General features: G+C 42.3%; 3 protein-coding genes across 4 annotated transcripts in view; 1 reads left to right on the forward strand and 2 right to left on the reverse strand.

Moving 5' to 3' along the window:
• The first annotated feature begins 29478 nt into the window (after positions 1–29478).
• On the forward strand, positions 29479–42900 carry GZF1 (GDNF inducible zinc finger protein 1). Of its 2 annotated transcripts, none has more exons than XM_063441493.1 (6): positions 29479–29540; positions 32738–34136; positions 36726–36820; positions 38199–38366; positions 41394–41551; positions 42044–42900. In XM_063441493.1, exons 2-6 carry the CDS (start codon positions 32791–32793, stop codon positions 42374–42376), a joined length of 2100 nt encoding a protein of 699 aa, XP_063297563.1. In that variant the 5' UTR covers positions 29479–29540; positions 32738–32790; the 3' UTR covers positions 42377–42900. The 2 variants fall into 2 exon arrangements, with proteins under 2 accessions (XP_063297563.1, XP_063297564.1); XM_063441494.1 differs by having other exon boundaries at positions 29511–29529.
• A 2664-nt stretch (positions 42901–45564) lies between these two features.
• On the reverse strand, positions 45565–60623 carry LOC134587535 (beta-soluble NSF attachment protein). Its single transcript, XM_063443996.1, has 11 exons — positions 60430–60623; positions 54982–55061; positions 53357–53473; positions 52748–52794; positions 52295–52372; positions 50832–50887; positions 50390–50474; positions 49301–49405; positions 49092–49160; positions 48244–48294; positions 45565–47548 (listed from the first exon to the last, which is right to left on the reverse strand). The coding sequence occupies exons 1-11, from the start codon at positions 60525–60527 to the stop codon at positions 47438–47440; spliced, it is 897 nt and encodes a 298-aa protein (XP_063300066.1). The 5' UTR covers positions 60528–60623; the 3' UTR covers positions 45565–47437.
• A 10576-nt stretch (positions 60624–71199) lies between these two features.
• GPCPD1 (glycerophosphocholine phosphodiesterase 1) overlaps positions 71200–72089 on the reverse strand; it is a 48176-nt gene continuing 47286 nt past the window's right edge. Inside the window, exon 20 of the mRNA XM_063443997.1 lies at positions 71200–72089. This exon is cut by the window's right edge and continues 1287 nt beyond it. The gene's annotated coding sequence lies outside the window, so the exon portion shown is untranslated.

The raw sequence follows: 72089 nt of genomic DNA on the forward strand, positions 1-72089 counted from the left end.
TTAACCCCTTAACGCCGTTACGGCGTTCTATGCCGTCGCGGCTTTAAAGGGCTTTAAAGCCGTTGCGGCGGCATAGAACGCCCAGGCAGCCCCCCTCCGGCAAATGAGGCCCCCGGGGGCCATGTGATCGCTCTCAAAGAGCGATCACATGGCCCCCTATAGCTGGCTGTGGATCTGCAATATTGGATCTCAAATATTAGACAGTCCCCCTGCTGGTAGGAAAGTATAAAAAAAAATTAAATACACATGGTAAAATAAAATAAAAGTATTTATATATATATATATAATATATATATACATATTATATATATGTAACGTCATACGTAATGTATTTTAATATTAATATTAGTATATATATTAATATTAAAATACACTTAGAATGACGTTACATATATATAATATGTATATATATTATATATATAATAGATCTACATATATATATTATATATATATATACATATAATTACAATAATAAATAAATAAAATAAATAAATAAATAAAATATTGAAACAAAATTTAAAATAAATTATATATTCATATGTAATTTCATTCTAACTGTATTTTGTTATTAATATATATATATTGGAAACAGAATACACTTAGAATGACATTCTATATATATCTATCTATATATAAAATACAAATAACCGCAAATATATATATATAGATAAATACATATAATTACATAAAAGATTACATTAGTGTGGCGAAACCAACTTCGCCACTGTGAACTGGAGAAGCCTGGTTGCTAGCCTCCTGCCCTGCGACTATGGCCCCTGGACATATTGCACTGTAAAAACTATATTTGGACATGTAAGAGTTTATATTACTGCTACTGTGCCTTTAAGGGCCATCCGTGGACCTATTGGGACTTTTGGGATACTGTACCTTTAAGACTGTGGAGCATATTCCAGTATACTGCCTTTAATATTACATATGTATTTATGTGTTGAGTTTAACCTGGGATATGTATGCAGCATTCATCTGATTGTTCGGTAGAATCACTCCCTTCAGTATATTGAGTGAAACTACCGAACAACCAGACCACCCAGGAATAAGTGTGCCTCCAATTACCGGTTGCAACAATGTGTAATATATTCTTTGTCCTCTGGGTGGCCGCCATTCGGGAAACGAACACGTGGCGGCGGCCATCTTAAACTACCGAACAGCGGTGTTTTGCCGTCGAGTGTCTGGAACTAAAATTGGACACTCGACTAGGCAAACACCGCTGAGACCTCCATACTTCCAGAAATTCGTATAGAAACTACCGAATGGCCCGCCGTTCGGTAGAAAGAACCCCACAAACAAGGGAATTCATTCAAACCCTCTCCAGGCTCTATAACACAGGCAATTCGCCTGTTTCTATTCCCTTGTTTGTGACAGACCGCAGGGCCAAAATGCATGGAACTGTTTTCGGATACTTTACCCCTGCGGTCGGTCAATACTTTAAAGTCCCATAACTCCCGAACCGTTTATCCGAATGGGCTGATTTTAACGTATGTTGTTCCTCCAGACTAGGGCTATCTGGAGATATTGGGTAAAACTATGTCCCTGTTAATTGTGTTAACAGATATGTTGGAGGGAGGAGATGTGTGGGTTGTACCTTAAACTGGATTGGTGTACTGTAATCCCCTCCCTTGCATGGGAGAATCTCATATAAGCCTGTGTGTGAATAAATCAGTGTTGTTGCTGTTTAACCCTGAAGCTGGAGTGTGTCTCTTTCTTGGGGGAAAGGGGACTGTATGCCGACTGCCAGGAGTGTAAGCTGTTTGTATTGCTTTTCCTGTTCGGCTGCTTCCAGGGTTCGTGTGTCTGCTGTTCGAGAGTTGGTGAATCCGTGCAGTTTGGGAGTTCGGGAACTTGGTGCTTATAGTAGCTGCTGGTCGCTCTAAAGGGGATTATCGCCTAAACGGATTTTTCCCCTTTTATGCTGAAACGGTCCGTTACAATTAGTATACACATAGAATTGAAATACCTATAAATGCATATATATTAAAATTCTACGTGTATATTTAAGTATTTTTTTAACATAAATATGTCATTTGATTAATTAAAATTTGATTGACATGCCTGACAACACAGGGAGAAAGTGCAGAGACTTTAATTCGCAAGCACTATATTTGACCCTGTAACTCTCCAAGACACCATAAAACCTGTATATAGGGGGTACTGTTTTACTCGGGAGACTTCGCTGAACTCAAATATTAGTGTTTAAAATTGGTAAATTGTATTACAACGATGATATTTTAAGTAAAAGTTATGTTTTTTGCATTTTTTACAAACAAACGGCACTTTTATGGACTATATTATTGTTGTAATATGTTTTACTGTTTTAAAACACTAATATTTGTGTTTTGTGAAATCTCCCGAGAATAACAGTACCCCCCATGTACAGGTTTTATGGTGTTTTGGAAAGTTAGAGAGTCACATATAAGGCTTGCATTTCATTTTTTTGACATTGAAATTTGCCAGTTTAGTTATGTTGCCTTTGAGACCGTATGGTAGCCCAGGAATAAGAATTACCCCCATGATGGCATACCATTTGCAAAAGTAGACAACCCAAGGTATTGCAAATGGGGTATGTCCAGTCATTTTAAGTAGCCACTTAGTCACAAACACTGGCCAAATATCAGTTTTTTTCTTTTTTCACACAAAAACAAATATGAACGCTAACTTTGGCCAGTGTTTGTGACTAAGTGGCTACTAAAAAAGACTAAACATACCCCACGTTCAATACCTTGGGTTGTCTACTTTTTCAAATGGTATGCCATTATGGGGGTAATTCTCATTCCTGGGCTACCACACCGTCTCAAAGGTAACATTACTAATCTGGCAAATTTCAATTTGAAAATGGAACGTTCTATATTTGACCCTGTAACTTTCCAAAACACCATAAAACCTGTTAATGGGGGGTACTGTTGTACTCGTGAGACATCGCTGATTACAAATATGTGCATTTTGTTGCAGTAAAACCTAACAGTATTATGACATTTACAGCTAAAATGTGAGGCGGAACTACAAATTAAAAAAATAAATTAAAATTTCTCACAGTTTTTTTTGATCAGAACGTGTACTATTGACTCCGTCCTGAAGGGGTTAATAAAGGCAAACATCATGACCATGGTGGCAAGTTGAACGCACCACGCCAGCACTTTTGCTGACCTTACGGACTCTTATTCTTTCCGAGGAGCAGATCCTCAACCCACCACTCCGAAAATTTAATTAATCCTCTTTGTGTGGCTAAGAGATGAAGTGTGAGCAGACATGGACTATTCACATGTTTTTGTTACCACTATTTTTATTTTATATATATATTTTTTAAACTTAATGTATGTATTACATACTATACAGGATTCTGGCAGGCTCCATAACCAGCACCAGCGAATTTCCTTTAGCCTAGATTGCAGACTGAAAAATAGACTGTGGAGAGTTTGTTTTGTCTTTGTTTTAATATTGAACAGTTTCTTGATGAGTGAGAATGAGGCCCGTGAAAGCTCGAAGAATTCCTATTCCCGCAATATTTTAAATGTTGATGAGAATTGCACTAGCACGCAACAGGCTGGTCCGTGCTGGAGAAGTTCAGATATTCTCATATATGTCAATCTAATTGGAGGTAAACAGTGCACAAATCATTGTACGTTTGCCAGCAAGATCTTCTACAGAAAATAAAGTTTTGGTTCTTTTTTTAAACTGCTCACGGACTTCACAAGGGAACTTTCAGTTTTGCCTGGACAGGAACCTCTCTCTTCAGGCAGTTCATCTTCCTAGTTCAGACAATCTCATTGCAGATTGGTTATCCCGCCACTGGAGAGACTTTAACGATTAGCAACTGGATCTTCACATATTCCACCGTCTGCACCTACTAGGAGGGCTACTCACACTAGATCTTTTTGATTCTCGCCTTTTCTTCAGACTGACACATTCTTCACCTGGTTGCCAGATCCCCTCTTGCAGTCAGTTCCTTTCTGCAATCATGCCCGATGACCAGAGCTTATGTCTTTTCACCATTCTCCATGATTCCTCACGCTCTTTACCACCTCGGAGCTCTTGGAGTCAAGATAACAATTGTAACTCCTTTATGGCAAGTCCAACCATGCTTTCCCAATCTTATACAGATGTCAGTGGATTAACCCCCTACTATTGCCTCAAAGCTACGATCTCCTCAGGGTTCCAAAAGGTAACTTTTATTTTCAGGGTCTGTGGTGTGCGATCACAGGGTAAAGCAGTTGAGTTTGTTATGGTGTAACGGCTACCCAGATAGAGAGAGGGTTTCTGCCGTTGAAGACGTCCTTTTTCCCTGCAAGCTGCTGTGGAGAAGTAGGCTGCTGTAATCCCATCCACGATATCCAGAGTGAGGAGCAGGTTCAGCTGTAAACAGGAGCAGAATAATATTCCCAAATAATCCCCTTCCAAGAACGAGACGAGGCTACGTTTTGAAGGGTCAAGATGAACTGAGGACTGGAACACCCAGCCTGCTTTTTATTAGAAATAGATACACACAGAACACTCCCAGGGGGAGGATGAAAACAACCAATAATACAGATGGTAACACCCCCACGTCTCCTCCCCTCAGATAACTACATAACCCAATTAAAATGTCCACATTTTTCCACCAGTTCTGGATGTACCCCAAAAACAGGGGGTACAGCTTTAAATCCGGTAGCGCTGGATAGCTCTCCTTCAGGGGGACAATATATCCAAAAATCACCCCATTCGGATGTACAGTTCGGGAGATACAACGTTCCAAAGTTTTGACCGACCGCACAGACCAACTAGCCGAAATTAGTTCCATGAGTTTTGGCCTTGCGGTCGGTCTCCGTTCGCACGGTAAAAAGGTATGATAATCTGACCATCCATGCGAATCGCGGGGTTCGCTGGAATCCCCATAGATGATTGCATATAACTACCGAACGAGGGGACGTTCGGTAGTTTCCGTACGAACTTATGGAGGTCTGGAGGATTCAGCGGTGTTCGCCTGTTTGCGTATCCGTTTTCAGTTCCATGCGGTTACAGGCAAACACCGCTGTTCGCACACAAGATGGCCGCGAACACGTGGAAAGTCCCGAAATGGCGGCCACCTCTGCATTACACGTGAAATTCGCACGGAACCAGACGAACAGAGGAATGAAACGGATGGATGTGTAAATTGTAATTCCCTTGTTTGTTTCACCTCCACCAGAGGTTGGTAGGGATCTGTTACACTGCTCCCCTTTTGTGGAACACTCCGGCAGACCCGGATTGATCCTTTTCGGGTCAACTTGGGGCTGTCCGGTCCTTTGTTAGGGCAATAGTTCTGTTTGTCTGGACAGACCGTCCGCGTTCCCATTAAACTTGCCAGGGCGGTATTGGATGGAGAAATTGTATGGCTGTAGTGCGAGACTCCATCTCAGTAAGCGTCCATTATCTCCAGCTACTCTGTTCAGCCATACAAGGGGGTTATGATCAGTAATTAAGGTGAATTCTTGACCATACAGATATGGGGTTAATTTCTTTAGGGCCCAGACCAGGGCTAAGCACTCTTTTTCCACTGCCGCGTAACTCACTTCTCTAGGTAACAGTTTTCTGCTGAGATACGCGACAGGGTGTTCGCCCCCGTCTTCGCCGACCTGGCTGAGCACTGCCCCCAGTCCGTACATGGACGCATCGGTGTGGACGACAAATCTTTTGTTAGGGACGGGGGCAGATAAAACAGGTGCATTGATCAAGGCTTGTTTCAAGGTTTGGAATGCTGTTTCACAGGCGGGAGACCACAGGACTACTCTAGGTAAATTCTTCTTTGTTAAATCTGTCAAGGGTTTGGCGATGGCGCTGTAGTCAGGGACAAATCTCCTGTAGTACCCTGCCGTCCCTAAAAATGCTAACACTTGTGTCTTAGTGTGGGGTGTGGGCCAATTGGCTACGGCCTCTACTTTAGCGGGTTCTGGTCGTTGTTTCCCACACCCCACCCGGTGTCCCAAATACTGGACTTCAGCCATGCCAAAGTTACACTTCTCCGGCTTTAGAGTTAGGCCGGCGGCCCTAATCTGATCCAACACAGTCTCTATGTGTTGTAGGTGTTCCCCCCAAGTCTCGCTATAGATCGCAATGTCATCCAGGTATGCGCAAGCGAAGTCCTGGAAGCCATCAAGGAGGCGGTCCACTAAGCGCTGAAAAGTAGCTGGGGCGTTTTTCATCCCGAAAGGCATGACCTTAAACTGGTACAGGCCAAACGGGGTGACAAACGCCGACTTAGGGATAGCGTCCTTGGCCAGGGGAATCTGCCAGTACCCCTTGCACAAGTCAATGGTGGTCAGATAGCGTCCCCTGGCAATGCGATCCAATAGCTCGTCTACTCGGGGCATGGGGTATGCGTCTGTCACAGTTCGGTCGTTGAGGCGTCGGTAATCGACACAGAACCGGGTCGTCCCGTCCTTTTTGGGGACTAGGACGACGGGAGATGCCCAGGGACTGTCGGATGGCTCTATAACCCCTAGTTTTAACATCTCCTGAATCTCCTTCCTCATCTCTTCTTTTACAGCCTCGGGGATTCTATAGGGAGTTTGTCGGAGCGGGGCTTGCCCTGGGGTTTCTACGTAATGGGTCGCTACAGGTGTGTAACCTGGCTCCTGGGAAAAGGTTAATCTCTTTTCAACTAGTAGTTGCTGGAGTTGTTCTCGTTCTGTGGGAGTTAATCGCTCCCCTAGCTGTACTGTATTAAGCAGCGTTTTGGACTCGGGGTTGGCTAATAGATCAGGGATGGGGAGACTGTCAGGGTCCTCAGTGGCGGGGATGCATATGGCGGCTATGTCTTCGGGCCGTTCTTGGTATTCCTTTAATAGGTTTATATGAAAGGACTTCTGTATCTTTTCGTCCTTGCTACTGGCAATGATATAGGTGGTGTCACAGACCTGGGCTACTACTTTGTAGGGGCCTTGCCAGGAGGTCTGCAATTTATTTCCTCGAACGGGTTTAAGTACTAGAACTTTCTGTCCTACCTGGAATGTTCTCAGCCTAGCGTTCCGATCGTACCAATGTTTCTGCCGACCCTGGGCCGCATGGAGATGATCCCGGGCCATCCGGGCTAACTGTTCCATACGGTCCCGCATTTCTAGCACATATGGTACGATGGGGACACCTTCGTGTTCCGTCTCTCCCTCCCAGTGCTCTCGGATGAGGTCGAGAGGGCCTCGCACCCTCCGTCCATAGAGCAGTTCAAAGGGAGAGAACCCAGTGGACTCCTGCGGTACCTCCCGGTAAGCAAACAGGAGGTGTGGCAAAAATCGCTCCCAGTCTCTGTATTCCGCCGTAAAGGTCCGTAGCAATTGCTTTAGGGTACCATTAAAGCGTTCACAGAGACCGTTAGTCTGGGGGTGGTACGGTGAACTAAGTAGGGGCTTAATACCACAGACCTTCCACAACTGCTGGGTTAAGTCTGCGGTAAACTGGGTCCCTCTGTCCGACAAGATTTCCTGGGGAAATCCTACTCTGGTGAATATCCCGACTAGCGCACTGGCGACAGTGTCAGCCTGGATATTCGTCAGAGCGACGGCTTCTGGGTAGCGGGTGGCATAGTCCACCACGGTAAGAATGTATTTCTTACCAGAGGGACTGGGGTTAGGTAGGGGTCCTACTAGATCGACTGCCACCCTGCTAAATGGTTCCTCGATCACAGGCATAGGGGACAATCGAGCTTTCGGATGATCCCCTCTCTTCCCCACCCTCTGGCATACATCACACGTGCTACAGTAACGGCGCACGTCCTTCGAGATTCCTGGCCAAAAGAAGGTCTGAGTGATTCTGTAGGTTGTGCGGTTACCCCCTAGATGTCCTGCTAACGGAATGTCGTGGCCAATTCGGAGAAGCTCCAATCGGTACTTTCTAGGTACCACTAATTGGCGCTTCTGCGAAGGAGCACAGCCTCTCTTCCTGCCTTCGGTTAATCTGTATAATCGGTCCCCCTCCCATATAAAACGTTCCCGCTCATCCCCTCTATTGTCAGCTAGTTCTCGGTACTTTCGGAGGGTGGGGTCCTGTCTAGTTTCCCTCCCAAACTCCTCTGGGGTGTCCCAAGCTAGCGGTCTATCTGTAGTGTCATTGCTAGGTGTCTGTCTGTGGCTTACCTGGGTCTCCCGACCTGTCGGCGGATCGTCCTCGATACGGGTCTGTGAGCGGGTGGTCACGGGGCAAGCCGCAGCAGTAGTGGGTAAAAAGGCCGAGGCTAGAGGGCCAATATCATTGCCCAACACGACCTCAGCGGGTAGGTTGTCCATAATGCCCACCGTGGTCTTTCCTGACCCGACTCCCCAATCCAAGTGTACCCGGGCGGTGGGTAAGCGAAAAACAGCCCCCCCTGCGACCCGAACAGCAACAGTACGGTTAGACACAAGCTCTGGTTTCACCAGATGTTTTTGTATTAAAGTGATGGTAGCGCCAGTGTCCCTTAGGCCTTGTGCTATCTGTCCATTTACACGCACCTCCTGACGGTGGTGCTGGCGATTATCTGGGGAAGCCGCTTGTATGGGGTTGGCCTCATATAATATTCCCAGGCATTCCTCAGGGCTCCCTTCAATTTCCAGGCAATGAGCAGCAGCGGGGCGTGAAGATGGGCTTTCGGTGTTAGATGTGCGCCTCCAATTATTATTGGCTGATCCCAACGGGCAAACACGGGCAATATGTCCCAGGTTGCCACAGCGATGACACGTCACTCTGTAGGATTCCCGGGGCTGGTTGTTAGACCCTTGAGGACGTGGAGGTCCTGGGGGTACCGGGGCCCGGAATTCTGTGCGTGCAGCGTAGGTTGGGGTGCGGGCCTCTGTTCTAGGTGCTGGTCGCGTAGTACCTTGGCTCACTTTTCTCGTTTCCACATATTCGTCTGCTAGTCGTGCTGCCTCATTTAAGTTGGCTGGGCGGCGATCTCTCACCCAATCCTGTGTATCTGCCGCCAAATCTTGGAAGAAATGTTCCATCAAGAACAATTGTAGCACTTCTTCTCCGGTGTTAGCATTGCACCCTTGCATCCAATGTGATGCCACCCTTTGTAGCTTGTTTGCCCATTCCATGTGGGAGTCCGCTGCCTTCTTTTTGGACTCCCGGAAGCGACGGCGATACGCCTCTGGGGTGACTGCGTATCGGGTGAGTAGTGCGGCTTTCACCCGCTGATATTGTGTGATATCTTCGGCCGTGAGTGCCCGAAAAGCCTCATTTGCTTTTCCTGAAAGTTTTCCAGCCAGAATAGTAACCCATTGGTCTGGGGGTATCTGGTGCAGTGAGCACTGCCGCTCAAAATCTGCCAAATACCCATCAATCTCTTCCTCATTTTCTGCAAACGCTTTAAATGCAGTAAATGGTATTTTCCTCCCTGCAGCAACGGGAGGAGGAGTAGGAACTATATGTGTACTAGCTTGTTGCGCCAATACATGTTCCGTGTCTTGCCTCCTCTTAGTCTCGATCTCCTCTTTTGCGTTCTTGAACAGTCTGTCTAATAGCTCCGTGGTCTTTTCCGGATATAATGCTAATCTTCGCTGTACAATAGCAGTGAGTACATCGTTCTCGCTGACCGGTGCAATAGGTTCAGTTACCTCCATGGATCTATCCATTTCGTCCAGCTCCAGTAGGTCAGCTATCAGCTCTCTCCTTGGTCTGTTACTAGCCCTCCTACCACGATTTTCCAATAGATCTTTCAGTGTGGGTCTTTTCAGCTTGGCATACTGAGACTCCATTCAGCACTTGCTCCTTGGGCAAAAGAACCATCCCACCGCTGCCAACCAATGTAACGGCTACCCAGATAGAGAGAGGGTTTCTGCCGTTGAAGACGTCCTTTTTCCCTGCAAGCTGCTGTGGAGAAGTAGGCTGCTGTAATCCCATCCACGATATCCAGAGTGAGGAGCAGGTTCAGCTGTAAACAGGAGCAGAATAATATTCCCAAATAATCCCCTTCCAAGAACGAGACGAGGCTACGTTTTGAAGGGTCAAGATGAACTGAGGACTGGAACACCCAGCCTGCTTTTTATTAGAAATAGATACACACAGAACACTCCCAGGGGGAGGATGAAAACAACCAATAATACAGATGGTAACACCCCCACGTCTCCTCCCCTCAGATAACTACATAACCCAATTAAAATGTCCACATTTTTCCACCAGTTCTGGATGTACCCCAAAAACAGGGGGTACAGCTTTAAATCCGGTAGCGCTGGATAGCTCTCCTTCAGGGGGACAATATATCCAAAAATCACCCCATTCGGATGTACAGTTCGGGAGATACAACGTTCCAAAGTTTTGACCGACCGCACAGACCAACTAGCCGAAATTAGTTCCATGAGTTTTGGCCTTGCGGTCGGTCTCCGTTCGCACGGTAAAAAGGTATGATAATCTGACCATCCATGCGAATCGCGGGGTTCGCTGGAATCCCCATAGATGATTGCATATAACTACCGAACGAGGGGACGTTCGGTAGTTTCCGTACGAACTTATGGAGGTCTGGAGGATTCAGCGGTGTTCGCCTGTTTGCGTATCCGTTTTCAGTTCCATGCGGTTACAGGCAAACACCGCTGTTCGCACACAAGATGGCCGCGAACACGTGGAAAGTCCCGAAATGGCGGCCACCTCTGCATTACACGTGAAATTCGCACGGAACCAGACGAACAGAGGAATGAAACGGATGGATGTGTAAATTGTAATTCCCTTGTTTGTTTCACCTCCACCAGAGGTTGGTAGGGATCTGTTACATATGGGACATAAAAACAAATAGTATAAACAAATCTCACGAACTTCAAAGTGAGCAGCAAAGGCACCTAAGTATGCCAATGGATAAATGTGCATATTTAGGATCACCCACATCCTGACATGTTATATTGACTTGTACTTATGTTACATAGATGGTATCATTATACATCAGCAGACACCATGGCCTAGAATATCTCTATGGCAACTACCCCAGTGCAACTTACCATGATGGCAAACCTTGAAAGGTTTGACCTGTTGGACATTTGGATATATACAGTAGGATGAGCATTGGCTATCATCTTATACAGCAAACCTGTTAACCATAATAATCTTCTTCACACTAACAGTTGCCATACCGATCACGTGAAAGAATCACTCCCTTATTCACAATTACAAAAATGTCAATCCCTGGATTTGCCAAAACAAACTGCAAACATGTCTGGTGTTTTCAACAACAAAGGGAACTTCTCTTGCCATTACTAAAATTTACAGTCATCAACCATCTTCTCCACATGCACAAAGGCAGTGACCACAATAAACTTATTTTACAATGGGAAGTCTTCTGGATCAGAAAAGCAATAAAGCAAAAACAAGCAGTTTGAATGACAATAACATACTGTATACTATTTGAATGAACTAATTGCGGTCATCAATTTAATTTATTAATTGTTGTATACAATTGTATATGTATATCAATTTAGCCTGCTACAATTTGAATCTTCTACATTTTTCCAACATTGAAATTATCACTTGCGATTTCTGCCTCCATCTAGTGGTCTACCTGGCTCACAGGTTATTGTTAATCACACTGTATCCTTATTTAAACTTGGCAAGAGTTTTTAAAAGTCCTCACTCTAGTCTAGAGCTTTCCTAGGAGTTTGCCGCTGAGGTCATACCAGCTGGGTTCTGTTATCACAATAGCTGTCATTCTGGGAGGAAATGCTTTGACAGTAATTGTGTTGTTTTGTTTCATAATATGTTTTTGTTATGGCCCTTGAAAATGCAGAGCAGTCATTCACACCAAGACACAGAGCCAGCAATTTAATCATGCACATAATCCTTCCCATACTACATCTTTCACTATATCTATTAACTTGTAATCACAGAAAAATCTCCCAGCTCACATTAGATAAGTTAACCCATTTTCCTGGTGGAACGCTGTTTAGTGTTAGATAGATTAGCGTTCAACACTGCATGCTGCCTTTTACAACTGACGTCAGCTGGTGGAAGGTATTAGTTTTCAAGTAAGGTACTGTCAGAATGCCCAAGGAAAGCTTCATTTAGACGTACGTTCCTTGCTCAGTGATGTCATTATTCAATGTCTAATTGATTAGAATTCTGGTAATTAATGATTGTCTATTTAACCAATGCCCATGGCTAGCCTTATTGCTCATTTATTGAGTTGCTGTGGCCTGACTTACAATGTGTAACCTTGTTGCTTTGCAGCTTCATATTGCATGTGTTACAATATGTAGGAACCTCAAATTCCCAAACCCCAGTACAACAAATGAAGTTACTTTGCCCTATTACCGGTCCTTAGAGTGGCCGGATTTAACGTACTAGAATAGTCAGTGTAACGGAATGCAGTATATTAGTACACGATATCCGTTGGTATCCTCAGGACATCCACAGTCAGAATAGAAAGCACGGCAATATTCCCCATCCTCCCAATAACCGGACGAAACACAGTTTGGGAGTCAACTAACTCAGTTTATTCGCAAGCTGGCATATTTAAGCAGTTCCCCATGCAAGGGGTTTCCTTACAGATAATCCAGGGGATTTCTCCCAACATGCATTGTTACTTTCCCAACAGGCATTGCTGCACGAGAAGGATACTCCCACTAAAATGGACGATTAAGTGGATTATCCCCTCGTGCAGCAAAACTGACAATTCACTTTAAAATACATATTTTCCACAATATTCGGTATTTTGAGATGGCCGAACGTTCGGTAGATAGCTGGGGTCGAAGCGCACACTTCGTGGGAATACCGCTCCGATCCCAGCTGAATCGACCGAACGCCGCACAGAATACATTCAAACATTGAGGTCGGTTTAAAAGTACCGAACAAGTATGGGGAACATAATGTACCGAACGCGGAACTCCCGAACGCTCTGTAAGTCCAGCGGTGTTCGGATCATTGAGTAGCCGTTTTCAGTTCCAGGCTCTCGACGACCGAACACCGCTGCAGAGACAAAGGATCCAAGATGGCCGACCGCCGCATGGTCGGTAGCCGAACGGCGGCCACCTAGGAGAGCCCTTAATTACCGATTGCAACAATGTTGCAATCGGTTAATTGGTGCCACACGACTTGTGAATGTGTGGTCTACCTGGGGAGCCCGCATTCGTATGGCGAACGGCCGGAATAGCCGTGTTTCGTCGAACGAATGCTTGGTATGCTGGCAGCGTACGGCTGCCAGCATGCGAGCGGCCATAATACAGCACATATACAGTAAAAGACACACATTATGCGTTCAGCCTATGGACAACCAAAAATAACTATAGTCCAGAAGTGGCTAGGTTTGCCACAATGCTCCCCCAGAACCAAGCCGGCATACACAGTCTGATCCCAACGGATCGGCTTGGGGATGTCCGGGAGAGTACTCACAGATCACTTCTCGAGTTCAGTCTGTCTGGATAACCCGTCAGCGTTACCGTTTTGTTTTCCTGGCCGGTAATGGATGGTAAAATCAAAGGGCTGCAGCGCCAAACTCCAGCGCAGCAGCCTGGCATTGTCTCCAGACACACGGTTTAGCCACACCAACGGGTTGTGATCTGTGAGTAGTGAAAAAGTTTGTCCATACAAATACGGCTGTAACTTTTTAAGGGCCCACACCACGGCCAGGCATTCTTTCTCAATGGCGGCGTAGCTCACTTCACGGGGCAACAACTTGCGGCTTAAGTAGGCTACGGGGTGTTCTCCGCCATCGGCTCCCACTTGACTCAGCACTGCCCCCAATCCAAACATTGAAGCGTCTGTGTGGACAAGAAATCTTTTAGTTGGATCAGGAGCAGTTAACACAGGAGCATTAGTTAGGGCGGTCTTGAGCTGTTGGAATGCCTGCTCACACTCAGACAACCAGTCGGGGAAGGTTCTTTTTGGTCAGGTCCGTCAGGGGTTTGGCCAGGGTACTGTAGTCGGGTACAAATTTCCTATAATACCCTGCAGTCCCTAGAAAAGCTAGCACCTGGGTTTTGGTCCGTGGGGTAGGCCACTTAGCTACGGCCTCAATCTTGGCTGGCTCGGGTCTCTGCTGCCCACACCCTACTCGGTGTCCCAGATACTGCACCTCGGCCATACCTACGTGGCACTTACTAGGTTTTAAAGTTAACCCGGCTTCCCCGATACGGTCTAAGATCGCTCCTATATGGTGTAGGTGATCTTCCCAGGTCTGGCTGAAGATGGCTATATCATCCAAATAGGCACAGGCATACTCCTGGAAGCCGTCCAGTAGCCGATCTACCATCCGCTGAAAAGTAGCCGGAGCGTTTTTCATTCCGAAGGGCATGACCTTAAACTGGTACAGGCCAAACGGAGTGACAAACGCCGACTTGGGGATGGCATCACCGGCTAGAGGAATTTGCCAGTATCCCTTACACAAGTCAATGGTAGTGAGATACTGACCCCGTGCCATCTTATCTAGCAGCTCGTCTATCCGAGGCATCGGGTAGGCATCAGACACTGTCTTGTCATTCAGCCTCCGGTAGTCAACGCAGAATCGGGTAGTGCCGTCCTTTTTAGGCACCAGGACTACCGGCGATGCCCAGGGGCTATCTGAGGGTTCGATAACCCCTAGCTGCAACATTTCATCCAACTCGGCCTTCATATGGGTCCGGACTGATTCCGGCACCCTATATGGAGCCTGTCGCATAGGTAGCTGTCCCGGGGTTTCGACTCGGTGGGTGGCTAGCGGAGTGTACCCAGGTAAATTGGAGAAGGTAGCCCCTTTAGCTACGATCAGCGCCTGTACCTGGGCACGCTCGAGAGGGCTTAGCCGCTCCCCCAGCTGAACTCCCCGGGAGGGCTCTATCGGTTCTTCCGGTTCTAGTAGATCAGGTAGGGGCAAGTTCTCCTGATCTTCTAAGGCAGAGGCACAGATTGCCGTCACATCCTCTATCCTCTCATGGTAGGGTTTGAGCATGTTTACATGGAGCATGCGTCTCTTCCCTACCCCTGAGCAGGGGCCGATCACATAGGTAGTGTCGCATCGCTGCTCTACTACCTGGTATGGGCCTTGCCAGATGGCCTGCAGCTTGTCCGTGCGGACAGGTTTTAAAATCAAAACCTTCTGTCCCACTTGAAAGCTGCGGTCCCTGGCTCCTCTATCGTACCAGCGTCGCTGACGTTGCTGCGCCGCCTGGAGGTTGGTGTGCACAGCCTGAGTTAGCGCCTCCAGACGGTCTCTGAACTCCAGTACATATGATACGATAGGGGTTTCGCTAGTCGTACTTTCCCCCTCCCAGTGTTCCCTAATCAAGTTTAAGGGTCCCCGTACCCTTCTCCCGAACAATAGTTCGAATGGGGAGAATCCGGTCGATTCTTGGGGAACCTCTCTATACGCAAAGAGCAGGTGAGGCAGGAACCTCTCCCAGTCTTTGTGGGTTTCCCCGAACGTCCGAAGCATCTGCTTCAGCGTCCCATTGAATCTCTCACATAGTCCATTGGACTGGGGGTGGTAGGCGGAATTGACTATTGGCTTAATGCCACATACCTTCCACATATGCTGGGTGACCTCGGCAGTAAATTGGGTGCCCCGGTCGGATATGATTTCTTGGGGGAACCCTACCCTGGAAAACACTTTCATTAATGCTTCAGCTACGGTTTCAGCATGAATGTTAGAGAGGGCCACGGCTTCGGGGTACCTGGTGGCGTAGTCCACCACAGTTAAAATATACTTTTTGCCAGAGGGGCTGGGTTTTGGCAGGGGCCCTACTATGTCTACCGCTACCCTGCTGAAGGGTTCGGCAATAATGGGTAGGGGGCATAACTTGGCCTTGTGGCGATCCCCTCGTTTCCCTACTCGCTGGCAAACGTCGCAGGAGGTGCAATACTGTCGCACATCCTGAGAGATTCCGGGCCAGAAAAACGCATGCGTCAGGCGGTATCGGGTGCGGGTCATCCCTAGGTGTCCTGACAAGGGGATATCATGAGCAATTCTAAGCAGCTCCTGCCTATACTTCTGTGGTACCACTAACTGTTTGTTAGTCAAGGTGACAGACCCCCCCACGTCCTTGGCCGTGACACGGTACAATAACCCTTTCTCCCACGTGTAATGCTCCCCCTCTAGCCCTGTCTGGTCAGCTTGTGCCCGGTCCCTATAGACTTGTAAAGTGGGATCGGTCTGTACTTCAGTGACAAAGGTAGTCGGGGTATCCCAGGACATGGGAGTCGGGTGGGGGTCATGGTCTCTTACCTGAGCCTCAGAGTGTATCGGTGTAGCCGTGGTGCGAGCCTGCTGCCGTGTGGTTACTGGATGGACTTCCTGGTAGGGAGCCTGTGGAACAAAGGCAGAGGTCATCTGGCCCAAATCATTCCCTAGCACAACATCTGCGGGTAAGTTCTGCATTAGTCCCACTTCTACTGTCCCCTCTCCCGCACCACAGTTCAAGTGTACTTTCGCCGTGGGTAGTCGGTATACAGCTCCCCCGGCTACCCGGACGGCCACAGATCCGCCAGTATGCGTGCCCTCCGATACCAAATGGGGTGCTATCAGGGTTAAGGTAGCTCCCGAATCCCGCAGTCCCTGAACCTCGTTCCCCTCAAGCGTTACCAGCTGCCGGTGATGCTGCCGGTTATCGGTGGCTCGGACCGACATTACCTCGTGTAAGATACCCAGGGGTTCCTCTGCATGAACACTCCACAAATCCTGAGTGGCTGGTTCCCTCTGGTAATGGTGAGCAGCCGCCCTGGGTACGGGGCTTGGACGCCCCTGATTCCAGGTGGGCCTGCCACGATTCTGGGTGCATTCTCGGGCCATATGCCCCCATTGTTTACAGGAGTGGCACTGGATGTTGGCCCGCCCGTTGTACCTGGAAGGTGGCGGTACATGTCCTTGCGAGGGACGGAACGGGGCGGCTGTGGGCGCTAGAGGTGGTGTAGCGCTAGGTAGTCCTGTGGGTCGGGAGTAGCTTTTGGCTACAGGTCCCTGGTGCCTCCGTGCATCAAAGTGTTGATCGGCCAATCTAGCGGCTTCAGTTAGGGTGAGGGGTTTCCTGTCCCGCACCCATTCTTGAGTCTCCGGGGATAATCCATTAAAAAATTGCTCCAGCAACATCATCTGACGCAATTCCTCCATGGTGTTGGCGTTGCTGGCCTGTATCCACCCTTGGGAGGCTTGATCCAGTTTATGTGCCCACTCTGCGTGCGAATCCCGCTCTGGTTTGCGTAAGTGTCTGAACTTGCGCCGGTATGCCTCTGGGGTAATGGCATACCTCTCCAAGATTGCGCGCTTTACTTTTTCGTAATCTTTGCTGTCCTCACTGGGCACAGCACGGTAAGCTTCGGCTGCCCGACCTGCTAGTTTGCTTGCTAGCAGTTGCACCCAAACTGACCGTTCTAGCTCATGTAGATCACACAGTCTTTCAAAGTCCTGCAAGTACCCATCGATCTCGTCCTTTTCCTCGCAAAAGGCTCTGAAGGCCTGATACGGGATCTTGGGCTTTACCGGGTTGTAAAGAGACCCTGGGTTGGACTCGGTTCGAGTCAAGGTGTGCTGTGGGCTGTGTGCCATAACATATTCCTGCACATTTTCCATTACCATATTCAACATGGCCTCCGATATAGGCTGCGGCAAAAATGCTAGCCTGGTCCTCATCTCTCTTTCATAGAGCGTTTCTTCCATAACTACTGGGGGTGTAGCGCTGCGGGCTTGGTCTCCCTCCATCAGCTCGGCAATTAGTACCGCTTTGGTTTTGCTGCTGGCTACTTTCCCTCTGGCTTCCAGTAGTTCTTTTAAAGTCTGTCGTTTCAGTATGGTATAATCAATCTCCATACGAATTGCCCTTGCTTTCCTTGTTCGGTAGTTCCAGTTACACGAATTCTGTTTTCGGCTGTAAGGTTCGGATCCCGTCGCTTGCCACCAATTGTAACGGAATGCAGTATATTAGTACACGATATCCGTTGGTATCCTCAGGACATCCACAGTCAGAATAGAAAGCACGGCAATATTCCCCATCCTCCCAATAACCGGACGAAACACAGTTTGGGAGTCAACTAACTCAGTTTATTCGCAAGCTGGCATATTTAAGCAGTTCCCCATGCAAGGGGTTTCCTTACAGATAATCCAGGGGATTTCTCCCAACATGCATTGTTACTTTCCCAACAGGCATTGCTGCACGAGAAGGATACTCCCACTAAAATGGACGATTAAGTGGATTATCCCCTCGTGCAGCAAAACTGATAATTCACTTTAAAATACATATTTTCCACAATATTCGGTATTTTGAGATGGCCGAACGTTCGGTAGATAGCTGGGGTCGAAGCGCACACTTCGTGGGAATACCGCTCCGATCCCAGCTGAATCGACCGAACGCCGCACAGAATACATTCAAACATTGAGGTCGGTTTAAAAGTACCGAACAAGTATGGGGAACATAATGTACCGAACGCGGGACTCCTGAACGCTCTGTAAGTCCAGCGGTGTTCGGATCATTGAGTAGCCGTTTTCAGTTCCAGGCTCTCGACGACCGAACACCGCTGCAGAGACAAAGGATCCAAGATGGCCGACCGCCACATGGTCGGTAGCCGAACGGCGGCCACCTAGGAGAGCCCTTAATTACCGATTGCAACAATGTTGCAATCGGTTAATTGGTGCCACACGACTTGTGAATGTGTGGTCTACCTGGGGAGCCCGCATTCGTATGGCGAACGGCCGGAATAGCCGTGTTTCGTCGAACGAATGCTTGGTATGCTGGCAGCGTACGGCTGCCAGCATGCGAGCGGCCCAAATACAGCACATATACAGTAAAAGACACACATTATGCGTTCAGCCTATGGACAACCAAAAATAACTATAGTCCAGAAGTGGCTAGGTTTGCCACAGTCAGAGTTAACCAAGGTCATTGGGCAGGAGAGTTAGATAAGGAGCGTGGAGCGTTATACATGCTGCCGCTGGGAGGAGAGGAGGAGGACGCGAGCGGCGTATCAAGCAGAGAGGACGCCACTCGCCGACAGGTAGGGGAAGAGGCCCTGACACTACTAAAACCTGCCATTGTCCAAGTCTCTCTGCTGCCTCTCTTGGGTGGCCTAAGGAGCTCCTCTTCAGAATCTCTAGGCTGCCTGATCTGCCCCCAAGTTGCTCTTATCTTATCCTTCTAAAAATTGAAAAGTCTTTATTGATCTTTATTCAGCACACTAGTTGAAAATGAAAAGGATGCACCACAAACTAGTGGTGGGTATCCGAAGAAGCAGAAATATTGTAAATATGACAATTATCTCGATTTTGGCTTTACATTAACAAATGTCAACGGTGAAGAGAAATCACAGTGTGTAGTGTTTGAAAGTTTTGGCTCAAGGGTGCAAGATTCCAAGTAAGCTAAAACACCATTTAGAAACCAATCATTCAAGCATGGTTGGTAAATCTTGCAACTTCTTTACCAGAAAGTTAAAAGAATTAAAAGAACAAGTAACGTTTTTCGGCAATACCAAACAATGCTCTGCTAGCCCAATACAAGATTGCATATAGCGTTGCGAAGTGTAAAAAGTCCCATACTATCCAGAACAACAAATTCTACTGGTTTCTATAGTTTTGGAGAACATTATGATGACCTTGCAGGTAACCAATCAGGTAAAGCTCAAGATTTTCCTCTCAGAGCACTCTGATTGGTTGGCTTGGTTGGCACTCTGAGTCAAATTGCAGGGCGTGGAAAGACCTTAATAGACCTTTCCCTGCCCTGCGAAGCTCAGTCTGCACGGTGCCCTCACTGGGTGAACATGGAATATTTTTTTAGCGTCAGGATAATTTTTTTTCAGCGTATATTTTTGAGGGTGCTCTGGTTTTATTTTATTTTATAAGTTCGATGGATATTATGGATTATGGATTTTTATTTGCCCTTTTTGGGTTTTAGAAAAAAAGAAGACATCAAATGGTAAGTATTTTTTTTATTTATTTACATGTATTTAGTTTTATTGTCTCCCCCTCACTATTTTTATGGTGAGGTGGCTAGGTAGGGCTTTATTGCATTTTTTTATTTTTTTGGGGTGGGAGGTGACTGGGGGCTTGGGGACCCATAGTCACCCCTGAGGGAGGGGGCACGTTTATATTTAATCCCCATGGGTGGGGGCCAGGAGGGGAAACAATAGGTGCCTCCCCTAATGTCTTTTAGGGGCCCCACCCGCCTCTTATGGGTGGGGGCCAAGGGAAGGAGGAGGAGGTCAATAGGTCCTCCCATTGTCTTTTAGGGCCCCCACCCGCTACTCATTGGTGGGGGCTGGACAATAGGTCCCCCTCCCATTTTCATTTAGGGCCCCCACCCGTAGCTCATGGGTGGGGGCTGGGGTGGTAGGACAATAGGTCCGCCCCATTTAGGGCACCAACCCGCCGCTCATGGGTGCGTGCCGGGGGTAGGACAATAGGTCCCCACCATTGGCATTTAGGGCCCCCACCTGCCGCTCATGGGTTAGGGCCAGGAGGGGGACAATAGATCCCCTTATTTTCATTTAGGGCCCCCACCTGCTGCTTATGAGTAGGGCGGAGGGGGGACAATAGGTTCCCCATTGTCTTTCAGGGCCCCTACCTGCCGCTCATGGGTGGGGAGGAAAATAGGTTCCCCCCTATTCAGGGCCCCCACCCGCCGCTCATGGGTGGGGGCCAAGGGGGAGGACAATAGGTTTCTCCCCATTTAGAGCCCCCACCCGCCGCTCATGGGTGGGGGCCAGGGGGGAGGACAATAGTTTCCCCGCATTTAGAACCCCCAACCGCCGCTCATGGGTGGGGTCCAGGGGGGAACAATAGGTTCCCCCTATTGTATTTTAGGGCCCCCACCCGCCGCTCATGGGTGGGGTCCAGGAAAGACATCAAGTCCCCCTCATTGGCATTTAGGGCCCCCACCCGCCACTCATGGGTGGGGCCGGGGGTGAACAATAGGTTCTCCCCCATTGTCACTGATAGCTCCCTCCTTTAATAGACTGAACGAACGAACAATTGAACAGATATTCGGTGTTTGTTTGTTCGTCTGAAATTTCTATTCATTCCTTCATCTTTCTGACGAATGAATAAATATATGAAATTCCCATCCGAATTTCAGACAATAGCGAATGCCTGGGCATGCGCGGGAATTTCATAGCGCTATCTAGTGTGGGCAGATGACGTGTCCCACAGCGACTTCATCTGCCCACACAAAGATGGCGGCATCCAGGACTTAGGGACGGGCAAGAAATTAAGATAAAAAAATAGGTAATATGGGGGCCTAGGGGCATTTGGGTGTGACTAGGAGGGCAAGTAGATGTAGTGGAGTCGGGAGGAAGGTTAAAAAAAAAACCAATAACTGGATTCGGCCATGATAGGCCAATACCTCTTATTTCAAATGGGGAAAGAACAATATGATTTTAATTTTTTTAAGGTTCCTGGTTCACAGTTATTAAATTAATGATGATATAGTGTCCATCCGAAATTTCTTGTGAGTAATGCATCTGATTTCTACAACCATGAGTAGACCCATTGGAATTGGTGCTGACTGGCCAAAACAGTGTTTGGCCCCGCCTCCATGTCGATTTTAGCCAATCTGTGGGAAAGCATTGGATTGGTTAAAAATTGGCAATCTTGATGTCATCAAGGGAGCGGGGCCAGTGCCGGCAGACCCGTGGACAGCTTTAATAAGGTGAGTTTTAACCCATTCTGAGGGGGCAAGCCACCTAAATGATGGGTTTTCACTAAAGGGTCAGGAATACGTTTGTGTTCCTGACCCTATAGTGATCCGTTAAGAGTTTTCTGAAGGTTTCTGAAACGGGGCGTGTTCTTTGAATAGGTTTGTACTCTTTGAAAACAGAAACTGCATTGTAGGTATTTTATCTAGTAACCATTTCCAACAGATTCTAATACCCAAGGTGTTGTGAGCCCACTGGAATTAAAAGTTGCGCAATCTACCTCCTACTTTTCTTATGGCGTCAGAATTTTCTCAATCCATCACAAGAGGATAAAGACCTCTGTCTCTCTTTCCATTCAGCAGACTTCAAATCACAGTAGTTGTTTTCTGCAGTGTAAAAAGCCCTGTATATGATCTTATTCAGTAAAATTCAGAGTTTATTAAATAGCCCTGTATATCTTCTTGTTCAGTACAATTTAGAATTTATAAAATATCAAATTCAGTCAAAACTCGATGTTTAGCCTGTACATCTTTTTGTTTAGTAGAATTCAGTTTATTAAATAGCCCTGTAAAACTTGCTGAATAAAATTTGGAGTTTAAATCCTTCCTGCCCTCGGATGTACCAGGCAATGGCGGCTCTAGACTTGGCAAGGCCCTAGGCGAAACTAATACATGAGGCCCCCACTAACACCCTTATCGAAAAAAACAGCAGTTGACTTGTGTGTGTATAAGAAACTGTAGATATATTAAAGGGGGAGCTTGCAGTACTGGATATAGAGAACTAGTCTTTGTATACTGCCTGTGGCATTTGGCACTGAGTTTATGGTGAACGGTGTGTATAATGATTGCATTCAGGGGGTGACAGGGTGAGTAAAGGGGTAACCTGTGGCAAGATGAAGGTAAAAGAGCAGGAGGGTGCCAGAGTGTTAAGAGTGTGTATGAAGGGGTGCCAGAGTGCAGAGAGTGGTGCCTGTGTGTTTGGAGGGAGAGACTGTGTATGGAGTGGGGTGACAATGTGAATGGAGGGGTGACAGTGTGTGTGGAGAGAGGTGACAGAGTGTGTGGGGAAAATGACATAGTGTGAGGGGGTGACATAGGGTAGGGAGGTGACAGAGTGTGAGGGGGTTGACAGAGTAAGAGGGGGTGAAATTAGTGTAAGGGTTGTGACAGAGTAAGAGGGAGGAGACAGAGTGAGATGGGGTGAGAGTGAGGGTGACATAGTGAAGGTGGGTGATAGTAAGAGGGTGGGAGACAGAGTGTGAGGGGGGTGACAGAGAGAGGGGGTATGACAGAGTAAGAGGGGGTGACAGTGTGAGGTGGGGGTGACAGTCTTAGGGGGTGACATACTGAGAGGGGGTGACAGAGTGAGATGGGGTGACCTAGTGTGTGAGGGGGGAGACCTAATGTGTGAGGGAGGGTGACATAGTGAGAGTGGGGTGACAGAGTGAGAGGGAGGGTGACATTTTGTAGGTGGGTGACAGAGTGAGAGGGGGGTGACATAGTGTGAGCGAATGACAGTTACCAATGTTGCTAAATGGATATTGTGGTGTTCTTTGGCAGTAGCCCTTGCAGTTCTCAGTACGTGTTCTTAAATTGCTATGTGTGTAAAAAAAATCACCCAATTATTTTTATTTATTTTTTAACATTTGATTGGTGGCAAAATGGTTGCATGAAGATTTAAAATATCCCAAGTTTAATACCTTAGGTTGTCTTCTTTTAAAAAAATATATACACTGTGAAGGGTTATTCAGGGATTCCTGACAGATATCAGTGCTACAATGTAACTTATGTTAATTTTTATTTTTTTTAAATAGTTTGGAAATAGCAAAGTGCTACTTGTACGTATTGCCCTATAACTTGCAAAAAAAAAAAAAAAAAGCTAACATGTTAACATTGGTATTTCTAACAAGTATTTTTAAACTCAGGACAAAATTTAGAAACTATTTAGCATGGGTGTTTTTTGGGGCGGTTGAAGATGTGTAACAGATTTTGGGGGGCAAAGTTAGAAAAGGTGTGTTTTTGTACATTTTTTTCATCATATTTTATATTTTTTTTATAGTAAATTATATGATGAAAATAATGGTATCTTTAGAAAGACAATTTAATGGCGGGAAACACGGTATATAATATGTGTGGGTACAGTAAATGAGTAAGAGGAAAGTTACAGCTAAACACAAACACTGCAGAAATGTAAAAACAGCCCTGGTCCCAAACGGAAAAAAAAAATTGAAAGCGGTCTGGTCACTAAGGGGATAATAGCCTTGTACATCATCTTGTTCAGTAAAATATGGAATTTATAAAATTAGCCTAAAATAGCCAATTCGTGGTTGAGTTTAAAAAAAAATGTGTGTGTTTCAAAATATAAATTTTATTAAAGACCCGGAGGCTCCTATTATGCTGCACTCTTTCTTTATTTCCCTCAGCAGCAAAGAAACATTATTGAAAAAAAACAACATTAAAACAGGTCTGCCTTCCAACAGGCAATGTCCGCCTAGCAACATGATCATCCGAACAGTGACATCCTTTCCCTATAGCTGGCGGAGCGTTGATGACCATTTCCTCTTTCTTTGCTGCTTTCCCTCAGATAAGTACAACTCTCTCAGCTTCTGGCTGTGGGAATTCTGTATTTGTTAATGATTGCAAACTATTTGTTTATATTGAATGCTTCTCATATCGATTGATGGTATACATAAAATGTGTTATTTTACATATTATTCAATGTTCCTTTAATTGCTGTGCCTTATTGAAGTGTGCTGTGATAGGCACATACTACTTTAACTTGGCAGTCCCGTTTATGTATTACGCTATTCACATAGTTTTTTGGTACATTTGTTGCTCCCTAGGATTCAAAATCCTGGGGAATTTTTTTCGGTGACACCGCGGATCCCGGTATTGCCTTACTCAGCCGCGCACACGCACCCCGTCAGGGACGCCTCCGGCGGCCATCTTGCGGCTCGGCTGCTGTGTCCGCGCTCGGAATCTTCGTTACCGAGCGCGGTAGACAGCCGCAACCGCAGAGCACTAACTGTACACACAATCTTCTGCCACCTCGCGGCTAAACGTTTGACACTTTAAACGCTCAATTCAGCCGGAATTTTTCACCGGCGGCCATTTAAAACGGCGCTTTCGCGCCCTTTTCATCTGTGACACGCCCACTCCGTCCCCTGAATCGGAGTTGGTGTCCAGAGTTGTGGCGGACGGTCCCCCCTTTCTCCTGCTCCCAAAAAATTTCGTTATTAATCTCAGTGAGTACTATTCAACTACCTGTTGCTAGATATTTCTGTTCTATAGTCCTTTGCTGGGTTACTTAACCTTGCCAATACCACTTCTAATAAACTACTTATATCATTTTGCCTATTCCTTATTAGCAATATGCAGTCTTCTAACGACTTGCCTGGTCCCTCAGGGACACAAACTAATCCTCACACTGTTTTGGGTATTCCCCCTGTAACTCCTGGGGATGAGGTGGATTTCCCAGCATCTGAGGAAATCCAGGCCATCATGGATACTACTGTTTCCAATTCTGTATCCAAAGCCTTAGCATCTGCCATGGACATTATGTCCTCTTCTATCTCCAAATCTTTTACCCAAGCATTACTACAGGCCCAACTCATGGTCCCTCCGCCTGCTATGTCAGTCGCGATACCACCTGTTTCTCAACCCCCACGCCTCGGCCGCAAAGCCCTGGCAAAAGTTAAGCACTCCTCCAAACTAATGATGGACAGTATAACACCTGTCATGGATGGCGCGAATATTGAACCACCGCGCAAGAGAGCCTCTAGCCGGGCAAAAACGGCTAGACACTGGAAGTGGGCTAAAACCCAGCCTGATAATACTGAGTCAGAGCTCAGTTCAGATGAGGAGAGTGCACCCACCCTAGACTCAGATCAGTCTAATGACTTATCCGACTTAGAGTCGGAGTACGATATGGATAAGGAGCATGATCCTTCCACTAAAATGGCTACCACTGGCATGCCCAGTTCTGATATACACAAAGAGGGTAGAATACTTGACCCACAGGGTGAACCGTTATTCGAACCCGACGATTTACGGCACCCCCGCTCTGCGGAATGGTCACCGGCTGAGCATGTGGCGCAATACATCGCATCTCGAGCCCGTAAGCCTTTAGACAAGGCAACACGTAACAAACTAAGGGCCGAATGCCCACGTCCCACCGTGCCAGACGAAGTCTGTAAGACACCCCAGGTGGACCCTAAAATCATACAATTTCTAAGTAAAACCAATTGGAAACCTAAGAAAGGTCTAGACTTCTCCCTCTATAATTGTCAAGATAAAGTCTTGGATATTTTGGGTCCGGCAACCAAAATTTTCGAAGCCGTAGAGGAATCCTTGGCGCACGACGAAGCCTTAGATCGCCTCACTATTAGAGGTTGGATTCAAAGAGTGATATGCCTTATAGGCAATGCCAATACGGCCCTGGCTACTGAGCGCAGGAAATCTATCCTAATTAAAATAGAACCCAAACTGGTAAATATGGCCATTACTGAGCCAGGAGCCCAAGCAAAAGGGTATCTTTTTGGAGAATCTTTTGTAAAAGACCTGGGCTCTTATGTCCAGACATTCACAGCCTTGGACAAGGCACAAACTAATCTAAAAAGGGTGTTCCACCCAAAGGTTTTTGGTGGGGCCGGCAGAGCAAGGGGCCGTCTGTCCGGCAGACTCAGTAGAGGTTCGCGCCCGAACCGAGGCTCCTATATGGGGAGAACCCCCTTCCACGACCAGAGGCCCGCTCCAACCTTCTTCCCCCAACGAGGTAGACCTTGGTTGTCGAGAGGTGCACGAGGCGCTCCTTCCGGAAGACGTCCTTACGGTAAGCTACCCTTCTCAATTTTCTTCACATGTATTGATAGGGGGCAGACTCACACATTTTTCCCATGTATGGGCCCTAATTACATCAGATGTTTGGATTCTCAGGGCAGTCCAAGGATATCTCATAGATTTTGTATCCCTGCCCACTCAGCTCTCCCCACCCAGGGAGATTGCTTTTTCCCAAATAGACACGACCCTCGTTTCCGAGGAAATTCAAGACTTGGCACTCAAGGGTGCTATCCAAGAAATCCCAATGTATACCCCGGGATTTGTGAGCAATTTATTCATTGTCCCCAAAAAAGGGGGCGGATCCCGCCCAGTTATCAACCTCAAACATTTAAACACCTACGTAGCCTACCATCACTTCAAGATGGAAGGCATCCATTGCCTACGGGATTTGCTCCAACCAGCGGACTGGATGGTCAAACTCGACCTAAGAGACGCTTATCTTACAGTACCCATTGCGCAAGCACACCAAAACTTCCTGCAATTCATATGGCAGGGAAGAAAATGGCGGTTCCACTGCCTTCCCTTTGGTCTCTCTTCCGCACCTTGGTGTTTCACCAAGCTCATGAAGCCCGTTAACGCGCTCCTACGCAGTCGGGGGATTCGTCTAATCATATACTTAGACGACATCCTGCTGCTATCCCAGTCAATACCATTACTCCATACTCACCTCGGTTGGACCGAGGAAGGAACCAGGAACTATGCATTCCCTCCATTTGCCCTTATCCCTCGTTGCCTCCTCCACCTACGGCGCCACTTGGGCGACATGGTTCTAATAACCCCCCTATGGCCGGCACAACCTTGGTTTCCTCCTCTGCTGGAGATGGCCATAGACCCTCCACGTCTCCTCCCGGACACCCAATCTCTCCTCCGGGACCCCGAAGGGAATCCCCACCCCCTGATACTTCAGGGCCTCCTCCGCCTCATGGCATGGCTGATTTCCGGGGACCCTGGTCAATCGAGGGAGTTTCGCAATCGACTCTACGACTTCTCGAGGGCGCATGGGCACCCGGCACGAGACAGTCTTACAAGTCTGCTTGGCGCACATGGGATGGTTGGTGCGTGGCACGGGGTGTGGATCCCCTATCAACTCCTGTGACAACTGTCCTGCAATTCTTGACCTCCCTCTATGATAACGGGAAAGCATACAGAACGGTAAACCTCTACCGATCAGCTATCTCAGCCGGCCATACCGGCATTGACGGGGTTCCAATAGGACGACATCCCTTAGTATGTCGCCTCCTAAGAGGCATCCGCTTCGCAAGGCCACCCTTACCTCGCTATTCCTCCCTATGGGACGTCTCCCTGGTACTAACTTTCCTGACTAGGTGGCCAGACAACGAGTCTCTATCCTTAAAACAAATCTCAGCTAAACTAGTTATGCTGTTATGTCTAGTCTCTTGCAAAAGAGTATCAGACGTTCGAGCTCTTGATGTCAATGCCCGATCCTTCACCCCAGAAGGAGTCGTCTTTGACATCTCACGGAGGACGAAATCGTCCTCCAGATCGGTCCTGTATCCAGCGTTTCCCGCGACACCGATCCTCTGCCCAGTTACATGTCTTAGGGCGTACGAAGCTCGTACTGCACCCCTCCGGATTGAGTCGAACCCCCAACTCTTCATCTCCTTCCGTAAACCGCATGCTCCGGTATCCTCTCCTACCTTGGCCCGCTGGGTCAAATGGATCATGTCTTTGGCAGGTATTGATACCTCCATATTCTCACCTCACTCAGTTCGCGGTGCCATGGCCTCCAAAGCCTCAATGGCGGGTTGTCGCCTGGAAGATATACTGAAGGCGGCTGATTGGTCCGCAGAATCTACTTTCCGTAATTTCTATTTCAAACCTATCCAACATTTTGCAGAAGCCGTGATATCACAGCTTTAAAATAGCATAATAGGAGCCTCCGGGTCTTTAATAAAATTCAAGGATTTTACAATTATCATGACGGAAAGTCATGATTTTATTAAAGACACGGAGGCGAGTATTATCCCACCCACCCACCCTCGGACGGCTCAGTGGTGGGTCGAGGTAAGTTTTCAAAGACTAAGACCTCTCCAAGGTAAGTTCGATTTGGCGGTAGTGATGGTATCACATTTTTACATTGCTCTAGAGCAATATATAATGATGGGACTTTATTACCTCTGTTGTCCTCAGATTAGTAGTTGCCTCTTACTACTGTTATGAAAGGTTATCACTGTTTACTCAGACATTTAGATCTATATATATGCGGACAACCCATAACTTTCAAGAAATTACCATATTTCTCTTGTTTCTTTAGCGTGACCTGGCTAAAAGACCTATTGGAATCACATGCTTTGTTAAGAATCGTTTGGTTTACTCTGGTTTCCTGTTCCGAGTTTGAGTTTCTTCGGGAGTCGCAAGAAATAAAGAGGAAATGGTCATCAACGCTCCGCCAGCTATAGGGAAAGGATGTCACTGATTGGATGATCATGTTGCTAGGCGGACATTGCCTGTTGGAAGGCAGACCTGTTTTAATGTTGTTTTTTTTCAATAAGGTTTCTTTGCTGCTGAGGGAAATAAAGAAAGAGTGCAGCATAATACTCGCCTCCGTGTCTTTAATAAAATCATGACTTTCCGTCATGATAATTGTAAAATCCTTGAATTTTTGCCATAATTATGCCATCAGGATCTCACTTTGAACACCTATTTGAAATGTAGTGATTTTTAAGATTTTTTTATTTATTTTTTTTTAAACCTGGTTTACCGCCTTCTCTAAAGGTCAGTGAGCAACCAAAACAAGCTTGAGAAACGTGACAAAAAAAAAAGGCGCCGATAAACCAATCCCTTCACAATCCTAGTGAGCTGTATTGTGATCATCCCTGAGGATCCGCCATCTTTACTTCCAACTCCAAACAACATCCGCTCCTTACAGCACTGGGCGGAAATGACGCGCAGGTTTTGGCCAGAGTCACGTCACATCAGCCTAACGGTCTTCTCGCTGTCACGTGACCACTCCCGGACGTGGTAGGCGGGGTCAGATGCTCACGCTGACGGCTGGCAGTACTGGCAAAAGCCAATCTGTAGGCGGCCTGGAATCACAGGAAGTCGTAGGCGTTTGAGAGAGAGGCCGTGGCCGTACGTACCATAGAGAAAGAGGAAGTGGGGCGGGAGAAGCCGGGCCGTACCATAGAGAGGAAGCCCAGAGCTCTGGATTCGCCAGGACACGGTTTTTTTTTGGTACTTGATTTGGTTATTAGGTATCCTGTGTCTCCCCCTCTGGCACTCAGTGACTGGCCTGGGGGCTGCAGTGCCAGAGGGGGAGACAGGACTGCTATTAATGTCTATACTGTGTACTAATAGGACATGGCAGCCTGTCACTGGCTGAGATCAGCTTCTCTAAGCTGTGTTTATACAAAGCAAAGCCATTCATTATTATTATATTACTACAGGACTGGCCCAATACAGAGCAATGTTATTGGAAAACTACATTTCCCAGAAACCCCTAGTATGACAGCTGGGACCCCTGGTTTAGGTTAAAGGGCATTTTATTCTGCAATTCTACCTGTTATTGGAAAACTACATTTCCCAGAAACCCCTGGCAGCATTGAGGTGTTGGTATGACAGCTGGGACCTCTGGTTTAGGTTAAAGGGCATTTTATTCTGCAATTCTACCTGTTATTGGAAAACTACATTTCCCAGAAACCCCTGGCAGCATTGAGGTGTTGGTATGACAGCTGGGACCCCTGGTTTAGGTTAAAGGGCATTTTATTCTGCAATTCTACCTGTTATTGGAAAACTACATTTCCCAGAAACCCCTGGCAGCATTGAGGTGTTGGTATGACAGCTGGGACCCCTGGTTTAGGTTAAAGGGCATTTTATTCTGCAATTCTACCTGTTATTGGAAAACTACATTTCCCAGAAACCCCTGGCAGCATTGAGGTGTTGGTTTGACAGCTAGAACCCCTGGTTTAGGTTAAAGGGCATTTTATTCTGCAATTCTACCTGTTATTGGAAAACTACATTTCCCAGAAACCCCTGGCAGCATTGAGGTGTTGGTTTGACAGCTGGGACCCCTGGTTTAGGTTAAATGGCATTTTATTCTGCAATTCTACCTGTTATTGGAAAACTACATTTCCCAGAAACCCCTGGCAGCATTGAGGTGTTGGTTTGACAGCTGGGACCCCTGGTTTAGGTTAAAGGGCATTTTATTCTGCAATTCTACCTGTTATTGGAAAACTACATTTCCCAGAAACCCCTGGCAGCATTGAGGTGTTGGTATGACAGCTGGGACCCCTGGTTTAGGTCAAAGGGCATTTTATTCTGCAATTCTACCTGTTATTGTAAAACTACATTTCCCAGAAACCCCTGGCAGCATTGAGGTGTTGGTATGACAGCTGGGACCCCTGGTTTAGGTTAAAGGGCATTTTATTCTGCAATTCTACCTGTTATTGTAAAACTACATTTCCCAGAAACCCCTGGCAGCATTGAGGTGTTGGTATGACAGCTGGGACCCCTGGTTTAGGTTAAAGGGCATGTTATTCTGCAATTCTACCTGTTATTGTAAACCTACATTTTCCAGAAACCTCTGGCAGCATTGAGGTGTTGGTATGACAGCTGGGACCCCTGGTTTAGGTTAAAGGGCATTTTATTCTGCAATTCTACCTGTTATTGTAAAACTACATTTCACAGAAACCCCTGGCAGCATTGAGGTGTTGGTATGACAGCTGGGACCCCTGGTTTAGGTTAAAGGGCATTTTATTCTGCAATTCTACCTGTTATTGTAAACCTACATTTTCCAGAAACCTCTGGCAGCATTGAGGTGTTGGTATGACAGCTGGGACCCCTGGTTTAGGTTAAAGGGCATTTTATTCTGCAATTCTACCTGTTATTGGAAAACTACATTTCCCAGAAACCCCTGGCAGCATTGAGGTGTTGGTATGACAGCTGGGACCCCTGGTTTAGGTTAAAGGGCATTTTATTCTGCAATTCTACCTGTTATTGGAAAACTACATTTCCCAGAAACCCCTGGCAGCATTGAGGTGTTGGTTTGACAGCTAGAACCCCTGGTTTAAGTTAAAGGGCATTTTATTCTGCAATTCTACCTGTTATTGGAAAACTACATTTCCCAGAAACCCCTGGCAGCATTGAGGTGTTGGTTTGACAGCTGGGACCCCTGGTTTAGGTTAAATGGCATTTTATTCTGCAATTCTACCTGTTATTGGAAAACTACATTTCCCAGAAACCCCTGGCAGCATTGAGGTGTTGGTTTGACAGCTGGGACCCCTGGTTTAGGTTAAAGGGCATTTTATTCTGCAATTCTACCTGTTATTGGAAAACTACATTTCCCAGAAACCCCTGGCAGCATTGAGGTGTTGGTATGACAGCTGGGACCCCTGGTTTAGGTTAAAGGGCATTTTATTCTGCAATTCTACCTGTTATTGTAAAACTACATTTCCCAGAAACCCCTGGCAGCATTGAGGTGTTGGTATGACAGCTGGGACCCCTGGTTTAGGTTAAAGGGCATTTTATTCTGCAATTCTACCTGTTATTGGAAAACTACATTTCCCAGAAACCCCTGGCAGCATTGAGGTGTTGGTTTGACAGCTAGAACCCCTGGTTTAGGTTAAAGGGCATTTTATTCTGCAATTCTACCTGTTGTTATTGCTCTATATTTATAAAGAAAACAGTTTAAAACCAAAAATGAAATTACAGTAACTGAGATTGCAAAGTTGCAGCATTTTTCTGAATTAACAGTTTTGGACAAAATTAACCGTATATAATATATTTCATTTTAATAGTAGTTTTTTTTTGTTTGTTTGTTTTTAACCCCTTAAGGACCAAACTTCTGGAATAAAAGGGAATCATGACATGTCACACATGTCATGTGTCCTTAAGGGGTTAAAGGGATTTGCAAATTCTTGACTGAAATAGCGAAACCTAGTGGAGAATTAACTTATAATTAACTGAATTTTAATATTTGTAATATTGCTGGTATCGGACTAATGTATATATGACAGGGATGTATTCTATGTTTCATTTAAACAGTGTTAAAGGTGTAATTGTTGTTTAGCTGTTAATTCACCAAAGTGTGAACTATAGTACATTGAAAACCCAAATTTCAGATTTAATGGCTGTGGCTTTAGATTAGGTGGAGATTTTCTCTAAATCAATTAATTCATCCAATAATATTTTATCTGCTCTTGGATTTACTATACATCGGCATTTTGTACATGAACTCCTCAGTATTTGTCCCACAAATTTTCCCCAAATCACCTGTTTTTGACCTACATATTACATTTCCTCTAGTTGATTAAATACAGAGGTGAGAAAGCCTGAACTTTTTTTGGTATTCATTTTTTTCAAAATACTATAAAACATGTCTTATCCCAAAAATGTGTCAATGCATGTTTTGATATGTGTTTGTGTATTTGCAGGTTCTCTGTTTACCTTTCGCCTCTCTGAGCAAATTCTACTTCAGACAAGTGTAATGGAAAACACTGGTTTATTGCTGGAGTCGAAGGCACTGCCAGTTAACTTTTTGAATGAAATGTACCAACTGCGACTTCTCGGACACTTTTGTGATGCTACTGTGAGAGTGGAGCACCAGGGGGCAAGAGCAGATTTCATCGCCCACAAATCTGTCTTGGCAGCATCAAGCAAATATTTCAAAGAAGTATTTACTAATGACAATGCATTAGATGGTTCTAATGCGTATATATTGCTTAATGAAATACCTACAGTGGACTTTGCCTCATTTCTCGAGTTTATATACACGGCAAAAGTTGAAGTGGAGGAAGACCGAGTACAGCGGATGATCGAAATGGCTGAAAAGCTTAAATGTGAAGAGCTGGAAGTCGTATGCTATCAGGTTAAAAAGCAGATGCTTGAATCAGTATGGTTAGATTTGCAAAACTTTTCTGAAGCACATGAGTCTGAGGATATAAATTCTTTGCAAATAAATTCACTGTCTGATAACCAGTCTTCCACAGAAGAAGAGGGCCATATTACTACTGCTACCACCATATTTTCTGAAGCCCATGATGGAAATATCTTGCAGGAGATATGTCCCAGTGTTTCCACTCCAAAATCTGACAAGATTGACGTTATTGAAAATACAAAAGACATGCCAAAGGTTCCAAATGTAAAATCTCGGAGATCTAGTGGGCGTTTAGCTGGAAAAAAGGCTGTTGTTGAAATTCCAAAGAAAAAGTATACAAGAAAATTACGAGAGCAGCAGGATAATGCAGACATTGATACAGAGGTGAATGGCATACCTATGGAACAAAATGCACACAGTGCAGAAATAACAGATGAGCAGACCGAAGATAGCATAAAGGCTGAGGACGATGATAGCCGTTGTGATTTGGATGAGAGCTGTAAAATATCCAATGATGCAAACAACCAAAGTGGAGAAGATATGATGTGTCTTATCCGTGACAAAAAGTTTTTTGATGAAGAAAGCTTTTTAATGCACTCGAAACAGGTCCAGAATGGGTCTGCAGAAATTGTATACAAATGTGACCTCTGCGGGCAAACATTTGCAAATCGGTGTAATTTGAAAAGTCACGAGCGCCATGTTCATAATAATGAGCGCTTGTTTCCTTGTGAACTCTGCAATAAAAAGTTTAAAAGGAAAAAAGATGTCAAAAGACATATTCTGCAGGTCCATGAGGGTGGAGGTGAGAGGCATTTTTGCCAACAGTGCGGAAAAGGTTTAAGCTCTAAAACAGCTTTAAGACTTCATGAACGAACACACACAGGTGACAAACCTTACGGCTGTACACAGTGTGATGCCAGATTTTCTCAAACATCAGCACTGAAAACACACATGAGGTAAGAATAGACGTGCTAATACAATTATAGCATAAAGGAACACTCCAGGCACCATAACAACTTCATCTTTATTAGTTATTATGGTGCAAGCAGGCCCCACTTTTACCTTCAGGTATTAAACAGTTTCTCTCCAGGGCCAATCACAGCTCCCCCAGAAGGATTTGAAGAACTAAGAGAATTGTAAATTGTAGTATGAAATAACATACTGCATTGACATGGTGCATTGAAAAAGGGTTGTACCCGAAACGTCTGTTTATTATTCTGTCCTCCAATAAATTTTGGTAGCACTTTGTTTGTGCACATAGAAAAAGTTTTCAAAATTATCTATTTTTGGAAAATCCCTATACTTTAATGGTTGACTTCTGTTGGTAAATATTTTCAAAAAAACTTTTTTTTCTTCAAATTCTTTTTTTTTTTTTAATTCTTTATTTTGGTTGTGCATGTGGTTACAGGTTATTAACGGACGCCACAACAGCGTATTTCAAGATTAACAATAGTTACGTAGTGGCATAGAAATTCGCACATTTTTTTTTTTTTAGTTGTATATCATGTATGACTAAACAGTTATGTCGTCGAAATATGTTTAGCTCGAATAAAATAAAATAAAACAGCAATGTTTCCACAAACACCACAACAGCACATATTAACATATATCAACATAGATGAGGAGTATGACAATGGTTTGCATGTTCGCACATTTTTCTATAGATAAGTATGGTTATGCTGTTATCGCCTGTGGTACATTTATCGTTTTAGCCTTAGTATTAACAGACGCCACAACAGCGTATTTCAAGATTAGCAGTAGTTACGTAGTGGCATAGTAATTTGCACATATTTTGTTGTATATCATGCATGACTAAACGGTTATGTCGTCGAAATATGTTGAACTTGAATAAAATAAAATAAAACTGCAACGTTTTCACAAGCCCCACAACAGCGTATATTAACATATATGAACATAGATAAGGAGTATGAAAGTGGCTTGCATGGTCGCACATTTTCTATAGATAAGTATGGTTATGCTGTTATCGCCTGTGGTACATTTATCGTTTAGCCTTAGTAATTTAGGTAAACAAAGCATTAACTCGATTTAAGCGTTATGATATTGTAGTTGCATGCAAGAGGTTCATTACATGGCAATTGCCAGTGACGGCAGGCTAGGCAGCGATTTTAAATGACATCTTCTTTTGTGCATTGTATCCTGAGTATAACGAGTTTGGGTACATTAACGCTAGGACATATTTATGTTTAGTGCCATATAAATGCAATAGATAGTGCTGGATAAAACAAGAAAACGTCCGCTTGTATTAACACGAGAAAACAGTAATATCTAAACTTGCTTAGTGTATGACCAGTGTCCCTGCATAACTGCATAGCGTCCTTTGGTGGTTGTGGGAAGGCAGGCCGCCTGCCCGCATGCCGATAGATCATCCTATTCCTCTGAGGGGAAACTGTGGTGACGGTGTCGGGTAGTACTGGAGCATTTCACCCTGGGTATAAGATGCTGGGGTCTTTGAAGGGCAAGTGAATCGGGTGTGCAGGCGGGTTTCGCGTCGGTGCTTGGCGTCCAGGTAGCCTTGTGCTGTTTCCCGCCGCGCTGATCTGCGGCTCCGGCACCGTCGCGGAGTTGTTCTGGAGCCTCGGGGTGGATTTACTCCCACGTGGCGTCGGATTGCCGGGCGGATCCATTCCGCTACTGCTCGCATAACTCGCTTGAAGAGCAGTCTCTGGGCGTGTAGCTGTATCCATATGCTGGCTCGGAGTCGTTCATAAAACTCCAGTGCATGCTCGGGAGGTTCGGTAAGTGTGTGTATTGTTGTGGGCTGCTTCCTAGCCGCCATCTTGGTCGGGCCATGCTCTCCCCGCTTTACTCTGGGCTTTGTCGCTTGGTCAGACTTTAGTGTGGGGGTAACCGCCCCCAGCGAGGACCGGGATATCCCCCGCCGGTCCAGAGGGGGGGTTGGCAGGGCAGTGTTTGATTGCCGCTCGTGAGGAGGTTCTGTGCCGGGAGATCGGCCGCTTCCCCCAGGCCTCAGGCTCCAGTCTGGTGTAGGCCGCGTAGCCGGTTCAGGCGCTCTTGTTATGTTTCGTTGCAGGACGGGTATCATTTTGTTCCCCGTGTGGTCCTGTTTCTCTTTTTGGGCTTCTCTTGTAGTTAGCTTCGTTTGGGTGGTCATGAGGGTCGTTTTTATCCCTGCTGGTGCAGGAGCTCGCAAGAAACGCGTCCGGCCATGTTGCCTGTCAGGCCCCGCCCCCTTTTCTTCAAATTCTGATCATTTTAAAATGCTGATCCAAACTAAGTAAATCAAGGTCTTAGCATGTATGCTCATCCAGTACTACCATAGTGTGCAGACTGACATATTTCCTTTTAAATTGTGAGTTCTTTTAGATAATGTTTAACAGTTCTTATAAATTTCTTCATACTAAAATCAGCCTTTGCTCCCAAATTAGACCCTTCTCTGATTAAACAAGTAAACTGAAGTGATTATATGAGCTGTAGACACATACATATCGAATTGAAATGTGATTTTTTCCTGGTGTCTTTATTTTGGGAATTATAGTAACTAAGGGGCAATCATTTTCCTTCAGAATTCACACTGGTGAGAAACCATTTGTCTGTGAAGTGTGTGGAGCAAGATTTACACAGAACCACATGCTCATCTACCATAAAAGGTGTCATACAGGTAAGGTCGGTGCCTATTCCTTTTACAGGTTAAGTTTCCAGTGTCATTGGTTTTGTTTGCTTCTTCTGATTCATTGAGCAGTATAAGCTCAATTCTATATGCCACTTGTGTGCCTTATTATTATATTATTTTTTTTGCTTACTCTAAAATATATAATCATTAAAATGGAGTTAAACTCCTGCCTAAACTATCCCATGACAGGAACACTTTGGTTAGAACAATGGACGTCTAGTGGATAATCATTCATGAGATGGTGAATAATATAACACACAGTGTGGACTGTCAGGAATTCAAAGTGAATTTCAGGCCAAAACAAATGAAATAAAAACATACTGACCTGGAAAAAAATGTCCCATTCAGCTATATTTGACAAAATGTTTAAAATGTATTTTATTCCAGGCATTGTTGCGGCTTGTACTATAAATGGGTGAGGCAGTCCATCTTCTACTGCTCTCTGAAAAAAATGTTTTCCTAGATTTAGTCAGAGTGACCTCCACTTATAATGGCACTAATAATTAAATCTGGATTCACTTAGTAACTGGACGAATTCAGTTTACTTCAGTCTGGTGCATGCAGCTTCTGAGATGGTGGAAATTACCACTATATTTATATTATAGTCACCAGAACCACTACAACTTAATGCATATAGCATGTCCCTGAAGGCTCAGCAGTGAAAATACTGCTTTTTCTGATAAAACTCAGTGTTTACACTCCTGCCAAAGGCCACCTCTATTTGCTGTCTATTTGACTGCAACTACAGGGACTTCCTGGTTTGGTCCTGCACAGATTGGGGATGCTGAATGCTTCATATAGAAATGCTTTTACTCCGTTCATCACTGTGAGAAGATGATGAGCTGCACTCTAGCCCCCCATTGCTTCCCTATGGGGTAGCATTGGATTGGTTGAGATCATAAAGATTGATACTTTCAGCTGAAGAGATTGGCACAGCAAGAGAAGAAAAATGAGTAAACTGCTTTATTTCATAGAGGGGGAGGGATTCATCTAGCTAATTGGGAATGCATGTTTGTATTCATTATGCTATAGAGCAGGGGTGTCCAAAAGGTAGATCCCCAGATGTTTTAGAACTAACGTTTCCATGATGCTTTCTCATTCTAAATGCAAAGCATTATGGCAGTTGTAGTTCTACCTTTTGGGCACCCCTGCTATAGAGTTTCTTAAAAAAAAAAAAAAAAATTTAAAGTACATGCAATGGTTTTTGCAAGATGTCATTTTTTTTTTTTTTTTTTATTAAAAAGTCTGTTTATGCTGAAGCACCTTCGATTTGTAGTTCATTTGCTTTACACAAAGTTTGGAATGTTATACGTGAAGTATTTGCCAAATTAGAGAGTAAACTTTTGTCTACTGATTTTCATTGCAGGAGAAAGGCCTTTCATGTGTGAAACCTGCGGAAAGAGCTTTGCCTCTAAGGAATATTTAAAACATCATAATCGTATGCACACTGGCTCCAAACCATTTAAATGTGACATTTGTTTGAGGACGTTTGCACAAAGGAACTCCCTTTACCAGCACATTAAAGTTCACACTGGTAATGCACACAGAGCAGGCCGTGGATTCATTTTACATTATTTGTCCTAAATTAACAGTGGAGGTTTTGATTTTTTTCAACAGTAACTGTAAATACCGAGTCCACAGGTCATTTCTTTCAATAATGGTATACGTTGGAACCTTCTACATAGTCATTAGGCTCTTCCCATGTGGATTTGTTTTTGTGTCTACATGAATCAGACTTTGAAATACTTTATCCTGGCCCAATTTTAGGATTTCACAGTTAGTGCTGTAGATATAGAACATCTTTTGCCTTTTATTATTTTTGTCTGGTTAAATGTCAGGAATTTAGTATATTTTCTCTTGATTTGTCCAGCAGTGTGATGTTTGAGTTATTGAGTAATGTTAAAAAAAACATTTGCATCAGAATTGGGAGAAATATTGAACATTCCAAAGACAAACCCTCTTTAAAAGTTATCCCTGTCATATAAAACTACATGTCACATAACGTTGCTTTTTGATCTGATTTTCTGTAATTGAACTAGAAAAAGACACACTAATGGTAGTATCAAAAAAGGGGGTCAACCCCTAAATAGTTAACATTGAAATAGAAAAAGCAAAGGAAAAAAATCAAATCTACTAATAAGTGTGTCTCTTAATAGGAGAGTAGCTAGAGTTAGTATAAATTAAAACTTAACTTTTAATGTATCATTAGGTAAAAAATAGATAAACCATATATAACAAGGGATTAGGATAAAATCAAGTAAGGTACGTTCAGTCCTCCCTGTATATACAATGCTAGGTAATGTAGCAAGAAGGTAACAGTATGTATTTACAAAATTAAGTGGAAAGTAGATATAATATTGATACACTGTTTGACTAGTGTCAAAGTCAAAAGGGGGGAGGTGCTGCTAGACTTAACTCCTATTTCAGTGAGAGAGTCTAATGTGCCTTTGGGGGCACCCCTTATAAAAGCCTGCTCTTACACTAAGCCACCTGCTACTGCTACAAGTAAGAAATATAAAGAAATAACAGGATAATGTCAAGGACTGAGCATCCAATCAAAGGATGCTTTTTCACGGAGTGTTAGCTTGCCATTTGTAAGATATGCGGCAATGAATGCTGATACAAGGTATACCGAGTAAGCTTAAAGGACCACTATAGAGCCAGGAAAACAAACTCGTTTTACTAGCTCTATAGGGCCTTTGGGTCCCCACCACCCTCTGGGTCCCGCCCCCCGCCGGGGTGAAGGGGGAGGAAGGGGTTGAATTCTTACCTTTCTCTAGCACCGGGCTCCCTCAATGCTGGGGGACTCATCTCCCTCTTCCGATGTCATCCGCCCAATGCGCGGCAAGAGCCACGTGCGCATTCAATCAGTCCATAGGAAAATATTTCTCAATGCTTTCCTATGGACGCTGGCGTCTTCTCACTGTGAAAATCACAGTGAGAAGCGCCTCTAGCGGCTGTCAATGAGACAGCCACTAGAGGCTGGATTAACCCCTAATGTAAACATAGCAGTTTCTCTGAAACTGCTATGTTTACAGCTGCAGGTTTAATCCTAGAGGGACCTGGCACCCAGACCACTTCATTAAGCTGAAGTGGTGTGGATGCCTATAGTGGTCCTTTAAGGTATACTGAGGAAGCTTACTCGGTATACCTTAAGTGTCAGCATTCATTGCCGTGAATCCTACAAATGGCAAACTAACACTCTGAGAAAAAGTATCCTTTGAGTGGACGCTCAGTCCTTGACATTATCCCGTTATTTCTTTATATTTCCTATTTGTAGCAGTAGCGGGTGGCTTAGTGTAAGAGCAGGCATTTAGGCACATTAGACTCTCTCACTGAAATAGGAGTGAAGTCTAGCAGCACCTTCCCCCCCCCCCCTTTTTTTTTTTTTCTTCTACATTTAGAAAGCCTTTTGACTTTGACACTAGTCAAAAAGGGTATTAATATTATATCTACTTTCCACTTAATTTTGTAAAAAAACACTTACCTTTTTGCTACATTACCTAGCATTGTATATACAGGGAGGACTGAACGTACCTTACTTGATTTTATCCTAATCCCTTGTTATATATGGTTTATCTATTTTTTACCTAATGATACATTAAAAAAGTTTTAATTTATACTAACTCTAGCTACTCTCCTATTAAGACACTTATTGGTAGATTTTTTTTTTTTTTCCTGTGCTTTTTCTATTTCAATGTTAACTATTTAAGGGTTGCCCCCCTTTTTTGATACTACCATTAGTGTGTCTCTTCACTATATAATCAGCTCTACTTTCTCTGATTTAATTGATTTCTGTAATTATTCCACCCCTCTAAGAGATGCTGATATGAAAGTATAGAGTGTGCTTGGTAAACTTATTATACTGAATAAGATGTAATGTACGGAGGTACGACAATCAATAAAACATTGTAACACTCAAAAAGGGATTATTTGCTGATGGGGGAATTGTAAAGAATAAAAGTGAATTTAAAATTTAGGCCCAAATAACTGACTTTTGTCAATTTAGTTGTGTTTTCAGTGCCATTATTTTTGTCTTAAATTTAAAAAATAATTTTCTTTAGTAAATTTCAACACTGCCAATATTTTTTGCTCCTAGAAAATACGACTTGAGTGCAGGTCAACGAAAGGAACATTCCAATTCCTATTGTAGGAAGTCAAACCATTTTAACCCCTTAAGGACCAAACTTCTGGAATAAAAGGGAATCATGACGTGTCACACACGTCATGTGTCCTTAAGGGGTTAAAACTGTTTGACTGTTGGGCACAGCTGAAAGCTTTCATGCCGAGGTAAGCCTGGCAGTGTAGTGCTTAGTTCATTGGCTGAGAGCACTTGGTTCACAGTCACGGCAAATGAGCTAGCCCTTCACTGCAGGGCTTTGTCCGGACAGCCAACATAAGCTCTAAAGCAAGCTGGCTGAGGTTGAGGCAGATCCCAGAAAATAATTCAGAATTTTCTAATACAGTTGACTGCTTACAAAGGGGGTGGTGGGGACGCCAGGGCACTTCTGGCACTATAATTACTACAGCTACTTTTAATTAAATTATATTCTATTTTCAGGAGAACGTCCTTATTGTTGTGATCAATGTGGAAAACAATTTACTCAACTAAATGCATTGCAGCGTCACCATCGCATTCACACTGGAGAGAAACCATTCATGTGCATTGCATGTCAGCGGACGTTTACTGATAAATCAACACTCCGGAGGCATACAACGGTGAGAAACAACTTTAGTTCAACTTTCATAAATTTAATTGGAAGTATCAAAATTGACTTGGATGCAGGAAAGCAATGGTCATATCCATAAAAGCACACTATAGGCACCCAGACCACTATAGCTCATTGCAGTGACCCAGGTGACTTAACCCTGCAATTGTAATTATTGCTGTTTTTTTATACCTTTTAGTTTCCCTATAAAGTGTCTGTCACCTTCTGGGTCCTTGGCATATTTTGTTACATTTATTGACACTATTGTATAATTATAATGTAAAGAGCTGTGATAAGGAACCACTGAGTGAGGGAGTTGTTTTCCCTTGTTTGTAAAGATGGTACTGCATCCCTCAGTAGATGCTCCAATAGCTCTTTCAGATGAGTAAAAAAAAAAAAAAAGATATCTCCCCAACAAATAGGTGACTATTCAACTAATAAAATAGACACAATCTGTATATTTATTCACAACTGATAGAAACTGTGTTGATCTATTTTATAGATACACGATAAGAATACTCCATGGAAGTCTTTCCTTGTGGTTTTGGATCCTAAAGCTGAACAAGGGCAAAAAGCAGACCTCACGGAGGATGATTTTGATGATTCCCCAAAACCTGCTGACAAATTAACCTACACAGAAAATGGCCACTATCAAAATCTGACGGTAGTGCCAGCAACTGTGGATATATTGCATGAAAATGGCACAACCTCCATCCTGGGCTGCAAGTCAGACTGCACAGTCATACCACAGGAAGTGTTCATCACCACCACCTTAAACCATCTGACTGTCCTCACACAGAGCGAATCTATTCACGCTATGGTCAATATTGAATAGTTTAGACTGACTGACCTTGATGAAGTCTAGCCTCATTTCAATGTTTATTAAGACTGGAACAAAAAGGATTCTAGCAAAGAGATTTATATTTTATTGTTAAACCATGGATGTCATAAATCTTGTCGTTCAAGGCGATGGTTGCTTCCAGTTTCTATTTCAATTTTTATTTCCTTCTATCATGTAAGTTTGAGTTTTTGCATAAACATATTTACCATTTGATGTCGACATGGCTTGCACAAGTGATAGAGTAAAATGAAATATTCCATGTGGAGGAAAAAAGGAAGCAGTATGACGGTAAGAGTCTTTCAACTTTGTGCAACAAGGACAATGTGAAAAATGTACAGAACCTTGTTCACATACTGGAAAGGCTCCAATTATTAGCCCATGTTTATAATCTTACAAAATATATATCGCGTATTCATTCCTGAATCCCTGTTTATACTGTACATCATGAGATGTAAGGAAGCGCAATAAAGAGTCTTCATATTTACCAGATCTGTATATAAATTCCAAATGTGTTCAGTTTTTGTGTGAGCTGTCCAAATTAAATTTCTGAATCATAATTTCATTATATGCTAGAAGGGCAGTAAATCAATCACCTATTTACTTCTTGGAAGCTGTATGCAAATAGAACACTCCTTTCTTTATTATAATTGTCTTTAAACTAAGGCATACATATTGCTCTGAAGAGTGTATGGAACCAGTTTAGACTGCATGGTTTCCTGTAATGTCTCAGACATGCAGGTTGATTAACTAAAGTGTGAAGGAATTCTAAGTTAATTTTATATTCAAAGTGGCTGTGTCACCTTCTGGGGTCATGGCATTGTGTGTGTTTTTTTTGTCTTTTGGCCTAGGGGTGGAGTGTGAGTTATACTGCATTCTCTGGGGTGCTTCATTTGCCAGGAGCCCATGTCAGCGCTATACTCTCGCACATGAGCAACAATACAGCACTAATATCTATGGAGGAATCCGCAGGACAATGCCTTATTCATGCAGCTGGGGGAAGTGGCAAAACCGGACACAAGTAGCTCTGCCTTTTGTCAAGTGGAGAAAAAAATAAATGCGGTAAATTAGTCCCTACATTGTCTTAGGAGAAAAGGATTGAAAATAAATGAAGAAAGGAATAATAGATTAAAGATGAGTAAAAAAGGAACCAATGTAAGTTTGTAGGGTGACAGAGCGGCTTTAAATCCAAAATAGCTTGAAGTAAAAAATTCTTCCAGTTTGGCTTCTGGAACCACATTAACTGCGCTCCAGACCGCTCTGAGACGGGACACAGCGAAACATACTCACCTACCGTGGGGGCCTGGCTTGGACAGTAGATGTGGCCCTCGGAGCTACCGGCCTCCGGATGGATTCTCCGGCAACCAGCCCGCAAGAGGAGTAGATGCCCTGGCCTCTGGGTCTGAGGGGTCCCCAGAGGAACTTGTCCCTGTTGCCGTGAGCCATGTGGACCAGGTGGTGGCGGGCTGTCCGGCGGACCGGTGGCCGTGACCGTCGTGCACCATCCCCAAGAGCGTGGCCGGCGCCAGGAGAGACATGGGGGCACATGCTCCACAGGGGCTTGAGAGGTTCTGGGGAGGTGCAGGAGGCAGACGGTTCGTGGACTCATGTGGGGGTCATGTGGACGGCACCTGCCTCTGAGTGCCCACAGAGCCATGGAGAGTCCTGCTGGCGGGCTGAGACCTGCCTGGGGGAGACGGATGGGGGCTCGGCGGGCTGGGGGTCATATTGCTGCTGTGCCATAGACGGCCCTTACCCGCCTATTATAATGTCCTGTGCGGCTATAATACCCATTTGATTATTCTTTCATGAATGCAATGTTCCGTAGGTCTAAAGACCTTTATTGTATAATAAGCCGGGCTACTACAATGCGTTCTACATTGGGCCAAACTTGCCACTTCTCTTAAATGTGGGTGCCCTTATGCAATATATATATAGTTTGTTTGTTTGTTTACCTATGCTTAACCTTCTAAAAATCCTGCATACGAAGGATTCTTTTTTATAATGCTAGTTACCACCTGCATTTCCAGGCACTATTTGAAGTTAAATAACGGATGAGTCTTTTTTCTGAAATGTCCATACTGGTAATAATACACTGTATACAGTGTACAATGTCCTATTCAGTCATATCAGCAAGGTAGATGTACTGAATTAATACAGCACAACAACTGCACTGTACGTTCCAACGTCCCAAAACGCTCGCATCGTACCTAACCCAAAGCACTGACACAAGCCAGCGGTCACGACACTCTTGCATACAGCCTGCTGACACAGACCACAGGCATACACCTACTGACATGGGATAATGGCTCGAACGGCTAACATAAAGCACCCACGTAACCAACAAACACGTAACACTTGCACGCACCAGTTAATACACAATGCTTATTTAGGGTTAGACACGAGTACGGCTCGGATGCCTAAACAGCCTGCATAATGCGTTAATATACCTGTTGAACGTGCCCTTGATCTAATTCATTTACATTTAGAATACGCAAAGTACATGTACACTTAATTTACTTTAGGTATGGCTCGGACGACTAAACAGCCTGTAAAATGCGTTAATATGCCGATTGAATGCCCTTGATGTACCAAATCTTGCTAATCTATGTATGTTCAGTTTTCTATATTACTTGTTTGCTCTGACTTATATGCCTTTGCGCAGGCACCCTTATGTGTTACTTTTACCGATTCATAACATGCCTGCCCACGCTCTATGGCGACTCTAATAAACATATTTAAAACAAAAAAATGTAAATGATACATATGTAGTGCCCTGGTGCCCTCCCAGACTAAATAGTTACAAGTTAAGAACAGTTTGTTAACTTACCTGGGTCCCAACAGGTACCTGCTCCCACCTTTACAGCAGCCATAAGCTTTTGCAAGGAGCGTTCAGTTAGCACCACTTAACTAAATCTGGCAGGTCAAGGCTGCGCTCATTGGCTGAGAGCATCGGTTGACCTCTGTCATTCAATGATTATAGTCCTTCACAGCCAGGTTTAGCTCAGTGACAGGAGATTCTACCAGCAGGCATCTGGTGAGAACCTATTCTTAAATGGATGGACTACTCTCTATAGGATGCAACCATGGCAATCTTGGCACAATAAATTAGTAAAGTAGTCTGTTGTGGTTCTGGAGTTTTCCTTTAACACACACAATTAAATAAACACATACAAACAAAATCCTTAATTTTCTTAGTTTTGATTTATTGACCACATTTATACACATTAAAAGGAAGACAGATTGTCTGTTACATCTTTTGAAAACTGCAGCACCCCACTGTACAATACATGATACACACATGCTGTTCACTATCTCACAATAGAATAGACAAAGTCAACCTGTCTGTTCGGTTACGGACGACCACAAGACTACAAAAAACAAGTGTCTACTGTGCTGCTACATCGAGACAAATCAGTATGCAGATTTTTCACTACTGTGCAAAAATACTGTTTCAAGAACATTTTAAATTAAAAACACAGATAAAAAGTGGAACATCTTCACAAAATCAACAAGGGTGACCATATGAAAGCCAAGCACGATTTATAAGGTCTAAATCTAGCTCTTTGATATTGTGTTTAATGTAAACATTACTTTTTTTTCTGACAAGTGACAATGAAATATGAAGCATAAATAAATATGCATTCCTACACCAGTGAAGCAATTTAAAAACTAAGCTAGATGTTGTCGTTTTTATATTGCACTAATTAAAAACAAAGGAACAAGGAAGAAACAAGTTTCACACAACTGTATTAAAACAGAGTGCCTGTAAATAGAGAAACATGCTCTGCGGAGACCAGAAGAATAAATGTGTATGTTAATACCAATTTACCCAAATACTTGGAACCCCCTCTAGTTGTATGTGTTAACAGGAATGGAATTCAGAATACTCAAAGTACTGCAGACTGAACTAGTAAACTGTAACAAACCCTTATCGTGTCTAAGACTTGGAATTGTATAGATTTGAGAAGGGAAACACACGTTAGGCTAAAATTCTTGAGCTGGGGAGTACTTCCATTTCTATGCTTTTGGGCTAAACAATTCATTTTTCAGCTTTGCAAATGTAACCCAAAACTTTAAAAAATATGGCTGCCCTGCTTGTTATCAGAAGTATGCAACTGCTCAATTCGGAATCAATTGAGCCATAAAATACTAGGTTTTATTTAAGTGCAATTAAATGACCCAGCTCTCACATAGAATTTCCAAACTCAATGAGAGCAGAGATTATCTGTAGGTATTAGCAAATGTTCAATTTGGCAATCTGCTGTCACAATCTATCAATACAATAGAGATCTAATGACAGCATGCATATGAACTATTTGCCTAGCCTAGATCAATAGACTGTGTGGAGGCTTTCAGGTTAGGGATAATACCAAATAAATAAGAAAACATGTACGATGCAGGCTTGCTCATGTCTCTTTTTCATTACATCTACAACAGCTTCAAAAAGCCAATTATTTTAGAATACCGAAGTTTCATTGTATCTAATTCAACATGATACACAAGTTTCCATCTACACTCTACAGTGGTGGTATATAATTGGAGGTGAAGACAGAGTCGGGTCATTAACACTGCATGAGCCAATTGAGAACGGTATTTCTTGGAGGTTGGAATGTTCAAAAACAGGGAACTTGCCCATAAGTGTAAGACCATTTTTTAATAAACAGCATAGGTTGGATTTGCATAGCCAGGAAATGTGTCTACATATAGTGATTTAGCTCTATTTTAACTACGGTCATCACTGTATTTTAGCACTTTTTGATTGGCAGGTAAGATTATTAGCACAGAGGATATTGCTAATTTAATATATCAATATAGTTGATATTGGTTAAAATAAAGGTTTAAAAATAAAAATTAAAAAAAAATTGGCCTGTTCCATATTAAAGTCGAATTCACTTTTTAAAGTATACATGTGATGTAAATGTTAACAATGAGTGTTAATGAGTGTTACCAGGTTTAGTGCCATTGGAAATGCAAAATAAATATTTGCAAGAAACAAGGAGAGTGGAAGATGAGAGGGAGTGGAGAGACGGGAGGATCAGTACACTTGTCCCCACTTTATTTAAGGTCGCCGTCGCCATCGCCATCGCATTGAAATGATTTCTTTATACGAAGTAACATGGTAGTAAGCCACTGATCCAAACGAGATATTGAATCAAACTCCTTCACCTAAGATGAAAATAAGTAAAATTTATATTTGGAAACCTGGATGTACATTCTTTATTTGTATAGTTGTAGAGGATACATGTGATAAGGACATAAATAGGCTAAATTCTGTATTTTTTTTTTTTTTGTTAAATTATCTTATTTCTCAAATCTCATTTCTTTTTTTCCCCACACACCCTGCTGTATATTATTTTTATAAAAGCTTATGCAGATGCTGCTAATATATCTAGGGGAAGTTCATGTGAATATCCATTTAGAAACACTACTATACATTCCCCATTGCATAACCGATCACAAATACACCAGAATAAGGCACCAATTGTAAAGTGGCAATGTCATGTCTAAAATTTAACTAAAAGTTATGTATGGATATTGCCATAAAAATAAATACAAATATACAATTTTTAATTAACACCGCATGTCTGTGTTCACTGGGGTGAGGAAATTAGGAACAGTTCTGCTTGAGGGGTTTCAATTTTTTGCTGCACATAAAATATGGACCATATCTGGAGATATTTGACATAATTGGCTACTAAAGGACACGGTGTACCTTACAAACACAAAACTACACAATAATGGAAGCTTTTTCTTCTTCTGTTTAAATACATTCTGCTAATTGCAGGACTGCTACCTTAACCAAGAATAATAGACATTTTATTCAAGGGTTTGACATCACATCAAATATTCTTCATACTTACTGCTTCGGTATATGCATCAGCATTCTGTTCTTCATGAGCTTCTAATAATTTCTACAAAAGGAATATTAATAGGTTATATGCATTGAAATTCTATAAACAGTGTCCTTTTCTAACAATTGTTACATAAAATAGGCAATGTTTTTTTTCTTTATTCTGCATCCTGCACAAAGTTTCCTACATCTCCAATGTAGGGCTTGGCAAGTTCCCATGGAATCTTGGAAAGGGACATTTTCTTTATTAAGCAACATATACACACTGCATTTATACTACTCCTGAAAGGGAAAGCCTAAGCACCAAACACACTTGATCTTAATAAAGGGATTTTGGGGTATTGATGCAGACTGGGTGGGACGGAGGGTGAACACATTTCTGAGGAAAAGCATTGTTTACATTTTGCATCCCACCTACTAATGGCTGCCATACAGTCAGCATGTAGGTGTTCTGGACAGAAATGGATTCCCTTATTGATTGTTTTTGAAGTCTGTCGTCAGTGTATAAAGTATGATGAGGCTGGACCTTGTGTGTGTTGAAAGCTTCCTATAGAGAATTAATGGATTGGGGAACTGCATCAATTTCCACGTATACGCCATTGGTCCAAGAGAAGCATCTGATTGGACAAAAGTCATCAGGATTGATAACTTCAATGAAGATGGAGCAGGCTGCATTGATGAGTGTCCCAGTAATGGATTACAAGCACGTTTCAAGGATTCTTTGATTTTTTGGGGGGTCTGGGTCAGTAAATAAACACCTACTGGGTGGAATCCTTGGTCCCCTAAGCGGCTTCACCTTTTGTGCATGCTTAGCCCTTTTGATATTGTGAACATGCAACCCACATTGTGGTCACTTGCCTTCAGGAGCTTGCATTCTCTGGAATCTGAAAAAGCCGGAAACATTTCTTCATATTTCTCCACAGCAAGCTGTAAAACAGAAAACATGTTGCTCTCCAAAGACACAAAACATAAGATGACCACCTTTTAAATGTGTACATGATTAGCCAAGTGAATCATTAATATGCAAAATAAATCAAATTTTGCTAAGTAATATAGGGATATGTTACCTTTGCATTCAGTTCGTCTACAATGAAATGGCAGAGGGCAGCTTTGAAGAAATATTCTTTAGCACCGTACTTTAGCATTGGATTGTCCATTGCACTAGTACCAACCTAGACAAGAAAAGAAAAATAATCATTTAGATTTGTAATAAACCTGCCTAATATAAAAATCAAATTGTCAATGGTTACAGAAGGAAATGTTTAGGTTTATACTGGACAAATAAATCCTCTCTCTAGATTGCACTTTTCTTGAAAGTCAAGAACTCTTCTAGTGATGGACGCCTAAACAACTTATGAAACCTAACTCAGTGGTTATGTTGAACTGAAAAAGATTGAACAGCATTTCAACTGTCTTATAAGCAGATTGCCCACCCAGATATTTAAAGGGACACTATAGTCAGCAGAACAACTTTAGCTTAATGAAGCAGCTTTGGTGTATAGAACATGCCCCTGCAGCCTCACTGCTCAATCCTCTGCCATTTAAGAGTGAAATCCCTTTGTTTATGAACCCTAGTCACACCTCCCTGCATGTGACTTGCACAGCCTTCCATAAACACTTCCTGTAAAGAGAGCCCTATTTAGGCTTTCATTATTGCAAGTTCTGTTTAATTAAGATTTTCTTATCCCCTGCTATGTTAATAGCTTGCTAGACCCTGCAAGAGCCTCCTGTATGTGATTAAAGTTCAATTTAGAGATTGAGATCCAATTATTTAAGGTAAATTACATCTGTTTGAAAGTGAAACCAATTTTTTTTTCATGCAGGCTCTGTCAATCATAGCCAGGGGAGGTGTGGCTAGGGCTGCATAAACAGAAACAAAGCGATTCAACTCCTAAATGACAGTGAATTGAGCAGTGAAATTGCAGGGGAATGATCTATACACTAAAACTGCTTTATTTAGCTAAAGTAATTTAGGTGACTATAGTGTTCCTTTAAAGAGGTGTTTTGTGAAATTACAGTACAGTCATTAGTTTACAGTCAACAACTGATACAGACAGACACAATTCTTCTAAAACAATGGATTCTGACCATACTCAATGAATACCTTGAAATTTTCTGTTCTTAAAGTTGAAAAAAAAAAAAAAAAAAACACAAACCTGTTCATATATTTCAATTGCTCTTGGATACTGCTCCAGCTGTGCTGCATACCCAGCTACTTTTAGTAGACACTTGTTAGCAGAGCTGAAACGTAAAGTGAAAGGATCATAGACAGAAAGAATCTCTAATTTACAGCAATACACACACCTTAATTGTACTAGATATAGGAGTTCAATCTTACGATGGGTATTTATCTCAGAAATCATACCGTAATAATACATTTTAGACCAACATAATGTAATCAGATCCAGGGCCACCTTCATCAGGTACAAGGAGAATAGAGAAAAAATCCCTATAATCAGCATGCAATTTTATATGCATTGGAGGGATTAGTATTCATATAAACATGGTATCATTTTCACACATTTTAGTAGTTTGACTATTAGGTTATGGCAGCACTCTATGTACGATAGTCACTACAGCCTGGTGGTAGATTGATACCTGTTAGATTCTTCTCCTTTATAGTAATCTGCTGATTGTTCATAATGTGCAACAGCCTAAATGGGAATAATAAAACAATGCATGAGTGATAAAACATAGCTCACATATGTTCCAAGAGACGTGTGCAGAATTTTGATAATGCTGGATTTGTCTTGAAGGAAACACAGATCCCCAAAAAGCAATGCAGAAGATTGCAGGATTGCTCCCAAATTTTCAGATGTCAGAGAGGGTTCTAGAGCATAGGGAACAATACAAAGCAGATTTCTCTCTCTTGTTAAAGTGGATCTTTCTCCCTTTACTTTCCTTACTTCAATCTGCTCCTCTGCTCTTCATTACTCCTAATCTGTTCTACTTTTGCAATCTATTTCTCCTAAAAGACATAAGGCAAAGTAGGTACTACATTGCCTTAATTCTTTTTCCTCCGCTTTACGAAAAAATAAACACTTGTCGAAAGGCAGAGCTGGAGGAATAAGGCAGTGTCTCACTCATCGCAAGACAATCAGGGTTATTTACTAAAGTGAGAATTCAATGTGAACTTCAAAATTTAGGTAAAAATAGCAGAACTGGAAACATAATCCAAGTCTGCTGTGCTTTCAATTCAGGTACTTTTGTCTTAAATTTGAAATGTACTTTAAATTCTCCCTTTAATGAAATCCTGATCTATGAAGGCTCTTGGGGTATTGTGGACCTCACATGCGCACATAGACCTCACATGCGCAAAGGACAGCACTGACATTGGCTCCTGGCAGGTGAAGTGCCGTGAGCTGAAGAGGACCCACCAGATGCTGATGGCGGAAGATGCAAGGGATAGGTTCAGTTAAGTAAAACTTGCCTTCCCCTATACCCCGCAGCCACTAGACACCAAGCGACAATGTCACCATCGGGTGTCTTCGCAAATAATGCAAACCTTTCAAGAACGTTTATCCCTTTAAGGTAAGAGTTTGCCCGGAGCCTCCTGGTACCATAACACCTTTTTAAGGGACTGGTTGACAAGACAGGTTTCCAAGGCTCAGAACAAGTTGATTATTAGGGACCTTGGTTAAAATATCAGAATAGCTTATGTTGGTTTACCTCAGCACCCCAGAGGTCTCAATTTTCCATGATCCATAATGGGAAATGTAGTTCTGTAGCGTTTGGTCTTCCAAGACTAGTCATTGCATGTTTGTGTAATACCAGAATGGATTGCAGGCAGATTAGCTTTACACTCAAAATTACATTCAGCATAGCCAAGTGTACTTATATAAATCGGGTTTTATACGAGCGCTCTGTTCACCCTTGTTTAAGTTTAAGTGCAATAACTAATAATACAATCCTGAACATTTAATTAAATGTGATTTAAAACGCTACTATATTGTGACCCAACAAATTCTGATATTTTGTTTTTCAAAATTCACTTAAATGTGAGCATCTGCCATTTATCAATGTGCTTCAATCAAATGCAGAATCAGAAAGTTGGAGCTTACCTTTTCAATGTCTACCAGCTCTGTCTCATAGATTTCTGCAATTGTAATGTGATGTTTTGCAGCAATAGTAAATCTTCCCTGTGACAGAAGAACACAACTAACAGTTTCAATTTACAGACCGAAAAAAAAAAAAAAAAAAAAAACACATGGATAGTGGTGATACAAGCATGCTCAAGTTCAAAACACAGGTTTTTTTGTACAAATCAGTAATCCATGCATCACATCGTCGAGCCGAAATGTATACCGCAACATTTAGGTAAATACGTTTTCATAAATACATATAATAAGGAAATTACTATCTGCGGCTATAGATAGTAATAACTGATAGATCATATAGCTTAATGGTACCGGTTTTGTTCACCGCAGTATTGGTAGTAACCTGCAAACCTGAGGTTTGATCCACTACCTCACCAGGTTCTATTTCTAGCAGTTCCACAGTATTCTATTCCTTACCATGTCTGTGTAAATATCGATGGCTGCATTTAAGCAGTTGATGGCTTCTGATATGCATTAAGAAAGATAAACAGCACGTCAGCTAGCAATTCAATTATTCCATTCATTAATGTAGAAGCAATGCAGCATTTTATTTTATTTTTAATTTTCCAAATTTTTCACAAAGTCAGTTTGTAGAATTACCTATCCTACCCCATGTTTAAGGATTGCTTGGTTTTTTTGAAAGCCGTATATTTTGCTATTGGCGGCTCTTGGTAATCCTCCCCTACATTTAATTTTCTTTTGCTGAAGCACATCATCGCTGTATGTTATTATTGTGAGCATGGTGGATTATTCTACACATTCAACTTTAGGTCGTGTTTTTGCATAATTCTTGAGACCAAGCAATTCCAGCATCACTAGACAATTTACTATACGTAGTCACTGTGCTACATTTCTTTTCCTGTATACCGTGCACTACAATGGAACCAATTCCTAAAACACAGAATCTATTATTTATATAATGTATAGGGCTACAGTCTATGGATTTAAAGAGCACACACACACCAGCTGCAGCAACGATCCACACATAACCACAAGCAATTTTAGAATAAATCAGTAAGTGCTCACCTTGAGGGTCTGCTTTCTTGAACGCATTACCAGCATCTACAAAACTCGTGGCAGCATCGTGCTTGCTTTGCAGTTGCATGTGTAATTTGGCTGCCTGGCAAAATGCATTTCCTGCAGCTAGGAAAAAAAGAAAAAAGTTACAGAAACATTAATAATAAATTTCATCCTGATTGAGATCTAAGATATTGTTATACCAGGTATTTAAAAAGGACACCAGGTGTCACGGTGATCCCAACTTTTAAATAGCATTATATAAACACACAACATATTTTTAAAAAAAACAGGCAAAGGATACTCCTAATGCACTTATTGCAGAAGGGATTTGTGATCCGTGTATCTGCCCTATGAATGACCATAAAGTAGATTTTCAGATGTTGTAGAAGTGCAACTTCCATGATGCTTTGCAGCCTTTAGAATGCCAAACCAATTTTGAAATGGAACTCCTACAGCATCTGGAGATGAAACCTTTTGCTTAGCCCTATTATACATGCTGCATGCCTAAGTTGGAGGAATTGGCAGACTTATAGTAATCATAATTTCTTCTTAGTTAACCAGTAGGCATCAAAAACACTTCATTGTAATGTAGTGGTTTTGGTACATAGATGATGTCCCCTTTAATGTAAATCATAGCTCATTTGACAAACAAGACGGTGATAAACAAAAAAAGTTCCCTAAATTGGGTAAATCACCAAGAAGAATATATTCAAACAGGATATTAACATTTTATGAAGTTCAAAAACTCATTAAAAAAAAAAAACACACGTATGTTAAATTTCACCCTTCACTTTTGAAAAGTCTTCATGATTGAAATCATGATACAGAGCATGGTAATTTTTAGTGAGCCTGATGCTTCAGTGTTTTGTCAGCGAGGATACGCACCAAAAACAGCAACAATAACTCGAGGGCTACAGTAAATATGGTGTCTTTTCATGTGCCCAGGTCTCACTGAGTTTAACTCCAGAGTGCTGTGCTATGTAGCTGTTTTCCAATTGGCCATTTCAGGCATGACAATATGACTCAACATGACATATGCCTTAGGGGTGCCCTACAAAGCCCTAAAGTAAGTCAAACCATTTTAGAACAGCTTTACTTATTACAAAGGGGCGTTAGGTAACGTTTCCTTCCACTGACAGTTGGAAATGCTCTGCCTGAGCTAAGCCTAAATTATTACTAGTGGTGCAGGCAGGGCTAAGCTCATAGGCTGCGTACAATTTCAACAAGTGAGCTAGAACTGCACTACAAGGAATAAGAATAAAGGGATTTTACAAATGCACAAAATTAGGCAATGCTCTCAAACTCCCACTACTACTAGGCAGCAAAATTACTATATTACACATCAGCCCCAATACATACAATAAAAACAAACACAAAAATAAATAAATACATAAAAAAGTTACCTGCGCATGAGCCTAAGTCCCTTTAAAATACCTATCCTGCGAGTTTAAATAACTGGTGCTTTTTTTTTGTGCAAGTCACTTAGTTTTATTTTAGATGGAATTGTCACTATAAATCATCTCCAATTTATTTTATACACAGCATATCCAAAGTTTAAAAAAAAAAAAAAAAAAAAAAAAAAAAAAAAAAAAAAAAAAAAGCAGAAGTAGATAAACAACCAAGACACGTACCACTCCAATTTTTCACCATCTTGAACATATTTGCTGCTCTGGCATACATTTCACATGCTTCTTCAACCTTATTGTTGCTACTAAAAAATAAATAACATGTAAGAAATGTAAAGTTATTATACCAGTTTGTGGCAAGTACAGAAACTCCTATGAATCTAAACAATATAGTTTAACAAAAATCAGACAATATTGTGAAAAAAAAACAGTAACACCATCAAAAGTAACATCCCCTTTTGTGATTGGATGGTATTGGATGGTAGTAGGCAACCTTTTAGCAGCATGGTGCCAAAGTAAGACTTTGAAGTCCCTTTTTTCTTTTTACGTAACAATTATGTACGTTGAGGAATTATGTATGTATTATGTATGCAAGTGGGATGTCTGGTTCTTATGGAATAGTATAGATAGGCTGTATGTAGCGTTGTGGATGCCTTGTTGTTTGTGGTATTGTGTGTGGAGTGGTTGGCTTGTACGGTTTTGTGTGTAAATGTGGGCTGTCTGCTACTTATGTGTGTTGCAGTCTGTGGTACTATGCATGTATATGTGGACTGTTCAAGTGTGTATGTGGGCTGCCTAAAGTGTAATACTGGTCATTAAATAAAAAAACAAAAAAAAACATTGTTTTCTGCTCACTTCCCTCTTACAATCGATGGGCAGAGTGGCATTTAATGAGGTTATGAATCCTAAATCCATGGTGATTTGTTGGCGAAACTTACAGTCTGCACATTAAGTGCAGATCTCTTAACTCCGTTCTGGCACATTACAAGTGATTCAGAGCATTGTATGGTAAGGTAGGTGGTGGAGCAACCTTCTGATCTTTCCATCTAGCCTATTTAGGTGCCGGCCTTGCGTGACATGCAAAGGCACCCGTTGCATAGGTTGCAAACGCCTGCAATAGACTAAAATACAGAATAAATCCATTCTAGCTATACTGCTAAGATTTGCAATCCCAGCTTAATTCTCCTCAATTCCAATCCCCTTTTTAGCAAGTAACGACTATGGGTCAGAGACACACCACTTTGCAGTATTTTCAGTATCAACTAATATCTATCAGGATTGTGCAACTATTACACAGGACCAAAAAAAAAAAAAATGTATATAAAACCAATATAAAACTTAATCAAATACCAAAAAGGCTAATGTGAAACTCACCTTAATCGGCACAGTAAAAAAAAAAAAAGAAAAAACAATATATATATAAATGATTCATTTTTAATTATTATTTACAGTCCAAAAAATGTATAAAACCTCCATAAATGTAAAAAAAAGTCAAGACTATAATCTATATTCTTTTTTTTTTCATATATCTGGGATTAATTCTCAACAGCATAAAGAAGCTAATTGATTAACACCTCATTAAGAGATCAAAGAATGCAGTCTGCCTTTGCAACAGCTAGTGCCAATATTTCTCGGGTCAATTGCGGATAGTCTATTTGTGCATCATTCAGCCAACGCCGTGCCAAGCAATTACTGCTGGGGATCATGTCAAAAGGGATTATGTGTTCAATGTGGCTAGTGACACAGCTAAAGAAAATGCTTCCTAAAGGAAAACTGGCAGACAGCCAGAATATTTTTTTTTGTCTGGGTTGATTTCTAATACAGAATACAGAATTTCACATGTACCATCACATTTACAGGTTATTATATGAAGCATATATAAAAGATGGTTACATGCTAAACTTCTATCTTGAACAAATTGAAAACCAAGCAAAACACATAATAGATATGGCCTTAAACTTTTAGCCCAAATCTGCAGAAAAAAAAAAAAAAAAAAAAACTCATGGGATCACAGCAAGAGAAAAAAAAAAAAATCCAGCAAAACACAGAGTACACCTTTTAAACTCACAAAACTGCATTTACAATTGGTTGGTTTTACGGTTGTGCAATTTCCTCCACTCTCTTGCCATTGACGCGGATTGCTTAGCAAAAATATGGACATCTTCTATGGAATTTTGCCATTCGCAAAAAGGATGCAAAGGTTGAGTAAAGTCCAACATATTCTCCTGAAGCACAGAGACTACATCTCACAATGCATAGCAACAGTGCTACTTTATTACACGTAGCATAACCGACAAACATCTCCATACTTTGGCATGTAAATTAGTACTTTGTGTCAAAAATATGGAAACCTAAAATCACACAACTCTGCTTTGACAAACTATAAAGTGTAAAGCCTGGTTATAGAAGATCACTGTGTATCAGGGATTAATTGAAGAAAACACAATATCATAAAATCTAATGGAAACACAATGTACATATTCTCAAGTGATACACTGCAACAACACACAATCTGCTACAAGCTACATGCTAATCTGCCATCTCAGTGCTGCTTAGAATGTTCCTTTCAACCTCCCACATATCTTGTCACCTTTCCCTGTAATGCCTTTCTATTCCAGCGTTCAGCTTTCTTTGGCCAAGTAAAAGAAAATGGTCCCTTTACAGCAGGAGTGCTAAACCGTTAAGAAGTCCAGGGCCAACTCTTATGTACTATATAATAGCAGGGAAAGATTCCGTTAATGTGAACAATGACTCTGCTTATTTTTAAATTTATTTTTACCAATGATGGCTTCAATTTAACATTTTGAAAACATATTATAATAATTTTGATATATTTTAGCTATGCTTTTTTGTTATATCTATTATATATATATATTTTTAATTATTTTTTTTTTTTTTACAAGTTTATCCCAAAAAAAGAGTGACACTGAAGTGATCAGTGGTTACAAAAAAAAAAATGCAGATTTCAGGAGAAACTTTTATAAATTAATGCTGTCACAACCCATTCGCTGTCATTTAGACAATTGGTCCTATAACTTCCTGGTGTTTTTAGCTCAGTGGAGATAAACTAAAGAAGACGCAATTGCTCAGAGCCCCTGCCTTGCAATGACTTCTCATTGAGCTGCATTAGGAAGTCTCTGATTGGATAGTCCAGAAAGCCTGGGTGTGGTTAGAAGGGGAGGGCTTGAAATGGCTGCAGACAAGACAAGGCAGCCACGTTTGTAGACTGTTTTAGATATACCCCCCCATGTACATTATTTACATATTTAAATGCCCTTTTTTATTGGGGGTATACCTACTAAACAGTGTTGTTCATTCCTTTTTGTATTAGGGCAGTGGAGTGTCCCTATACATAATTTGAAAAGCTTATCCAAAAATATTAAACTCAAGGCATACGTTAGGAACTATTTATGTGGTAGTTAATTGGAGAAATGCTCCAGATGGCAATCAGTAATTTTTGCCCCAATTTTGACTTGGCTTCCTTCATTCTGGAAGATATATGTTGACGTAAGTGAGAGAAGATTCTCGCCACATGCATTCTGAAGAGAGAGAAGATTCTCGCGATTCTCACATGCATTCTGAAGAGAGAGAAGATTCTCGCCACATGCATTCTGAAATTGACAAATTCAACCTTTTCCACATAAAATTTGATTTTAGAGGTCTATGTTACATGGAAGGTCAATGATTTCCAATTGGAGGTCCCTTGGAGTCTCCATTACATTCAGATCGAAGGGATTAGTTACCACGTCCAGGGTCCTTTCTTTAGCACATAAATCTTGGAGTCTCTTGGTACTTAGTCTGGATTGGAGATATTGAAGCCACATATTGAGGAGCCTATTCTGCAGACAGCGTTTACAACATGCTTTGGAATGAGACACCACTCCTAACTGAGTGATGTCGCTATAATGATTTTCATGCGAGCTCATTGAGAAGATATGTTTGCCCAGTTATAACAGCTCAAAGAGAAGTTACTAAACCACGATGATATATTTATACACACACACACACACACACATTTTATATGTAAAGATGCTGCCCCTTCAGCCTTGCTATAGTAATCAGTGCTGGTTCTGGCAAAAGGCACTGCTTGGACTATGCACACCTTTTGGCGGCTGTCAAACAGTCACTAGGGGCTTCTTCTGACAGAAACAGATGTAATTATAGGGCTGAGCAATAATGAGCACGGGGTGTGGTGAGGAGTGCTGAAATAAAGGCAATGGCTTTTAAATAATTTGTTTTGTTTTTTTTAAAGGGTTAGGACCTCTAATCTAGATTAAAGAATAAATATATCTAATAAATTCCTTAAATTAATTTCTATCCCACAACTGGGCACCTCCATGTTGATTATTTGTCCATTATAGACAGTCTTTTGCACCTAGCAATATGTGCAAAAGGTCAACAGGCAATACTCCCAGAATACCGGTTAGCTCTATAAGGTTTAAATGTATATTGGACTTCATATTTATGTTTTGTAATACGAATAAATGATTATTTTTATAATACTGTGATGTGCAGCAAAATTATTCCTTAGTGTTCCGCATTTTTTCAGTTCAGAGAACTGGTTGTTTTTGCAGTACCCTTAAAGGGACACGTTCTAGAGGCGCTTCCTGCAGTGTCACAGAGTTTGACTCCATGAAATTATGCTGAATGTCCTCACGCTTTGCATGAGGATGTCCAGCGTTTTCAGAATCATTGGAAATCTGAAACGTGTAAAAATAGTGGAATTTTATTTTTCAAATGACAACGGTTTGGCAATTGGAAAATTTAAAGAATTCCCAGGTTAATTGGCCACCACAATCATCCGACCTTTCAGTTCCCGATTACTTCCGATGGGGAGTTCTGGAGTTGAGGGTGTGCTTGCACAAACCACGCACCCTTGGGCAGCTCAAGGAGAATATCTGTGCAGAAATCGGAGCGTTAGGACCTCAAACATTAACTAATGTTACAAAAATGCAATTGAAAGAGACAGACTTTGCGAGGCATCAAATGGAGCTCATTTAAAAGATGTAATCTTCTGTAAATATTCAAACAAATCCCCATATGTTAAGCATTCATTGTATGGAATATCATTAAAATTGGTTAACCAATAAAAAAAAAAAAATATGTTTTTTTAAATTTACTCCTCAAAGCCTATGGACTGTAAAATCCACTGATGAGAATGTGTGTGTGTATGCTTGTATTTATAAAGACATACAGTAACACAACTCTTAGAGGATAATTTAATTTATATCAGTGGGCTCTCTACACCACTGGGTCTCTGGGGTTAACAAAGTAAAGTGGGAATACTGTAAATAAATGTGCAACAAAACTGGAGATTTTAAGCCTAAATAACCAAATGGGGGAAAATCCTCAAATTTAGCCATTTTCCCCCAAACTCACTTATTTTATCCTAAAATGTGCAATTTCTTACAAAAAAAAACATTCAGTCAATGAACTCCTGCCTTGGCCAGTGTTTTGTTTACTCGTTGTACGACGCTACAGCACATGTTGGCGCAGAGCCAATGAATGACACCTGAGAGGGGGCTGGCTGAGAGTGATGGGGGGGAGGGGCTGGCTGAGAGTGATATGGGGGCTGGCTGAGAGTGATATGGGTTGAAGTGAGCCCCACCCTTCCCCCATAGGCTGTCAGTCAGAGGGCCCTGGTCCAGACATTACCCAGAATCCCTCACTCACCCGAACAGACCCCTCAGGAAGGACTGCGAGGACTTCACCCGCTTCTCAGCGTCGGCCATCAGCTGCACGGCCTCCCGCTCCTTGCCTGAGTTATCCATGGTCACCGCGTTACCTGGCCGAGCTGCTGCGCCGCAATGACCCACTGCGGCTCCTGTCACAGTGAGCCTGCTCCGCCGAGCATGCCGGGAAATGGAGTCTCCTCGGCTGTCACTGAATGGCTGGCGCGCAGAGGCTGCCGGGATGTTTTACAGGTCGTACATAGGGCAAGGTTAACCCGCAATGCATGCAGGGAGATGTAGTTTTTACAATGCATGTAGAGCATCACGGGAGATTCAGCCTTTATGTTGACGAAACCAATGTGATATGATGTAATGTCAGGTTATTATTGGAGCAGGTTTTTATTGAATGCCATAGCCTGACTCCATTTATGTTTATGTCCTTAGAGTCTCTCCAGCGTGTCCATTATTAAAGCGGCTCTCTCCATTTCCTAAAAAAATAATAATTAGTATTTAATGAAAATAATATCTTTATGAAATACTCATACTGACTGTATAGGAATTTCGCTGAATTTCCAACCGACTCCAAAGATATACTGAGACAAAGTACGGACTAGTACGCCTAACAAGCTTTAAGAGGAACTGCCACCACCTGAGAATTCGGAAGGGGTGGTGGGTGTAGCAATGGTGAGATGTACATACCTGAGGCTGAACCTATCCCTCGCTGGCGCCAGGGCATCAGCATCCTCTTTCAGGCTGAGGGGAAACAGGTTCTTTCTATGGAGGATCTCTTGGGATCCAACATAGTACTCTCGTGCATGCTGCTGAAACGCCGGTAAGTTTAACTCGACTTCTCATATCCCCCAAGTGTCCCTATTTAGGAGGGACAGTCTCTATTTTGGGTCCAAATCCCTCTGTCCATCATTTCTATCCTAATGTCCCTCTTTTCTAGGAGCACCATATTGTTAGTTAAAAATCAGACTGTGTAAATAAGATACATTGTTTGTGTTCTACATTACGACTACATAAACGCAACTACATTTTAGTTACAAAAAATTGTTATTAGTAAGTCTCCTAAAATTTGTTTGAACAGCCCTGAACATGGCCACACCCCTAAAATTAAAGTGTCCCTTTATCTCCACCTGAAATGCTAGGAGGTATGTCTTTCTCTGCACCCGGGGGCCACCGCAATGTCACCCTCAGTGGTCTTTGGAAATCATGCAGAAAATCCAGACGATGACAGAGTCGCTTTAAGGCTTCTTATTCAGCTTGGCTTCATGTTTGTCAAACTTCTTTTTTAAGAAAATGATTATTTACTAAACAACAACCACACAACTTCCAAAAAGTTTAATAAAGCTTGAGTCCAGTGATATTGAACATAAAATTTGGGACCCTAACATCAATGCATTTCAATGGAAAATTCTGAAGAAGTAACCAACCGTTTCCACTATGAAAATCACCTTGGCTCACCCAAATTTTCTTTGTTTTTACTAACTTGTCATTCCTCTATATAGAAAACTTCAACTTGGCCTGAGCTAAATATAAACAAGATAGAGTGGTGCCTTTAGACCATGGTAGATCATTCCCACCAAATCAATAATAATGAAGAAAATTGGACCGGTCAAAAAACAGAATGGTGTTACGCAGGTTTATTGCAAATCCATAGAACATTTCGGTTCCCACAGGAGCCTTATTCAAGCTTGAGAAAGTTGTATGGATTTCCAATAAACCTGTCTTAACACCATCTGTATGTGCCCGGTCCAATTTTCTTCTTTATTATCTGGCCTGAGTTCAATGATATTGATCGCATAATAAGGTACCAAAGTGGCACCCTAAAATCCATACATTTCCATGAAATATTCTGAAAAAGTAACTGAGGGTTTTGTCTATAAAAGCCATATTGGCTTTTCTACTAAACAGGCATCCCTCTAAAGGAAAAATTTCAATCTGACCTGAGCAAAATTTAATTGATCATAAAATATGGAACTAACATCCAGGACCATGTGTGCTGGCGACTGACGCCAAATTTGCACAGGATTCACAATAGCCCCCCAAGCATGAACACTTCAGTTAAGTAAAGCCTGCCTCTTAGAAGGCATTAGGAGAGGACACCCGTGGTGGCATATAGTAAGGATATCATTACCTTTCAAGTTTCTCTAACTGTATTAAGCTAAGCTGCATGCATACCTTTGGTAAAAAAAAAATCTTTATGGTGTTCTGGTGCCTGAATTATGGTGTAGCATTCTGCAAAATATTTATTTTATATTTTTTGTGTGCAAAAACTATTAAAAAAAAAAATGTAATATGTCCAGAGTGTTCCTTTAAAAGAGCCGCTGTCCTGCAGAGAACTGTGACACTTGCTGTCTGCAACTGGAGATGTGCACAGAAAGAATTTTTGGTCATTCGTCTAATGATATTTTGTCTTTTAAGCTGTTTTGAATTAATTTATTCATTTATCTACTTCGCTCTGCCAAAATTTGGTAATAATCTTATTTTATTTACCAAATGTAAGCCGACCATTAATCTCAAATAGTTAAATAATCCTCTGTGGTGCGAAATTTAACCATGTGGTGGTTGACCAGAGCTTGCTAATGTAAAAATGAAAAAATAAGCTTATGTGCACTAGAAGGGAGATTGTAGACCTCCCTTATGCCCAGAAATACAAAACAATAGGGTGCGCCAAGGGGTAAAGGATAAAATAAGGGTAAATAAGACCGTAAAAATTGAGCAAAATATACAAAGTCCTATGGTGACAATAAAATGTATACTCAATGATAAAACCAAAAGTCCAAGATAAATTCTTATTGACAATAATACGTGTGAGTATGGTAGGGTTTGCTTGTATCCTCAGGTTTGTGTACCATCCAGATGTTCAGAATCCAGGAACATTTAAAAAAGAAGAAAGGCTCCAATAGTGTGATACGTTCAGAATAAAATATAGCGGTGTAAAAGGAAATCCAAATGGCCTACTCACATGGAATAGAGCTAGAATCAGCTCTTGTATAATGCGTCTGCAGTGGATTTAATCCCCCTGGAAAGATAAAATCAGAATGCCAGGTAACAAAACAAAAAGGTAAATGGCACAATCTATATGTAAAAAAATGGGCAAAACCTTTATTATAACAAAAAGTAATAGTAAAATTAATCCACAACGTGTTTCACCCACAATGGGCTTTCTCAAGTAGTAATAAAGCCCATTGTGGTTGAAACGCGTTGTGGATTAATTATCTTTCCAGTGAAGACCTCACCAAGTATCCCAGGTGGGGATTATACCACCGAAGCTAATTATACTGAGCGGGCTATCTGTTCATGTAAATGTGAGTACAACTTACTTAGTTTTACTCCTGGTTTATTATATTTTATACAGAGAGCACTATTGTTGCACATTTTTATTTTTTACATATAACCTGCTGCTAAAATATCTGCTGACTGACACCTCCCATCAACATCCCTGAAGTGGGGGATTAAATCCACTGCAAACACAATATACTAGAGCTGGTTTTAGCTCTATACCATGTGAGTAGGCCATTTGGATTTCCTTTTACACAGCTATATTTTATTCTGAATGTATTATACTATTGGAGCCTTTCTTCTTTTTTATATGTTCCTAGATTCTGAACATCTGGATGGCACACAAACCTGAGGATACAAGCAAACCCTACCAGGCTCACATGTATTATTGTCAGTAAGACTTTATCTTGGACATTTGGTTTTATCATTGAGTATACGTTTTATTGTAACAATAGGACTTTGTGTATTTCGCTCAATTTTTACTGTCTTATTTACCCTTATTTTATCCTCTACCCCTTGGCACACCCTATTGTTTTGTATTTCTACCATTTCTTTTGTGTTTTTTAGGAGAGAATTTACCCGTTTAGGTGTACTGCTTCCCCTCTAGTTAATAAGCGCTTTTCTATTCCTCTTTTTCCTCCCTTATGCCCAACCTGCCATGTAGCAGATGAGGGCAGGTCTACTAAACATAAACTAGCTAAATGTCAGCCATTGCTGCCCACGGGATGGGGTGTAAATTAACAGGGGGACCTGGTCCATCTGGGCCTTTGGTAAGGAAATTTAAATCAAATATTAATGGGTGGACAAATCACTGTCCACTCCATGCCTCCACCTGTGCCCAGTAGGGTGGAGCTATTAAATTTAAAAATTATATACCATATTACAAGGCAGGGAGGCCTAATGTCATCTATAGTTGGCCGCTTGGGGCTCTAATTATAATACAAGCGGTGACCTAGTGCCCCCCTTAGTCTCCACCCATAGGCAGCTGTAGGAGGCTTCTATATAATACCAGGGGGAGAAAGGGTCCCCTTCAGCCTCCATCCATGGATGGTGGATCGGGCTATAATTAAATATAAAACAGGGTGGTGGACATGCCATTAGCAAAGGACTTCAAAAAAAGCTACCCTGCCTACCCCTTCACTCTAATAAAAGTGAGGGGAGGTTGGGCAATATAAAACTAATATCTGGAATTTAAAAAAATCTTCATCCCCATGGATGCTGAACTCATAGTGAACTTACAATGCGGGGAAACCCCTTATAAGGGCTTGCTCACAATATGCAGGCAAAACCTCTAACTGATACAGCACAAAGTGGGACATTTACATTTGGGGGTTAGTACTCACTCAACTACAAATGTATTTAGTGTTATGATATTCTATTTAGCTTTACAGTTAGGCATGTAAATGAGGAAATGTACTTATGGTTAACGTTACAGACTACGATTAGGTGTAACATTTTTTCTTAGAGATGATGATTACTTCCTCACTTCAGAAAGAGACAGAGTGTACATCTTGTGCACTGTCATTTTTTTCTATCACTCAATAATTAATAGATCTAACCACTAGATGTCAGTGTTGCTTCAACAATACTGTGTAGTCAATGGTATTAGACTTGCACATTCGTATTTAGACAAACACTTTCGTCCAATATTTTCAAGGGTTTGTCCGAACGATGAATGGATGAATACAAATTACATTGAATGAAATGAAGAACTGCTGGTTAGATGAAATTTTTTTGTTTGTTTTAGTTAAAGACAAAGGAGGGAGCTACCAGCGTAGATATTAAAAAATAGAAGCGGTGGTAAGCTGTGCTGCTCGCCATTTCCTGAATCTCCCCCATGCACCCCCTCACACTTGGCCTATGGGGATCAATATGACCCCCATAATTAGTATAAGGGAGTTTAAATCCTCCCTCCTGCTCCGCCACGCTATGCCGCGAGTATGGGGCATGTCTACTAAACAATGAGCAGCCACTGGCTGCTCACTGTAATAAAAAAGACTAGTAACTGGGCACGAAAATAATGGGAATTTCATCCTAAAAGTAATGAACAAACGGACAAATAAATTATTTTTTGTCCAAATGTGTTCAGACAAAACTAGAATTTTCAGCGGTGCCCAAGTCTATAACTTGCTATTATCTAGGTTACCAAATTGATATTTTGTATACAGTGCAATTAAAATATGCATTTATTAGTTGTTGTTTTTTTTAATCTCCTTTGCTGTCTAAAATCCAGCGGGTACTACATCTTTACCAATAAAACTAATTCTTATAAAACTCCTGCAATAAAGCTAAGGAGCACAGATCAAAATGTACTATGTACAAAAGCATTAAGTTACGCATTTATGGTTTATAAGTGAGGGAGGAGAGGGGGGGTTTGCTGTCAATTTATCATAAACTTACATCATTTAAGATCCTCCAAATTCATTACTAATTTCCACCCAGCAAAATTGCATAAATGTATCCTATAAATAATCACTGCCTTCCTCAGGTCTGGTAATCTTTTATTTATGCAATGTCTTTAAACAAAACAGTACAAGTCAGAATTTAACCTCTACTCCGCTTTTAAATCTATACATTGTGGTAGTGAAATTGCTAGCAAATCATAGGCATGCGCACGGGGTGTGCCGGGTGTGCCTGGGCACACCCTAATCCCCGTGGCCCGCACTATGTGCCTCCCTCCGTGGGCCGGTGAGGGAGATCAAAGATTTCCCTCACCGACCCACAGGCAGGGAGGGAGGCAGGAGAGGACCCCGGGAGCTCTTGCCAGCAGCTCCGCCATGTTCCTCTCGCGAGGTCGGAGCGTTGCCACGGCATCGCTCAGATCTCGCGAGAGTGAACTCTAGCCCCGCAGGCTGCGGGCCTAGAGTTAATTCACCACTGGACCACCAGGGATGGCAGCAGCACAGTCCCCTCTCCATACAAGGTAAGAAGGGAGGGGGGATATTAACTAAACACCCCCCACCCAATACACAATCAGCACCCACACATACTTACACACACAGCACCGTCACACTAACAGCACCCTTACACATACACACACACATACATCATCCTTACACATACAGCGCCCTTACACAGCACCCTTACACACACAGCGCCCTCACACACACAGCACCCTTACACACACAGCACCCTTACATACACAGCGCCCACACACACACAGCGCCTACACACACACAAAGCACTCTCACACATACACACAGCAGTGTGTGTGTATTTGTGTATGTGTATATGTGTGTGTGAGTATAAATATATATATGTATATATATATATATATATATATACGCGGCGTGTGTGTTTGTGCTTTAGGGTGCACACCCTTATCCAATAGGCTGCGCACGCCTATGTAGCAAATGTATAGATTTTGCTCAATTTTCCATTAAAAATGTGCTGCTCTTACCTCTTTGGCAAACAGACTACCAGCCTAGAGTCTATGTCTGTGTGCCAAACAACCCCCCCAGCCTCTCTTTGCCCTCCCAGCTTCAGCTTAAGTCCTCCACCCAGTCCTTCCCTCACAGACATCATTCAGAGCGGCATTGACAAAGTAACAACACTCTGTTCAGTCACACCAATGTGCTGTCAATGAAGCCCGCATATCAATGTCAACAAATAGGTGTGCCAGGTTTTGGGTAAGCAATACGAACTTTCCGAAGCTTTCCCAAAGAGAGGCAGTACCCAGCGGAGACTTCACAACCACGAAAGTGCGCCAATGGCGGTCTGGAATGGTTGAAGAGCAGATGATTATTCTGAAAAATTGATTAAGCTAAATTACAACACATGGGAAATCAGACAGATTTTTGGTAAGTATCCGTGTAATTAATTAAACAGGGTGGGCTAAAATTCAGAGAAGTGAATAACTTTTTTTTTTTATTAATGAACCAATTTCTATGATATTATATACAATAAACATATGGAGATTTGTTTGGCTAGGTACAGAAGATGACATCTTTTAAATTAGCTCTGTTTGCTGCCTTGCAAAGGATTGCATTGTTCATAACATTAATGTTTGAGACTCTGGCTCTCAAATTTCCACACTGATATTCTCCTCGAGGTGTTCAAGTGTTCGTGTGTTTTGTTTACATACGCTCGGTTCTTCAGATATCCCCACATGAAGAAATTGTGTTTTGTTACATTGGTCCATTTGTTACATTGGCGGTGGTAAGCTATTTGCGTCAAAATAACGGACCAGTCTTTTTGAAAATAAAATTGCACTTTTTTTTTTACTCGTTATTTTGTTTAATTACCCATGAATAACCTCCCAAGACTCCATTATAATGTGTACCTTCCACAAAACTATTAACACATAAGTTATTTACCTGTCAAATACTACTCTGAATTTGGGCCCACTCTGTATTTAATATTTACAAATGGTCAACAGGTTTACTTAAACTCTTAAGGACGGCAGGCGTACTATGCCGTCTTTGGGGACACGGTCCTAAACGCCGGCGGGCGACATAGTACGTCCCTGCCGTCGTATGTACTTAACCCTACCCCTAACCCTAACTATTATATATAATATAAAAAAGTAAATTAACTGAACACCTTAAAACACTTTAGCTTGCTGCGATGCTTAATATGTGAAGATTGTACCAACTTTTTTCATTTTACAAAAAGTACGGATTTCAACAGAAATCTTATAAACTAATCTTGTTACCCCCCCGGCTGTCAGTCAGATAACCGGTCCTGTTACTCAAGAGGCAGCAATTGCCCAGAGCACCTGCTTTTCATAGGCTTCTCATTGAAGAGCACTGGGAAGTCGAAGCCCAAAATAGTTCCAAGGAAATTGTGGCAATGGGTAGTTTCTGTTCGGGGGATTTTTTACGAAAACCACATAAGTTATGCAAAATAATTTACTCGTAGAATGCTCTTCTTGTTCAGTAGTTTATAACTGCCAAACGCCATTCATGTAGGTTGTCGGTAACTTGAATGGGCAGCAGGTCTATCATCAGCGGTGCTCACAGGAATGCCTGGCTGAATTCAGTTCCAGGCACTAGACGACCAAGTCCCGCTGCCTGCGTTTGTGAGACAAGATGGTCACCATCCAATGTCTCAACCATGTGCATTCGGTTGCACGACATGGCGGTCACCCAGTGGTGCATTCTATTAATTATTTCCTTTGCAGTTTTCGTACTGGATACTTAACGTTCCAAGTGCTAATGAGGTTCTGGGGTGGTCCTCGTTCGGGAACCGAACCAAGAAGAAACGAACAAAATAAAAACAAATATAAACCCGACAAAATAAGTGATGGGGCTATTCCTTCACAATGCACTAGGGCTTATTTTCAGGGGATGTCTAATTCGGGGACAACTGGTAGCAAGCATTTGCTAGAAAGCAGGTCTACATTGGGGGGAATTTCCCCAAACAGACTAGTTCACCAGGGCATGGAATCCCATGAATCTATGTTTGGGAAAACATTCACAAACATAAATGAGCTTACTCGCATATGGAATCCCGCAAATCTATGTTTGCTAAATACAGATTAGCGAACTAGCAACTAGGGCTTATTTTAAGGGTAGGGCTTATATTACGACCATCCCCCAAAAATAAGCTAGTGTCATGGTTCTGATCAGGTCAGACAAGTGACTTATGCCGGGGTTGACTTCAGGTAGTTTATTTGAGTTTTTAGACATGGTTAGACAAAGGTAACAATAGGAATAACAGGAGAAAGAGGGAAATGGTATAATAAAGACAAAGGGAGAAAGCAGAACCAGAAACAGAATTACAGAATTACAGGCGAGTATGAAGGTGGTGTAGTAGAGAAATAGAAGTTTAGGCAATATGCCCCAAAGCAGGTTTACAGGAGACAGGGAAACAATTGGATAAAACTAAACAGGGATATAAAGGATAAAGTAAAAGAGGGTGAACCAGCAATTGAGATGATCAGCCTCTTTGGTTTCTAATCAGAACTGCAGTTTCAGGGTCTCTGAGGATACTTGCAAATGATGAGAATGTCCATAACATCCAGATAGATTGGAACCAAATCAATATGAAAAACGAAGTCCAGTAAAGAAAGAAAGCAGTTCCGTTTTGAAGATCAGGTTGGAATAAATCTGGTTGATTGAAGGTAAGCAAGGGTGGAGCAGGTTTCCTTTAGCAAGAGCCAGGAGCAGAAGACATGTCAGAACCCAACTTCTCTCACAAAGTAAAGGCACTTGGTTTCGTCGGGTGTGGCCTTTTATAGAAGACTTGGATCATCATGCTATGCAGGTGAGAGTGACGGAGGTGACTAGTGGCTAGGGAGGCCACTAGAGGAGAGTAACAGGTATTGCAGATATAAAACAGAATAATATCTTGGTTGTTAGGATAGGATCCTGACACCTAGGGCTTATTTTCAGAGGCTGTCTTATTTTCAAGGAAATAGGGTAGAGAGACTAATGGAAAGTGTAGTATATGGGGGGAATAATATATATCTACAATTGTGCTAAGAATACAACTTTGTATTTTCCCTTTAAAAACTCTGACATAACTGAAAGTAGAACACATGCATTACTTGACCACTCCAGGGACATTCACACACCTCCACTGCCAGGGCCAACGGAGGTATAGTCATGGGAGTGCCTTGGATCCACCCACTCCCCTTGAGCCATTACCTTGGCATTAATACATGCTGGACACTGCACAATTGCAGTGCGGGCGTGCCCCCCTCGTCTCATCTCTCTTCTTTCCTTTGTTTCACCCCCTTATCTTAGGGGCATGACCATTAGCAAATGAGAACGCTGTATACCAGGCTCGCAAAGTAATGGTGATGTGCAGATAGCTATTCTCTGCAAACCACTTTTGTTATAAATACAACTGAAGTTAAGAAATCGGTAGAAATCCGAGCCATAAAGGCTCCATAAGCATATATTTCACAAAACTTCTGATTTTGATGGCAAATCAGCTCTTCCTGGTAATCTCTGTTAGATTTGAATATTTATTCTAGACTCATATAAGGCGGGCAAATGTTGATAGTTTGGTATATACTTATTTAAATAAAATAAAAAATAAAAAAGTGCACATACACACACCTGTCCAGAGATGCTATATGTACAATACTGTATGCTGAACTGGGAACACGGCTGAAACCACTGTACTTAAAAATAAAGAATTACACATACAAAAAACTGACATGTGATCACCTAGAATGTCTTTTTAGAAACCATGTCCGTTTTAAGCATGAGGAAAAATGGGGAGTGAATGCATACGAGTAAACTCTAAGGAGCAAAGTGGGATTGCTCTGGTCTTCGATTCACTGCCAACATTGTGTTTTTCAATGTATTTGGCTTGGGACAACAAAGTTCATTTCTAGCATGATGGCTGGAGCACTTCATTTTATACAGAGTTCAATTCTATTGTGTATGAGAGGAATTGGTCCCATCACTTCTCATAAACACAGCAGGCCGAATTAACTACAACATGGTTTTACTTAGACACTGGGTTTGCTTTGCTTTATACACATTACTAAACAAAAAAAAAAACCACAATTCAAAGAGAAAGATTTTTATTCAAGTAGAAAGTAACAACTTACACATTCCTCTATTAAAAGTGAAAACATTACATGTGAGACATGCATATACACAGGTTAATGGTTAATAACGCCATCTTGTCTGCAATAATTTAATACATGATTTTTCAAGCACCAAGTTATGAATATAGTGACCTTACAGCAACAGCAACCCCTCTTTCTTGAAATCAGAAAACAGCCGTATAAATCCCTCACCCCTTTTAAGTGCAGGTGGGGTTGTAGCCCTGTTACCCAGCATCGGAGTTCTATCATACGTTCCACATCATAAATTAAAGGCTCTTTATGGTCACCCCACTGGGTTATAACATTCCAGTGTTCTCAGTCCTGATCAGCAATTATTCAATGTAAATTGTGTGGAAAGGTAGAGGGAGAAGGAGGATGCATTGGTAGAAAACTGTGGAGTGTGTTGACCATAGTCAACAGGATTCTCTGCCTTTTGCCATCAGGCAAATATCCTCCCTACGAACAGACGCAAGAAATTAAGAAAAAAATAAATACAGCTCATCACTTATATACATACGCGTGTATGAGATTAAGAATAGTGAATGGTCATTAATTACTTTCAATGTAGATGAAAAGATAAACAGACATCATTAACGTGGTAGAACAGAGCACAAGACTACATTCCAGTTGCTCTGAAGATATTACAATAAAAAAAAAGATGGTTCATAATCCAGAAAATCATACTAAATAGCTAGAACTATTAGCATGCTTCCAAGAGCTGAATACAGCATACTGTACATTAAGGTAGGCCACTGCTCCACAAGCTACAGTGACTTGCATATTATTGAATATGGGATAACATTACAGAAAAAAAATTAGCAAATGTATGCACATGTATACATAGATATTGGCTTTTTGTAGGTTTC

This window comes from Pelobates fuscus, chromosome 2, assembly GCF_036172605.1.
Source record: "Pelobates fuscus isolate aPelFus1 chromosome 2, aPelFus1.pri, whole genome shotgun sequence".
Lineage (NCBI taxonomy): Eukaryota > Metazoa > Chordata > Amphibia > Anura > Pelobatidae > Pelobates > Pelobates fuscus.

Excerpts from the sequence above, each read along its gene's own strand:
- GZF1 (XM_063441493.1), top strand. The coding sequence starts at position 32,791 with ATGGAAAACACTGGTTTATTGCTGGAGTCGAAGGCACTGCCAGTTAAC. Across the intron at positions 34,137-36,725 it reads GCACTGAAAACACACATGAG|AATTCACACTGGTGAGAAAC; the intron begins GTAAGAATAGAC and ends ATTTTCCTTCAG. Across the intron at positions 41,552-42,043 it reads CACTCCGGAGGCATACAACG|ATACACGATAAGAATACTCC; the intron begins GTGAGAAACAAC and ends TCTATTTTATAG.
- LOC134587535 (XM_063443996.1), bottom strand. The coding sequence starts at position 60,527 with ATGGATAACTCAGGCAAGGAGCGGGAGGCCGTGCAGCTGATGGCCGAC. Across the intron at positions 50,888-52,294 it reads AGCTGGTAGACATTGAAAAG|GCTGTTGCACATTATGAACA; the intron begins GTAAGCTCCAAC and ends ATTCCCATTTAG. Across the intron at positions 50,475-50,831 it reads AAAGGAGAAGAATCTAACAG|CTCTGCTAACAAGTGTCTAC; the intron begins GTATCAATCTAC and ends TTTACGTTTCAG.